General features: G+C 39.2%; 1 long non-coding RNA gene and 3 other non-coding genes across 4 annotated transcripts; all 4 read left to right on the top strand.

Moving 5' to 3' along the window:
• The first annotated feature begins 13,781 nt into the window (after positions 1-13,781).
• LOC116677668 (uncharacterized) lies at positions 13,782-18,524 on the top strand. Its single transcript, XR_004329038.1, has 3 exons — positions 13,782-13,792; positions 15,955-15,959; positions 18,398-18,524. It is a non-coding gene; the product is annotated as an uncharacterized LOC116677668 (long non-coding RNA).
• Positions 18,525-34,133: 15,609 nt separating this feature from the next.
• Positions 34,134-34,205, top strand: trnae-uuc (transfer RNA glutamic acid (anticodon UUC)). Its single transcript has one exon. It is a non-coding gene; the product is annotated as a tRNA-Glu (tRNA).
• A 5,535-nt stretch (positions 34,206-39,740) lies between these two features.
• On the top strand, positions 39,741-39,857 carry LOC116677672 (U5 spliceosomal RNA). The gene has a single exon (XR_004329042.1). It is a non-coding gene; the product is annotated as a U5 spliceosomal RNA (small nuclear RNA).
• A 2,204-nt stretch (positions 39,858-42,061) lies between these two features.
• On the top strand, positions 42,062-42,134 carry trnak-uuu (transfer RNA lysine (anticodon UUU)). The gene has a single exon. It is a non-coding gene; the product is annotated as a tRNA-Lys (tRNA).
• Positions 42,135-55,995: the final 13,861 nt, after the last annotated feature.

Here is a 55,995-nt window from a genome sequence, read left to right as displayed (position 1 = left end):
GCAAAATTTGACTAATTTCTATTGAAATCCATGAATATGCAGACAAAATATGCCTTTAGGTTAAGGTGACCAGATTTCTCAGACAAAATCCGGGGACATTTTCAGCTCAGAAGCATATTTACCTCCAAAACAAGTAATAGTGGGGCAGATAAGGGGGAAAATCGTTCACAAGTGGATACAAGCCCCAAATTTGGTGTGGTTATCCCTCTGGGGCCAATAATTTGAAAAATAACGTTAGCCACTTAATATTTCAAAATGGCCGCCATTTTCCAAGATGGCTGCCATTTCCATCATTGGAAAACACATATCTGCCCACATAATTTTACTATTGGGACATATTTCAAGGTTTTTACCTTTTGAATCCTTTTTTTTTACTATAAGGATGTTCCATACATATCTATTTTGTGTTTTGAGAATCTATAGTGGTATGTAGAGTAAATAATGTGAAAAAAATCCACGAAACGTGACATAATTCCAAGAAAAAAATTATTATTAAAGCATGTCAAAGTAACAGGAGGTTTTATGTTATTTACTTTTCTGGAGGCACAAAATATTATTGTATTTGTGTTCATTTTATTTAAGTGGGTTATTGTAATGTATGTATGCCAACATTGGTAGTCTTGGCACTTACAGCTGCTGTACAGTTAAGACCAAAGTTATAGCATTTACATCTTCCACGGCATTCTGCTTTGCATCCACATTTGGTCAGTTGCTGACAGCTTTCTACAATTGGTGATAGCTCTGTCCAGAAGATCTGCCATAGATCACCTTTCTTGGTCCATCCCCACTCAGAAGGACTCAGTACTTCTGGCTGGAGTACAGTTGCTTGACTCCAGATGCAGCCTGCCTGGTAGGCTGAATGCTTTACACGCTGCCGCAATGTTGCTTGAGTAGGAGGAATGGCTTCATATGTCCTTTACTTTACTTACTTTACTTACCAACCTGGCTTCATCTACTCCTCCTACTTCGCTGGATCTGTTGTACATCATGACCACAAACATTTCTAAAAATCTTCAGGTCACCGTCATCCATTCTTGGAGGGTAGTGGCTGAGCTGGCTGAAGATTTCAGAAGCTTTGTCCAATATATTTCATGTTTGCCAAGCAGTCTTCTTCCCTTTGTCACCAAAGGCTGAAACTACATCACAGGCAGTTACTGCATGAAAGAAAAGAATACCACTGCTCTTCTCCCTTCCAGTACATGGATAGAGGTCATGATCCATCCAAGATTCATTCCTTGGCCAAAAGCAAGCCACAATTGTTGCAGACCAATGTCCCGAAGAACTGGCAGACCACTGACTGCTATAACAAGAGCGCTGTCACTGGCTTTGACCATAAGGTTTTTGCTGCCATTTTTGGAATGGACAAAGATCCTGGTGTCAGCTTCCTCATGACTGCGGTACATGGACTTACATCATCTAGGTTGATGAAGTGGTTGCTGACAGCTTGATCCTCTTTGGTCTCTATAACCACATTTGGTGTTAAAGTTTCTGCAATTCTGTCAGCGAGGAAGTGGAACAGCTCAGTTTTATTCTCATCCTCACTGAGAATGTTACGCCAGTTCTTGGGTACTTTGCCATTGCTGGTCACTTTGCGTCTGGCTTCATGTCCTCTTTTTGACCTAGGTTCTGCCTTCAAACTGGATTGTTGGTAGATGTCAAAGACTATGTCTGTTCTTTTGTACTTCACAGAGTATGCCTCTACAGTGGGGCTCGAAAGTTTGGGCACCCCAGGTAAATATTTGTATAAATGTGCATAAAGAAGCCAAGAAAAGATGGAAAAATCTCCAAAAGGTATCAAATTACAGATTAGACATTTGTATAATATGTCACAAAAAGTTAGATTTTATTTCATCATTTACACTTTCAAAATAACAGAAAACAACAATGGCGTCTGCAAAAGTTTGAGCACCCTGCAGAGTTTATAGCACCATACTTTTTAAAGCTGAGACCTGACAGCGTCATGGATTGTTCTCAATCATCGTCTGGAAAGACCAGGTGATGTCAATCTTAAGGTTTTAAATGCCCAGACTCATCTGACCCCCCCCAACAATCAACACCATGGCTTCTTCTAAGTAGTTGTCTAGAAAACTGAAACTGAAAATAGTTGATGCGCTTAAAGCAGGTGAAGGCTAGAAGAAGATAGCAAAGCGTTTTCAGATGCCAATATCCTCTGTTTGGAATGTAATTAAGAAATGGCCGTCATCAGGAACAGTGGAAGTTGAAACAAGATCTGGAAGACCAAGAAAAATATCAGACAGAACCACTCGCAGGATTGTGAGAAAAGCAATTCCAAACCCACGTTGGACTATGTGATCCATCCAGAAAGACCTGCAGACACTGGAGTTGGTACACCATTCCACTATAAAGAGATACTCGCACAAATATGGTCTTCATGGAAGAGTCATCAGAAGAAAATGTCTTCTACGTCCTCACCACAAAAATCAGTGTTGGAAGAAGGAAAATTAACATATAGACAAGCTCGATGCATAGTGGGACCAAGTTCTGTGGACCGATAAGGTTAAAGTCAAACCTTTTGGCCAAAATGAGCAAAGGTACGTTTGGAGAAGAAAGGGCTCAGAATTTAATGAAAAGAACCTCTGTCCAGTTGTTAAGCATGGTGGGGGGGGAGGTGTATTGCAGCACATTGTGGTCGTTTGCCATCTGTGAAAAAGCTGCAGTTAAAGAGAGGATGGCTTCTACAAATGGATAATGATCCGAAACACACCTCAAAATCCACGGTGGATTACATCAAGAGGAGTTAACTGCAGGTTCTGCCATGGCCTTCACAATCTGCTGACCTCAACATAATGTAAATCTATGGATAGACCTTAAATTAGCAGTGCGTGACAAACAGTCCAGAAAGAGACTCTTGGCTGGCTACAAGAAGCGTTTCCAAGCTGTGATACTTGCCAAAGGGGGGGCGTGGAGCTTCCCACCATCACTCAAGGCAGCAGGGAATGGCTGATTTTCATGTCTAAAGAGCTCCTTCAGATCACACTCTCTGCTCTGGCATGAGATGAACAGTTTGGAGAAGAGCTGGCAATCCTCCTTCAGCACCTTTTTCTTCAAAGAATTGACAGAGGCACGTTCCTGATGGAAGAAGTTCATGCAGTTTTTCTTGATTTGCTCATAAAGTTTGGGTTGTTCTTCTTCAAGTCCTCTCCAAATCAATATGAGGACTTCAACTATTGATATTTATGATGTTGAATATGGTCTCATTGTAATTCTTGACCATCACAACATAGGGGTAAATATCGCCTCTTGTGATTTATCTTGTACGGTTCAAGAGATATGATGGAAAATACATAATTAGGCTATGGCGGAATCCCAAATGGCCGCAACAGCTGTCTAGAGGCCTTCATTTATGTTGTGTGTGGTATTATTGTAATCATTGACCATCAAAACATAGGGGTAGACATCATCCTTTAAGCAGTTGAATGTTTTGTTCAGGAGATATCATGCAAATATACATAATTTGGCTATGGCGGAAAATAAAATGGCCGCCGCGGCTCCCATGAAGTTTTTTTGCAATGGCTAACGTACTTTTTTGAAAGAGCACTACCCACTGAGTAATTGTACCAATTTTGGTGCTTGTATCCACAAGTGAACGATTACCCTAAAAAATGGCACTTATCTGCTCCACTATAATGTTTTTATTTTTGTAAAACTTAAAACGGGGACACTAGACCTAGAGCTGTTCTTATTAGGGGCTGAGCCCCCCCCCCCCCAGGTCTGATCCTAGACCCACCCCTGCTGCTACTTCCTACTCCACTCCAGCTCAAAATAGAAAGTCCTAATATTTCAAGATAAAAAATCCATCCTTATACTTCAAGATAAAAAGTCCTAATATTTCAAGATAGAGAGTCTTAATATTTCAAAATAGAAAGTCCTAATAGTCCTAATATTTTAAGATAGAAAGTCCTAATATTTCAAGATAGAGAGTCTTAATATTTCAAAATAGAAAGTCCTAATATTCCTAATAATTCAAAATAGAAAGTCCTTATAGTCCTAATATTTCAAGATAAAAAGTCCTAATATTTCAAGATAGAAAGTCTTAATATTTCAAGATAGAAAGTCTCAATATTTCATAATGTTGTAATGTTTACTGAACTGCTGACAGCTTTTGCTTTATTGCTCAAGGCTTGTTTCTGCAACAGCTCATTGAGAATCAGATACAACAAAAACTACTGAGGACATATTTTCCTTTGACAGTGATGCAGTATTAAACGAGATCACTGCAATGTAAGTTAATAGGATAATTGTCCAGCTTGTATTTACGTTCATAAAGTGCTTGTTTAGCTGCTAACAGACTCAGATTAATAAGTGTCTGACAACATTATGGAAAAGATTTCTAAGGAGGTCGACCTTTCTGTTAAAGATTAAGATCCTTTTTTAAAACATAAAAGTCCGCGAAATTGCGTTTGCTAAACCCACCAGACTCCATGTAAATAATCAGTGATTTTAGCATCGTAACACACGGCTTCTAAAACATCTCTGAGCACCGCTGGCTCTGGCCACCTGGAGCCTGCGGGTGTTGGGTGTGCGATTATCGGCTACGTTTTGTCAGTTTTTTCTTTCTTTCATACCAATTTCGGGTCTATCAGTCACAGTGAAAACCGGGGACATTTCCGGGGACAGATCCAGCCGGGGACAGGTAGCCAAAATCGGGGACTGTCCCCGGAAACCGGGGACATCTGGTCACCCTACTTTAGGTCCAAGAGCCATGTCTCACACTGTTTAACATCCAAAAGTCATTATTGCTTCATCCATCACTGATCTCAATAATGAGATTAGATTATGTATGATTAATAAAAGATATCAGTGTAAGCAGATGTGCCGGGTTCATACAGACAATAATAATAATAATAATAATAATACGTATTTTTCACACACACACACTACTATCTAGTAAGTTCTGAAAAGGATATCTCTGTTGCTATGTTTAAGGAGCAGCTCTAATGTTAGCAGGGCCCTGATCAAACCAAACTCCATCCGAAAAATAAGAATTTTAAAAGTTGTCTGCTTGTCATCTTGTAAACAGACCTGATCATGTATGATTTCAGATGTTTTACTAATCATCACCATGATGTTGTTATTTCGGCATACTTAATATCTGTGTATTGCAATTAAAACCTGTAGTTTAAGACACAGACACATTATATGTTACAATGTATTGCTTATCAACCAGGTATAATAGTGGCGCAGTGGTCATGATGCATGCCCTTCATGTGAAAGTACCGATATTTTTGTTCAAATGTAAGGAGTAGAAGTAAAAAGTCACCACAAAAATAAATACAAATATCAGAAGAAATCTACTTGAGTACAGTAACGAAGTATTTGTACTTTGTTACTTCCCATCTCTGGTTACAACAGACTTATAGCTAGCTAGCTACCTACGTTAGCCACGTCAGCTCTATTAGCCCCGCTGCTAAACTTGTTGTAATGTTAGCTAGCCAAGAAACGGTAGTAGCCTTAGTTAACCAACTTCACGTTAGCCCCATAACAACAAGAGGTAACGCACTCCGTTTCAGTTAGAGCTCAGTTGACATTGTTATTTGCTGAGCAAATTATACAAATACGTTACATACATTCATGTTGTGTTGCAGAAAAAAGAGGTTAGCATGCTAACAACGTCAATCAGCTGGCAAACAAACTTACTGTTAGTGCTGTCAAGGAGTTCTTCAATGATGAAAACTGTGAAAAATGTGCTGATATCTCTCCCAATCTCTGTATCTCTCCCAATCTCCGTATCTCCGTATCTCTCTCTGTATGCCTTAATGTTATTTTATCCCTAAATAGCCAAAGCTGTCAGTTTAAGAATAAAGCACCGTTAAACAGAATGCACGGTCATTTATACCAGAGGTTCCCAAAACTTTCAGCCCACGACCCCCAAAGTAACGCTGCAAGTGACTTGCGACCCCCCCACTATAAACGTACATAAACATTGCGCGCAACCGCGCACGCACTATAGGCGTAAAAATCAAAAGAGCTGTTCCCTTTTTATTTATTTGCTTGGTTTTATTTTAAATTTAGCCACTAGTTTTATCTTGTGTTAAAATCATGGCTAACATATGCTATTTCTAATCGTTTTTAAATTTTTGTTTTATTTCTGGAAATCAACTTGCGACACAAGTCGCTTTAGATAAAAGCGTCAGCTAAATGACATGTAATGTCGCAGGCTAGGGCTGCATAAGGCTTCCCTTGATCAAATTTGCATGATTGAGCAATATTTTAAATGTGTCCTTCCGTTCCTAGAACGCTCCTTTTTTTTTTTTTTGCAAAGTCAATTTACTGCTCGTAAACCACTGTCTGATCATGTGCCAGCCAGAGTTGTTCCCTGCACCGTGCAGCTTAGTTCCTAGATTTAGACACTCACAGAGGAGTAACGTGAGAAAAATTCCACAACAGATAGCAGTCGGTCATACGTCGGTCACAAGGTTTACCAGTTTACTAGTAAACGCAAAATAATTCTGGTTGGGACAACACGAGTTATGGCCTTTGGAATTACTCACCATGCAGACTTTGAACACTTCAGAGTCATCCTCACCAAGAAGAACTGGGAGACAATGAAGTGCAGCTGTTCTTATCATGCTGACATCCCTGGCTTGCTGGAAGGGTAGAGAAGCAGACTTATGTAAACAGTGTGTAAACCACAAGCACTACCACTAACTAAATACAAGTTGCTACTCAATTTTTACAGTCAGATATCAGGGGTAAACACACACTACATACCACTTTGGCATCATAGATCTTCAGAATAGCTGACAACCGATGTCCAAATTTGCCATGCAGCTTCTCACGAGACAGATTCAACAACCGCTCTGAGTGTTTGTCGAGCCCATCATAGAATGATCGCAGGAGGTTCTGGTTAGTGATACGTTGAAATTCAGCACAAATCTAAATGTCAAAAAGATATATTAAAGTCACTTACTTACACTGCAATATTGTTTTCTTGTACTATGGCAACTGCACTTTACAATACCTGACGCCACTGTACTTCAGTCTACCTTTCTGCTCATTGGCTGTTTTTTGCCTGTTTTTCTTGTGTGTTTACTTGTTTGTTTTTGCTTTTATTGTAGAAAATGCTACTGTAACAAGGGAATTTCCCCACTGTGGGATGAATAAAGTGTTATCTAATCTATCTAATCAAATGGCTTACTACACACAACTAAACAGTAAGAATAGACAAAAACTGAAAATGTTGATATTTATATATAGATATAAACAACATTTAAGAGCTGCCTTTTAGCAGAAGGCTCATGGACACTGATATGTAATCAACCTGGTACAATTAGAGTGAGAACTGCCTAACAGGTGTCACAGCATTTCACAGATAAAACAATCCATCCTGCAAGCAATACAGTTACCTGTGCATGTAGAAACAAGGCTGGCCATCTGCTCTCTATAGTGGTTATAGCGGGGCTGCTATTTATAATTTTGTGCCGTCTCAATGCAAAAGTCTTTCCCATGCAGCGGTTAATTGCAGCAAGATCTTTGTGTACTTTCTTCATCTCTAAGGCCATTCTGACTTTTAGCTCTTCAAGATCTTCTTCACTCTTTCCTTGAGGAAACTGTGCAGAACTGACTGCAACCATGCAAGGACGCTTACAAGATGGCTGGATGTCAGGGACGTAGTTGCCAGTCTTCTCTGCAACCTCTGTGCATCCTCTCCTCTCTCTTGTACTTTTGTATTTGCCTACTTTGAATTTCAGACCAATCTTCCACCCCCCCCATCCTTTTGGTGTACTTCGATCTGCAATGCATGGGAACTGTTTGATCAAGGCCTCTGCAGCTTCCTCAAAGTCCCTCTCCGTTGGGCAGACATTTTTAGCATACAATGCACCTGCTACCACTTCAAGAATCTCTTGTCTTTGCTCTCTAATTAAAATTAGCTGGTTTCCATGCTTGAAATATTCTTCATTTCCTTTACTTAGAATTCGGTCCATGTCATGAGAAAAGGTTGGCAAGCAAAAAAGTTCACTTGATGATCCAGAAGGATGTGGGATAGATACATGGAGAATATCCTTTAATGGTTGATCGTTAGAAATCGTTTGCTGTACCATTAATATCTTGATTGTGCCTTTATTTGAAAGGTTATCAGTACATGTCAGACTACACATTATGTCGGACTGGGGATCTTGAAACTGGAGCTCAATTTCGCCATCAATTCTGAAATGTTGCATCAGTAAAGATTTGAGGTGGCTGACAGAATATGGCCGCTCTGGAAGCACCATCCTTTCAATGGCACCATCCTCAAACACCACACGTAGTCTAAAGTTAGATGCCATTTCTAGGAGGAAAAGAGAGGATTACATTATTTAGTAAAAGACCATGGAGAGTGATAGTTCAAATGAAATACAATTTAAAGAAATAATTTTCACTCTGTGGGCACTAATCATGCAAAACTATACCAGAAAATATTACTTTGCTAGCCAACAAGATCATCAAAAATTATTCTGCACCACATGTAGGGATGTGACAATTATCGTTAACGGTAAATGTAGTATAATATAATAAACACTAACGTTTTTTGAAACTAGTTCAGCTTGCATAGGCCTATGAGTGCTTTCTAAACATATTGAAAATACTTTTAAAAATATGATAATTCAGAAAACCCTGATAATGTAGGTCACTATAACCGTGAAGTAAAAATTTCATACATGAAGTTCCTAACCACATGGCTTATTAAGGTCATCCCACATTAAAAAGACGTAGTCCCCAAAATGTAACAACTAATCTTAAAGCCTAATTATTAAACCAAACACAGCTAAACCATTTTCATTTCTATGCACTGTGTATTGTTACTTGCTAAATAAGTAATTTTACAGCTTTTACATTAGATAAACACTAAGCTAATTAAATTGCAGTAGGGGTTGTCTTAAACACGACGATATATGTTCTGTAAAATGAGATTTAATTTAGTTTTTATAATTTTATAACCTTACCATGACGTTAAAGTGAAAAGCATGTTTGCTAACCATGAAATGGATAACGTTAGCTAGCTAGCTAAGTTAACTAAACAAGCTAAACTCATGGTCAAAAAAATGTATAGCTATATGTGAGGTTAGTTAATGTCAACATTTCAAAGATGCCGCTGGGCGGGTTAACGTAACGTTTTCGACACTGACCACCAGCGTTAACGTTACTAATGTTTTCCTTAATTTTGTTACAAGATATCCCATATTTTAGCAGGGTAATGTTAGCAATATAGCTACGCCCACGTCACGTTAGCATATGTCAAGTAAAACTAACGTTAACATAGAGCAAGCTTGAGCGGAATATATATTTGTCATTAAGTTGCGAAATAGCAAACGTCGACGCTAAACACTGCAAACTAATGACACCATCTCTATCTCCTCATAAGTTTGTATACATACCATATTAGTCTTTCACACAACGGAAATATGTTTCGCGTCTTGCAGTGTGCCTGCGCTTTTGCTGGCCAGGTTGATGTTTTCAAAGAACGTGCCGATGGCGCGTTTGGATCATCAGTGACGGTTTGGATGCACTCCAAAACTCATTCGGCGCAGCCCCAGGCCGTGCTGGAACACAGTAACTTTGGGCCCTGAAGGAAAACATAGATTCAACAGGCAGGTTATGAAAAGGTCAAAAATGATTTTATAACTGGAATAAATAAATGTGTAAATAGTCAAAATCCAATGGACAGTTAAAAATGATGTCCAGAAACAGTGCGTGTGCATATCAGGAGGTATTTTCATTGAATTTGTTTTAATCAATTATCAATTTTATTGAAAAAGAATGTGATTAGCATTAACAACAACCTGCATAAAACATAATCTAAATTAATCTACAAACCTCTGTGCAAGTAATTTATCAACACTTAATATGTACATGTTCATGTCATTTATTAGGCACACTTTGTAACATAATGTTGAGAAATATGGATTTGTTTGTAAGGGAATTTGCAGATTCTTCTAAAGTTCAAGTTCCAGGTGCCTAAAATATGTAACCGAGGAGGTTGACGATTTGATTTGAGTTTGCCCCAGCGCCTCCTTTGATCCTGCCGCTGCCAGCCAATCAGCAGGACACGAGCGTTAACGTCCGTCGGTCATTCCGGCGCCTTGCCAGTCTCGAACGGTGGGGATGCTGCTGGAGAGCTTCGTGTGTCGTTGAAACAGTAAGGTAATAATAGTTGTTTTATATTGATTATTCTTTATCGCTACAGTTACTTTCTTAGCCACAAACAATAACGTGCCAGTGTTGTAAGTTTCTAGCAAGCCAAACTTTGTTCCGTGTGGGGGTATTGTGAGGACGCGCTCTGTTAACTTAGTGCCAGCTACTGCTTAACGTTAGCTAGCTAGTTAGCTAGGCCTACCTGTTGTTTGGTATGCCTCGGCTAAAAAGAGAACCGGGAGTCTGACTTTTATATACACTCAGCTAACATTATGTGATTGGTTTTGAGTCATAGTCAGTGTATTTTAACAGAAAATTTGGCATTATAAATAAAGTAATTAATTTAAAGCGTTTTTTCTTCCCTTCTCAGTTACGTTTAGCCTGACTTTCAAAGGGTATGCAGGGAACATTAATCCATGCACCAACAGAGCACGTTCTTCAAAAGATGTCCCCCCATTTAAAAAAAAAAAAACAGGGCATGAGGTCATCCCCACATTCTCTGTAAGACAATTTTAGGCAACGGCAAATAGACTAGGACGGAGTATGACCAATAAAATTAGACTTGTTGCTCAGAAAATGTCTTTGCAATAGTAATTTTATGTGTTAATGGCTAAACATAATTGTAGGTTAAGAGGTGTTTTAATGAAAGCATGGTAGTGTGTGAGTTAACGTCAAGTGTAATAGGCCCTTTTCACCGAAGCCATTTTGTCATGTCAGGGCCAACGCATGTAGCTTGCTGCCGCAATATGTCGCCAGCCACTATATGCACGTGTCTATGGAGGCAGGTCTCTCTACAATTAAAATCGTTAACTAAAAATTGAGGTTTTCAAAGCAATGTTATCTTGCCTAAATATTAACATTATTTGCGTCATTTGGCGTAGCTAAATTATTTTAATGTGACTTTTAAAAATGTACTAGACTGGAATGTTAAACATGTTTATTGTATTATGTATGTGTAAATGTATGTTTATAAGTAAGGGCATTTTGTGGATTTAGGGTAATTGGCGGCTTAGCCTGGACTTTTTGTAAGGTCTGGGTGCATTTTCCCACAAGTGTAACCAGCTCTGTTTTTATTTTGTTTTTTTGTGTGTGTGTGTGTGTGTGTGTGTGTGTGTGTGTGTGTGTGTGTGTGTGTGTGTGTGTGCACTTTGCCATTTGACTTAACTTTGAATGTACAAACCTTTGCGATTGGAAAAAATGTTAAATGTTTACTATGTTAATTCAATTGTAAATATAAGTAGTTAGTAATTAGTATTAAGTAAATGTTTATATCAAACATTTATTGGTTAGAGTTGGAAAAAAACAATGTAGTGCACTTACTCATGTAGGCTTACCTAACTACAATTTTAAGATCCTTGTGCTTAAGTATTTCCATATTATGCAAGTTTATACTTTGACTACACACCAAATATAAGACACATTGTACTTTTTATGCCACTGCATAGCTGACATGTCATGCAGGAGGGGTTATTTAGTGCATTTTCTTTCCTCTGCTCAGCAGACTGAACATATTTTTTTTCTGTCCTAGGAAAGCAAGTCCTTTACAGCTTCAAGTGAGGCCTAAAGCAACAAATGGTAAGTTAAACAGCAACAACGCATCTTGTGGTTACTTTAGAGTGTACAGTAGATAGATTATGTAGAACATTGCATGCAACAAAATGTAAGTGAACACAATTTTTCAATCTCTTTGCAGATTGTTGCAAGGCTTCAAAATGACATGGAATTGTAAACTCTGTGATTTCCACTGTCAATCAAAAAACAGTCTTCTCCGTCATTATCATCTTGTACACAGTCAGCACAGCAGAATCAGCCCGCTGCCATGTTTGTATGAAAGCTGTATGTGCACGTTTGCTTCTCAAAATGCACTGAAAATTCATCTTACCAGAATACACACCCAGCCCCAACCAAAGCCAGCAAATGATCCAAATATTGCTTTCCACTGTTCAAATTGTACTTTTACACAACCTTATGGGCCAGACATTGTATCACATTTAAGACAACATTTAAGGAAACATGAAATGGTACAGTGCCCATTTAAAGACTGTTCATTCCAGTCAAACGTCTGCTCAACATTTGATTCTCACAAATCAAGAAACCATAAATCATTTGGGATAAATGATTTCAAGGACACAGTTTTAAGACAAACACAATCCCATGATGAGGCCATTTCGAATGATGTTTGTAGCAGCAATGATGAACCAAATGAAGAAAGTGAAAACATAGATTTTCTGAAGAAACAGCTTGAAGACAACTTGGCTTCTCTCCTCTTGAAAACACAAACTGTCCTTCATGTCTCAGAGACTGCTACTCAAGAAATGTTACAAGGCTTGGATCAATTGCGGTCACTCTCCAGTGCAGTACTTAAAGACACAGTGACTCAAATACTACAGAAACACAATTGTAATGTCAACAGTGAGGTTGTGGCGGAAATTGTTAATGCAGTTGTCACCAATGATGTGCTTAGTAGCTGCACTTCAAGAGACGGGCCTTTGTCAACAGCAAAACGAAGAAAATCTTACTATGAGCAAAATTTCCCTCTGGTGAAACCAATTGAGTATCGTGTTGCGGGTGCAAAATATTCAATTATGTATGTCCCAATCCTCAACATGTTGCAGGAGCTTCTCAAAAAAAGGGATGTATTGGAGCAGATTTTGCAGTTGTCTGTCCAAAAAGATGGCAAATACACAACCTATCGTGATGGTCTGTTTTGTAAAGGCAATAAGCTGCTGTCATCAGAGAATTTAAAACTTGCCATTCAACTCTATATTGATGATTTTGAGGTGGCCAATCCACTTGGCACATCAAGGAAGAAACACAAAATGTGCTCTGTTTATTGGGCACTTGCAAACATTCCATACAAACATCGTGTAGCTCTGCACACTACACAGCTGGGTTTACTCTGCAATTCAAATGACCTGAAGACTTGTGGCTACGAAAAGGTGTTTGAGCCTCTTCTGCATGATTTGAAAGTCCTAGAAAGCGATGGTGTCTTTGTGGAGAGTGTTGGCGAAAATGTTCATGGGACATTACTGTGTGTTGTGGCAGACAATTTAGCCGCACATGGACTTGCAGGATTTAAAGAAAACTTCAGTGGAACATACCCTTGCAGATTTTGTTATGCATCCAAAGAAGAAATTCAGAGATGTGAGGCAACATCATTTGAGTTAAGGACAAAGGAAAGCCATGACCAGTTGTGCACTGACATTGAAACTGGCAATGTAATGGAGGATTATGGTGTAAAGGCCAATAATTGTTTTACACAGCATCTACAGTACTTTCATACCACAAGTGGATTTCCTCCAGACATCCTCCATGACTTCTTAGAAGGTGTGGTACCAATGGAGTTAGCTTTGTGTTTACAAGAGCTAATACAAAAAAAATGTTTCTCCCTGGAACAGTTGAATGAAGCTATCTTGCAATTTCCTTTTGAGAATGCTGACAAAGTTGATCGGCCACAGGCTATTCCCAAAAGCTTTTCCAGAAGGAAAACCATTGGGGGCAATGGTCATGAAAATTTGGCACTGATACGACTTCTTCCCACCATTATTGGCACTGTGGTTCCTGCAGACGACAAAGCTTGGCAGATCTTAATGGATTTAAAGGACTTGGTGGAATTGGTTTTATCCCCAGTTTTTACAGAAGATGTTTTACAGTACTTGTCAATGAAGATTTCTGACCATCGACAGTTATTCCAGGAGGTGTTTCCAAATGTCAGATTGCGCCCAAAACACCATTACATTGAGCACTATCCACAGATGATTCGCTGTTTTGGGCCTCTTGTGCATTTTTGGACCATTAGATTTGAGGGGAAACACAAAGTGTTTAAGAAAATAGTACATGATGCTCAGAACTTCAAAAACATCCCTAAAACACTTGCTTACAAGCATCAGCAACTGATGGCCTATTATTTGTCATTACCCAATTTCTTCAAGCCCTCAGTGGAGACCTTTTCTGTGAAAAATGTGTTTGTTAACACACTTACGCCAAAAGCCCAGAGTGCCATACATCAGATAACAAACAGTACCACAGTGTACCACACTTCAAAAATTGCCATAGACAGCATTTGCTATGCCAGTGGCATGTTTGTGTGTACAGGACTGAAAGAGGGGTTACCCCACTTCAAACAGATTGTGGATATACTTCTTGTCAATGACCAAGTTTTGTTTGACTGCCAGAATTACCAGTCCTGGTTCAGAGAACACCTTCGTGCATATGAGGTGACTGCACAAGATTCACATGACATAAAGAGGCCATCAGAACTCCATGTCACCATCAAGCACTTCATTCTTCTGGACTAAATGCAAGTGGCACTAGGTGAACCTGAAGTTACAAAATGTAATTTAGCCATTATAATTATTTTGAAGAATGAGGAATGGAGACTGGTTTTCAACAGAACACTGTATGGGTGAAAAAACAAAATAACCTCATTAACAAAGTCTAAATGTGCAACCCACAAAGACTAAGAAAATGGATTGTAACCTCTGTACTCTTCTCAGTTGTAGGGCCATGGCAGAACCAGAGACATTTCGTCTACGTGTCATCCTACCAGAGGGTGGAATTGAAAGAGTCACATTTGAACGTCGTCCAGATTCTGTCCCTCAGCTGACCAGTTTGCTGCGCCAGAAACTGGACATCCCATTCAATTTTATAGTCCAATTTGAGGATCCTGACTTTAATAACCAGCTCGTGAATCTAAGCAAGATTGAGGAAATACCGAACATGGGTACAGCAAAATTGGTGAAGACATTGGAGCATGACATTGGCTCAACATCAAGCTGGGCTAGTGATAGTGGGGAAAGTTCAAGCAGCCAAACACCCCGAAGAACCTCTGCATGGCAACAAGTATTTCCTGTTCCGATATTTTCACACGATATAGAGTTTCTGTTAAGTGAAGCAAATACTGCAAAACAGCATGGAAGGCGCCTGACTTTAACAAAAGAGCAAAAGAGCAAGATCCTTGATGGAATGGCTTGTGCCATCTACGAGTACAAAGCTTACCCAAGTGGCAGTGAAATCTATAAGGCTGCTGAGGCTTTGGTGCTCAAACATCCATGTTTAGAGGAGAAGGGGTCCAAAAATGGTTGGGATGGCTGGAAGGACAGCCTGTCAAACAAAATGAGCAATTACCGACGCAAGCTGTGCAAATCTGGGTGCCCAGAAGTCAAAGTTAACAGTGGTAGGAGGAGCAGAGCCAATCCTAATGCAGCTTCCCCACATGCTTCAATTAAGCGGCCACGACGTGGAGAAGTTAATTATCTACCACAGCTTCCTCAGGGGGAAACATTGGAGACTTTGGAAATGCTCAGAATTGCCATGTTGATTGAAATGGAGAACACTGATAAAGACAGCATAGATTTATCTATGATAGACACCAACATGACCAAGACTTTTGCTCCAAGAAGGCTTGAAATTGTAAATTCAAGTCCGTCTGTAGCTGATGTTCAAGAAAAATGGCCAGCTCTTTTCCTGGAACATCAGGTAAATGAAGTTGATGTATTTTAAAGCTATAGTTGATTTAATTTTTGTACTAATATTTTGTGTTGGTTATCAGTGGTGCATAGATTGATAAGTAAATTTGTTTTTGATGTAATGGGTGAGTGATTAAGGTCACTGTTTTTATCAGGTTTGTGCAGAATATCAACGCATCACCAACCAGCGGCTGAAAGATGACCTTTATGCTGGATTGGATCAACACAAGGATCGTTTGCTTGCTTTAGCCAGAGGGATGGAGGGAAAATCTGGTCGAAGTGCCCAGAAGATATGTTCCATTTTAAAGCATACTCTGAGGTAAATAATGGAAAAGTCCTGAGCAGATCATAGGATTGGTAAAGCAAATTTACTGGATCAATACTAACTTCAATAACTGATAAAATCCAATAATGTTTTATGATACTCTACTTTTTTAAGTCCACTTCAGCTTGCTAGCTTTACAGTGCAAGCATTTTGCTTGTAAATGTGACATGAAAAGTGGATTACTATTAATCACCAAATTTGTTATCTCCCCTCTTCCTTTTTAACAGCTTTTCATATTTAGCCACCACAGCTTTCTCCGCTTAAAATGGCAAATGTTGCCAGTGGCAGGTCATAGCAGCAAGTTAATCACCTGCCAAAAGTAAACTTTTGTACATAGCCAAAGATCATTTGTGAGGAAAGAAGTTCCATGCTCTAATACCTGTACAATTAGGAGTGGACTTTCACAGTTTAACATTCATATCCTATACATAATTTTAGCTAATCATCTTTATGGTTTTGAAACAAGACCTTTTTAGTTTTGGAATCTAGACACTGATGTAAAAGGTGTGTCAAATTGTGTAGGCTACAGCTACATAATGTAGTAATGTGTCAGTTATATAACATTAGGGATGCTTTGATGCAATTGAAATTCTTGGCCAAAGCACAATATAATGAAATCAAAGTAAAAATTAATTACAAAACTTTAAAATTCCAGTAGACATTATACCAAGCACAATATAACGATGTACGCCTACACAAGTGCATTGAAAAGAATACAAATTACAAATTAACACTGGTCCTAGAAGAAAAAGTGGTATTCAGCTTTTTTTACTTATTCTTGAACACAGCAAGTGCTTTTTTGTGATATTTTAGGCCGATTAATCTCAGTTGCCAAAATTTGGGTTCATCCCTAATTTACATTCAGATATTAGTATTGTATCGGACAAGTTTATGTATTTGGGACATAGAAAAATCTGAAAAGTGATGTCTGCAACTAAGTGTTAATATACAGTATCCAGTTGATATTTTTCACATTTGTTTCACATTTTTCTTTGTCACTACAGGAAACACAAGATGTCAATGTTGGCCGCATAGCACTTCTCCGGTGTCTACCACTGCTGCTGCAAGAAGATGACACAGAGCTGTTCTACACATGCAAGGTGTGTTGATATACTTTACATTGGAAATGAAAACGGCTGTGTCAGCAACAGAGTAGAGACAAAGTTGTAATAGTACATTTTTGGGCATATTTTCCAGGAGAGTGCAGACCAAGATGCTACCATAAAGAGCCCTGTTGCCATTGTGTCCATCATTGCTGACAGTGAGGATGTAACCATGGTGCCATTCCATCCTCGTGATGTCAAGGTCATCCTCCAGGATAAGGTTGTCTTGCAGGGAACTGAGTGTTGGCCTGATGCACTTGTGTATTTGTATGGCTTGCTGTACGTCCTACAAGCTGAGTACCCAAAGGCTTGATGTATACTTTTGAGTTCATTCAGAAAGTCATAATGAACGTGGACGGAGAAAAATTAAGACCAAAAACACTGTCCTTAAAAAACAAACTTTAAACTAGCTGAGGAGAAAATGTATTTGCACACATGTTAACCCTCATGTTGTCCTCTGGTCAAATTGATCAGTTTTCCTATATCGATGTTATTTTTAAGTACCCAATTGTAATTACCCAAAATAACATGTTTGATTCCCCACAACGTTCTTTGGGGTTATTTGATGGCCAATTTTGGGGCGTCGTATTCAATTTTATAGTATTTGGGGAAAAAAGGAAGGTTTTGAAATAGTATTGAGTAAAAGTTGACATATTCCAGTCTGTGATTATCCATCAACATACATTGCTTTAATTTTAGTCTAAATAATTCTTATTTTCTGCTTTTTCTAATTCAAACATTAGGTATAATTTCCTATAAATGAGGTTTATTGACATAAATTCCCAAAATAACTGTAAAACTAAAAGGTTATAAGTTGGTGTTAGGTTGTGTTGTTAGAAACACTGATAAAAAGCGTCAGGAAAAGTGTTTATTTTCAATTTTGGCAGAAAGACAACACAAGGGTTAAAGTTGTGTTAAGTTATGTTAAAGTTGAACTGTTAAACCCTTTACATTGTTTCCTGGATGTGACTTGGACAGTGGAAAGGTGCCCCACAGCCAAATTGTTTTACAATGTTATTGTGTCCCGTTTGTTGCAGTGATGGGCTGTATTTTGCAGTATGCTAAAATAAAAATACAGTTTACACCACTATGTTCAGATCTTTGCTTACATAATCTTGGATTTTGTATTAGCAGTGAGAATGTTGAGCTGACATGAAAGATTTTTAAGTACAACAATGGTGTGAATTTTGCTGAATTAGCAGGTACATTTAGCATGGAATATAGACATTTTGCTCAATATTTCTACATGTTTTTAAACCTTATTTTATGCTTGATGCACAGATTTTGAGAAGTGTTGTAAAATTAAAGGGTTAAACATCTTAAAATATATAGTTTAAATGTACAATTACAAATGTCACCATATTAAGTTTGTACCTAAAATTAACAAGTTAGGGCAGATCACCTTTTGTGTTTAATAAACCTAAATACACATTAAGTAACATGATCATTCTATGTTAATATAACATAGAATTATGTGTTAAGAAAACTATAATTTTTGTTGCATGACTAAAAAGGTTATGTTAAACCGACATAAATTTCCTTTCAAATAAGACTCATTTGACACATTTATTTTATGTCTAGTGTATTCAAAACATTAATGTTATCCTACTGTACTAAATTAAGTTATTTGAGTGCAATCAGTTACCAAAAAATATGTGTAAACAACCTAAAATATATAGTTAAAATGTACAATTACAAATGTGTCACAATATGTTAACATATTTGTGTTGTTTGCACACAAAATACTGTTTGGAAAATTAAAAATGTTATGTTAAGTCAACTGTAAGGCTTTAATACGCATTAGTTATTTGTACACAAAATAATTTTATTCTGTCACATAATTATGTTTGTGTTAAAAAAATATAAATTTTGAGTAGAGTAAGCAAATAGGAATATAGTTGAGTAATTACACTAATTATGTTAACTTGACTTTAAAATTACAATACAAAAGTGGTGTTTGTACATAAAATTAACAAGTTATGACACATTACTTTTTGTGTTTCATAAACATATAATTACACATTAAGTAACCTGATTATTCTATGTTAATATAACATAGAATTATATGTTAAGAAAGCACAAATTATTATTGTTGCATGACTAAAAAAGTTATGTTAAAGTGACATAAATTTTCTTTCAAATAAGACTCATGTGACACATTTTTTTATGTATAGTGTACTCAAAAATATAATGTTACCATACTGTACTAAATTGAAAGTTTTGAGTGCAAGCCGTTTCCACAAAATTTTTAGGTTGAGTTAGTGAATTCGGATTTACAGTGTATCAAAGTTGTGTCTAAACTAATAACGATGACTAAACTGCCAGACCCCTGTCCTCTAAAGAAATAAAGCCATCAGAAAGAAAGGTGCAGACACCCTGGTGCACGGGCTGCTTCAGTCTGACTATGACATACCTGTCTCCCAGCCTTCCTTATGTAGAGGAGGCGGGGCCACCCACTAATGGCTCAATCAGGAACACCTGAGATAGGCAGAGAGGGAGAAGAAGAACAAGGGGAGAGCATAACACTGCACATTAGAAAATTCTAACAACGGTTTCATGTGGCAGGGCACCTTTAATTAATAATACCATGTATCACCTGTGGATCTTCATTATTCAGAGTGAATGTCATAAGGTTTGTTTTCACATAATAAAAGTGAGATACACATCACTCTCCCGACTCCTGATTGCTGCCAAGCTGATTCACCTGCTCCCACCTGCACAGCTGCAACCCATCCACTAATCAACTCTGCACCATAGCAACTGTTGGTACACGATCCGTCCTGCCTGCACAATCGGTTCTGCGCATGTGCAATATGTTTTTGCACGCGTAAATGATAATCATGATGGACGCAGATTTACCAGGGATTTACGGCACTACACGATCTGTTCCACAGTAGCAGTCAGCTGTTAGCCTCCACCGGAAAGCAAACGTTAGTTTAGCTAACAGCAAATTCGGCTAACCGCTAGCTGAGACAGCAAATTAAAGACCCTCAAATATAATATAACAGCGTTATATATAATATATAATAGTGGTTACGTCAGTTCTACTTTACTTGTGCTCATTTGAAACACAATCACTCAACACTTGTCTTTATTATTACTGTAAAGTCTTAAATTAGCTTTAGCTGCTTTTGCCACTGTTTAGTTTGAGTAACGGTATTGTAGGCTAAAGCTAGCGGTTAGCAGGGAAGCTAACGGCGGTGGAGGCTAACAGTCTTCTTAATACATCCATGAGGCTAACGGCTAACCGCTACAACTATGACAGATCGTGTACTGATGTATTAGCTAAGAGAATGGTTAGCCTCTACCGGGAAGCTGATGCTAGTTTAGCTAACAGCTATTGCGGCTAACAGGCTGACGGCTTGATTCAGCCTAAAATAACGTTACTCAAACTAAACAGTGGGAAAGGCAGCTACTGTTAGCTAAACTAACGTTAGCTTTCCGGTGGAGGCAAACAGACTTTCTTTAACTGTCTATGGGAACAGATTGTGCAGTGTCGTAAATCCACGTTCATCATGATATAATCTGCGCATGCGCGAACAATTTGCACATGCGCAGAACGGATTGTGCAGGAGGGAGTGATCGTGTACCGACAGCAACCACTCTCTGCTGGCCACATCCTCAGCTAACAAACAGGACAGGGAGACGCTGTGCCGTGCACACTGTTGGCGCCATCTTCCAAGTTGATAGAAGTGTGGCAGGGCAGGTTATAATCACCTGTGGATCTTAATTATTCAGAGTGAATGTCATAAGGTTTATTCTCACAGATGCCATTTCATTGAGGTCAAGAAAAGAGCCCTCACATAATAAAAGTGAGATACAAGTCACTCTCCCGACTGATTGCTGCCAAGCTGATTCACCTGCTCCCAGCTGCACAGCTGCAACCCATCCACTAATCAACTCTGCACCATAGCAACCACTCTCTGCTGGCCACATCCTCGGCTCAGCTTAGTCACTTGCAATTTGCGTTCTTGTTTATGTCCTCATGTGCTTTGCTTCTAACCTGCTTTCCCTGTGCCGTAGATTTGTAGGTCTGCCTGCTCATCATAACCTTTTTCCATCAAATAAGTCAATTCCTTTAACTTGATGGAATGGTGATAAAGAATGTATAAATACACCGCACAGGCCAAAAGTTTGGAACCACCTTCTCATTCAATGCGTTTTCTTTATTTTCATGACTATTTACATTGTAGATTATCACAGATTATCACTAGACCTAGAGCTGTTCTTATTAGGGGCTGAGCCCCCCCCCCCAGGTCTGATCCTAGACCCACCCCTGCTGCTACTTCCTACTCCACTCCACTACACCTCAAGATAAAAAGTCCTAATATTTCAAGATAGAAAGTCTTAATATTTCATAATGTTGTACTGTTTACTGAACTGCTGACAGCTTTTGCTTTACTGCTCAAGGCTTGTTTCTGCAACAGCTCATTGAGAATCAGATACAACAAAAACTACTGAGGACATATTTTCCTTTGACATTGATGCAGTATTAAACGAGATCGCTGCAATGTAAGTTAATAGGATAATTGTCCAGCTTGTATTTACGTTCATAAAAGTGCTTGTTTAGCTGCTAACAGACTCAGATTAATATTCTAAGTGTCTAACAACATTATGGAAAGGAATTCTAAGGAGGTCGACCTTTCTGTTAAAGATTAAGATCATTTTTAAAACATAAAAGTCCGCGAAATTGCGTTCGCTAAACCCACCAGACTCCATGTAAATAATCAGTGATTTTAGCATCGTAAAATGCGGCTTCTAAAACCTCTCTGAGCACCGCTGGCTCTGGCTGCCTGGAGCCTGCGTGTGTTGGGTGTGCGATTATCGGCTACGTTTTGTCAGTTTTTTCTTTCTTTCATTCCAATTTCGGGGCTTTCAGTCACAGTGAAAACCGGGGACATTTCCGGGGACATTTCCGGGGACAGATCCAGCCGGGGACAGGTAGCCAAAATCGGGGACTGTCTCCGGAAACCGGGGACGTCTGGTCACCCTAACTTAAAGTGTTGTCCTCTTGGTCAGATGATACAGGCAGGATTGGGATCTCCACAACAGAATGTGGTGCCAGAAAAAATTGTGTCAGCTTACACTAACTATTACTAATGTTTTTGATGGCAATTTCTATAATACGCTCACCAATCAAATGCTGGAGTTAACAGACTGTTCTTTTATTGTTGGTGCAGATTCAAGTGCTCTGAAATCATGGGCCAGCAGTTTGGGGCTTATAGATATTTGGCGTACAGTTAATCTCACCTGTAAGGACTATTCCTTTTTCTCAGGTAGACATAATTCTTTTCCAGGATAGATTTCCTTCTTCCTCTTGAAGCTGAGTTCACCAGATTAGACTCACTGTTACAAACAAATTTACTGACCGGGTAGCTTTAGAACTCCTCCTCCACAGAGCAAGACAGCGCTAGTATTTTCAGGGTGCTAGACATATGCTGTTTCTCAATGTCAAGGATTCCTTGGGAAGGATCCTTCAGGAGCAGGTCAGAGTCCTCCTTAGCATTTGGAGAACATGTACAATGGAACAGGCTATCAAGTGGACGTCATTGCGGGCTTGTGTCATTGAATTTCTTTGCCGCATTTCAAAACACTGGATGAATTGGTTGTGGAACTGTTAACTGTGCTGTTTAATTATGCTGTTGGGATGGAGAAGATGAATCAGCAGCCATTTGTTAATGTCACGGAAGGATCCTCCAAAGCCAGGAGGAGGACGCTACATCATCCGATGTTCCAATTTTGAGGATCCTCCGAATTCCTCAAAGGACAAAGTCCTTCATTCGGAAAATTTCCCATAGACAGAGAAGGATGCATATGTGTATCCTACGCGGTCCCAAATCACCCACAATCCTATGCGTGGGCCTTTGCCAGATCGTTTATTTAAAGCATTTATTGTGAGAATGCCAATTTGTACAAGCATTAAAGCGTTAAGCTTTACATTGATGCAAAACATTAACGGTGATAAAAAATGTACGGCACACACTAAAGATACTTACATTTAAATTATTATTTCACCGTCAGCGATGCCGTTCAAACTCCCGCTTAGGTCCGCCATAATTTTTTTTTTAACAACCGGCAAAGGCGCATAGGATTGTGGGTGATTTGGGATCGCGAAGGATACACTTATGCATCCTTCTCTGTCTGTGGGAAACTTTCTTAATGAAGGACTCAGCTCTTGGAGGAATTCGGAGGATCCTCAAATTGGAACGGTCCTTCGGCGGACGTTGATGACGTAGCATCCTCCAAATTCTGGCTTTGGAGGATCCTTCCTTGACATTGGGAAATGGGGAATGTTTCAAGATAGTGATGCAAGTGATAAAAATAATGCGTTACTATTTTAAAACAAGACTATAACATACATTTTCAAGCTTCATCTGTAACTCCTCTTCCTGGAAAATATCCAGGTCAAAGGAGGTCATCTCAGGCTTCTGGCCACACAGAAGCAGAAATAAGTCTGGGTTCAGGCATCGGATACCTGGTCCATTGTGGATTACGGACCAGGCCACCAGCTTTCCTGCAGTGTAAAACTCGTTTTGTGTCAACCTCCATCTTTTCTTGCAATTCAATCATGAGGAGCCTGTAACAGAAAGACAAAACATCTCATATATGGCCTTAAAAATAATGGCACATCTGAAAAGGTATCACTGTTCACATGACCTTTTTATGCATCAAATCTTGAATTAACCTGAAATTGTTATGGGTCCGCTGTCTTCCTTGTTGTTGTTTTTCCTGTTTGTCTGTCTGTGTTTTCATCGGCCGCCAGAGGGCGCTCCTATCCGGTCCCATGAGAGGAGTTTCCACTCACCCCCTCCTCCGTCTGACTACACAGCTGAGCATAATCATCATCACCACTCCTACACAGCTGAGCATCATCATCATCACCACTCCTACACAGCTGAGCATCATCATCATCACCATTCCATCTGTACTTAAACCTGGGCAGACCACCTCTTCGGCGCCAGTTCGTTACCTACTTTCACGTGGTAACTGGTCTTGTACTACAGCTGTTTGGTATTCCGTTGCCTTGCTCTTGTACTCACTTGTGTTTCTGCCACAGCGTTCCTGTTCCCTCTCGGCGTTTGTCTTGGATCTCCCTGATCTCCCACATCACCCTCCGTGTCTGGATTTTTGTATGTTCTTGTCTTGTGTTGTTTATTCTGGCATCAGAATAAATCCCATTTTGAGTTACATCACTCCTCTTGTGGTCGTTCTGTGTCCGGGTCCTACTACACCCTTAACAGAAATACTCTCTCCTTGGACCTCCGTAGTCCTCCGCCATCTCCCCAACAAACTCAATATGAGGGAGTTTGTGCCAGGCAAAATAGCTTCGGCTTAGCGCAACACATGCACTTTGAAGTATGTTTTTTCAAGTGATTCAAGTTCTGAATCAGAGAGGTACATGTAGAAGTCTTCCCTGTGTCCAACAGAAGATACAATATAATATAACAATTGGGAAAGGCAGTTCAAATATTGGGGTCAGCCAACAGCACACAAACTGTAAATTTACATTCAAAGCTTATTCTCAAAAATGTCTAGTGACCATGAATATTTAAACAAACTAACAGACAAACAAACCTCATTTCATCATGATTACCGCTACCAGTGGCGGCTGAAGCTTGGACGGGCGGTCCAGCGTCCTGCCTGAAAGTGGCGACTGAAGCTTGGACGGGTGGTCCTGCAGCCTGGACGAAAAAAATGAAAGAGAAAAAAAAAATCCAGGAAATCACATTATAGGATTTTTAAAGAATTTATTTGTAAATCATGGTGGAAAATAAGTATTTGGTCACCCACAAACAAGCAAGATTTCTGGCTCTCAGACCTGTAACTTCTTCTTCAAGAAGCTGTTATGTCCACCACTTCTTACCTGTATTAAGGGCACCTGTTTGAACTCGTTATCTGTAGAAATAGACACCTGTCCACAACCTCAAACAGTCAGACTCCAAACAAAAACCATGGCCAAGACCAAAGAGCTGTACAAGTGTACCAATGATGAACATTACAGACTTCTCCTTTCTAAGTAGGACAACTTGCACAATCCGTGGCTGACTAAATACTTTTTTGACTGTACAATTTCCAGATCCACCTGATCCGAAAGTAATTTCGGCTTAAATCTGTACATGGTGTTACAGGTACATGGTAACCTTAAGTATTCTACTGAAAATCCTCACACACATTTGCATACTGTGGACGAATATATAAGTTGGACCGACGCAAGGCATTATTGAGATGGATTTCCCTGGGGCACTTAGTGTTCAGGTTCAGAGGCATGACCATTCTTTGGCCATTGACTCTGCACAACTAAAACTCTTGCTGCGTGTGCAAATCTTGAAACGTGTCCCTCAGGACTTGAAGAAATTCATCTTCCTGTAAATCCAGGGGTACAACGACCCGGCGAGGTTCAGTGGCATCTGACAAAGCATCAAATAAAAGTATTACCTTTGTCAATAGCACAATCATTCCAAGCTGCTAAATGCATTCAGTAATATCTGCAGGTTGCTGCTTTGTACGTAGTGACGTGCAATGACAAAGTGAAATCTAATATCAAATGAGTTCAGTAATGCGGTAATCACTTATTTAAATAACACATACAGTGGGTAGATGAAGTGAAGAAAACATGCATAAAGGGTAAGCCTAAACAATACAGAACAAAATGCCATGCTAACAGGATAGACTTACCCATACGTGAAGTGATCCTCTGAACAGAATGCTGAAGTAGTGCAACTTTAAAAGTTATTTGTCGCCTTGCTAGGCTCCTTGGTCAACGGCGTAATGGTCCACTGCTTTCCCAATTTCTAAACATCTGTAATCTGCAACATGAACTCATTGCATTACTTCAGTTTCTTTTGCATTGAAAAAGAAATAATTTAAAAAAATATATATAATTCAACAATGCACCATCAAATGTTGAAACATTTTCATGGATAATGAAAGTAGTTTATTAAAACTGTTCCAAGCAATTTGCCCATGTCCTTAACTAAGTGGTTTCCTTGGATTCATACTGCGAGTCAGCTCTAGAGCAGGCAAAAAAAAGTGGAGCACTACTGCACTCCATATATATTCGAACATTTCCAAATTCACCTGTCACAACAACCAAAGCATTTCAGGTGACTTTTTTTATCTACATACTTTCTGTATAGACAAAAAAAACAATAATCACTCTGGTCAACATCTGGTCTTAGTCATAAGGGGTCACATATTCTGACAACAGCTGTCAAAATATGTGACCCCTTTTTTGTCTATACATAAAGTATGAAGATAAAATACGTCACCTGAAATGGTTTGGTTGTTGTGACAGGGGAATTTTGGAAATGTTCAAATATATATATGAATTTATTTATGGGGACAATTCACAGTGAGTTCACAATCAAATTATTACTTGGTTATGGATCATTTCCTCCCACATCTGTTGTAGATTAGGGACCAGCCTCATGCTTTATTTCAACCATATCCTCATGATTAAGTCTACTCTGTGATGTTTATTAGTGGCCAACAGAATAAACACACGCACACACACACTAAAATACATACACATACACACACACCACACATACACACACACACACACACACCACATGAATACACACACACACAAAATACATACACACACACACACACACACACACACACACACACTATATACATGAATAAATACCCACACAAAATACATACACACACATAAACACACATACACACACATAAACACACATACACATTCACATGGATACACACACAAATACACAAACAGACACACACACACACACAAAACATAAACACACACACACACACACAAAAAATACACACACACCCCACATAAAACACACACAACACTCCAGAGCCCGGTGATTATTTTCGGTGCTTTATGTGCTTTTTACATTAAAAGTTCTCTTTATTGCTTTTTTTTTACCTTTTATTGTCGTTTCTTTCCAACATGTTGATTGCTTTATTCTATGATGAACCTTTAGACAAACGTTAATGAGACAAACACTAATGAAGCATAATGAAGTAAAAGCAGCTGAGGGGGAACGTTGAGGCTGCAGTGAGCAGACCTGACCAGCAGAGGGCAGCGTGACTCTTCCTGTCTCCCGTCTCTGCTTCCTTGTAAGTCTAATTAAGTTGCATAACAGTGAAACACATAAATAAAGACCTTATAATGAATGAAAGTAAATACAGCAACAAAACCAACTGTCACACCAAACTCCATGTAAATAATCCCTACTTTTATCATCGTAAAACACACTTCATTAAAGTGGACAGAAACTAAATAAATCTACCAAAAGCCGTCTTGGTTCATCTTTCCACTGTTCCAACAATCACCACTCTGGTCTGGTTGGAATAAACTCTTAATACACCCATTTACATGTGGAGATATGCTTCTCTATACACGCTAAAAGCAGTGATTATTTACATGGAGTCTGGTGAGATATGCTTCTCTATACATGCTAAAAGTAGTGATTATTTACATGGAGTCTGGTGGAGATATGCTGCTCTATACACGCTAAAAGTAGTGATTATTTACATGGAGTCTGGTGGAGATATGCTGCTCTATACACGCTAAAAGTAGTGATTATTTACATGGAGTCTGGTGGAGATATGCTGCTCTATACACACTAAAAGTAGTGATTATTTACATGGAGTCTGGTGGAGATATGCTGCTCTATACATGCTAAAAGTAGTGATTATTTACATGGAGTCTGGTGGAGAAATGCTGCTCTACACACGCTAAAAGTAGTGATTATTTACATAGAGTCTGGCGAAGATATGCTACTCTAAACACGCTAAAAGTAGTGATTATTTACATGGAGTCTGGTGGAGATATGCTGCTCTGTACACACTAAAAGTAGTGATTATTTTCAGGAGTCTGGTGGAGATATGCTGCTCTACACACACTAAAAGTAGTGATTATTTACAAAGAGTCTGGTGGAGATATGCTGCTCTATACATGCTAAAAGTAGTGATTATTTACATGGAGTCTGGTGGAGAAATGCTACTCTATACATGCTAAAGTAGTGATTATTACATGGAGTCTGGAGGAGATATGCTGCTCTATACATGCTAAAAAGTAGTGATTACTTACAGGGAGTCTGGTGGAGATATGCTGCTCTATACACGCTAAAAGTAGTGATTATTTACATGGAGTCTGGTGGAGATATGCTGCTCTATACATGCTAAAAGTAGTGATTATTTACATGGAGTCTGGTGGAGAAATGCTGCTCTACACACGCTAAAAGTAGTGATTATTTACATAGAGTCTGGCGAAGATATGCTACTCTAAACACGCTAAAAGTAGTGATTATTTACATAGAGTCTGGTGGAGATATGCTGCTCTGTACACACTAAAAGTAGTGATTATTTACATGGAGTCTGGTGGAGATATGCTGCTCTGTACACACTAAAAGTAGTGATTATTTTCATGTAGTCTGGTGGAGATGTGCTGCTCTACACATGCTAAAAGTAGTGATTATTTACAAAGAGTCTGATGGAGATATGCTGCTCTATACATGCTAAAAGTAGTGATTATTTACATGGAGTCTGGTGGAGAAATGCTACTCTATACATGCTAAAAGTAGTGATTATTTACATGGAGTCTGGTGGAGATATGCTACTCTATACATGCTAAAGTAGTGATTATTACATGGAGTCTGGTGGAGATATGCTGCTCTGTACACACTAAAAGTAGTGATTATTTTCATGTAGTCTGGTGGAGATGTGCTGCTCTACACATGCTAAAAGTAGTGATTATTTACAAAGAGTCTGGTGGAGATATGCTGCTCTATACATGCTAAAAGTAGTGATTATTTACATGGAGTCTGGTGGAGAAATGCTACTCTATACATGCTAAAAGTAGTGATTATTTACATGGAGTCTGGTGGAAATATGCTGCTCTATACACGCTGAAAGTACCCTGCACTAATCAATTATTGTTGTTGGACTCTTTCAGAGAGATTATACATGTGTGGCATATGTGGCTTTAAACAATAATGTCAACTTCCAACATAGACAACTAAAGTTTTGTTATTGTCAGACGTCACCAGCTAGAAGAAGCTCTGCAGAACAACTAGAGATGAAAACATGAAGAATGTCTTAGGTGCTACAGCAGGCCGTTTTAACATTTAATCAAACCACACTCCTATCTGTAATTACATTTTAGATATTAATAATAGCATTTCTCCTGGTCAAAGTGATATTCTAACTAGTCAGAATGGTAATTAAAGATATGGACAATAACATTCTTACTTGTAGAAATTCTTTTTCAAGATATCTACAACTTTAATCAGTCAAAACTACATTTAAATCCTTAAATAGTACAAGTGCTGTTTTAATATTTAGTGGCTAGACTCTATATTTATTGCAGATATCTGTATTTAATTCTTCCTAGTGAGAAAGAACTTTCTAGATATCTGAACTAGATTTTATTAGAATATGTCCCCATCCTGTTGTGTAGACCAGTTTTTATTAAAGAACAGCAGTGCTGACAAAGCTCTGCTTACTGAACATGTCCTCCAGTCACTTTAGAATACGCTCAAAATTGGATTTATTCTTTCACTTCTTTTGACTTCATTCTCAAAAACAACTCCTATCTCTGATTTATTCTTTTAATGTCTGGCACTAATACTGAAAGTTCAACTTTATTCTCAACAATAAAGATCATCCTCGACTGAAATCCAACTTGTGTGTAAACAAGTTCTCACTGCTTACTCAGGCCTTGTGTTCAACACCTGCTTTATTTCACCGTTTTTATTCTACAATCACATATTTACACATTTCTTTGACTCATAAACCATCTTACAGAATTCATGAAACAAATAATAAATGGCCAAAGTGACCAGTAATTATCCAAAAGACTTTCCACACAAGATAGAAACATCCATTAACTTTTTATACGCGGTATAACAAGGACACACACTCTGTTCTGGAGACATTATGGGATGTAATAGGCCTCACTCTTAAATGAAGCTTCATGACACAATGAAATATTCAGCAATGTGTTTTCTGTGGCTGCACATCAAATACTAATAACTGTGTATCTGATGACATAATCAACACATTAATTTGATGCATCATGACACACGTTATGTAGACAATATCTATTTAAACCTCTGTTAAACCCACAGACATTTATTATAACTTCCAGAAGAAATCCGTTTCTAAAGACACCAAAATGTCAAGATAACGTTTTATTCAATTTGCAAATGATTTCTGATCATTTACAGTTTTTTACAATTGCTATGACAGATTTTTCAATACTTTTAACAATTTTCTAAAACTCTTGAAACACAGTTAGCACTACATCCTCATGTGTGAGCTATACTATTAAGACATGTCTTGTTGCTTTAACACATAATGCATATCATTAACACAAATTTAAAATGCTTAAACTTCTTTGCACACAAGCTCAAACAAGACCAAACCAATAGACTTTTACTGCCAAATTACCAATGCTTTAACACTGTATGTCAGAACAGATAACACCATGTTCTAACCTAACCTTACAGGCTAAAGGCAAAGTGAACAACTGTTCATATTGTGAATTGAAAAACAAATATATTCCCTGTGTTTTTATTCCATTGCTAATGAGAACAGCTTATTGAAGTTATGCAATTGTTGAAATCACAGCTGATTCCCATCTAGGAAGCACACTGTGTTGACGTTCTTTCAATCACATGATCATATGTTCTAAAAGAGGACTCTTTGGGCTGGTCCTGGCTGGAAAAGGAACAATTTAATGCAACACAAAGAAAGAAGGGAAGAAATGCCTGCACGAGGGCGAGGAAGACGATTACCAGGACAAGGGAGAAGAGTTAGAATGCGTGGTGGCGCTCAAAGAAGGACCAGAGCTAAGGTAACTGATCAGATAAGACCTGCTACCATCGACCATGTCATAAACCACGGGCTATCATACAGAGAGGCTGGTGAACGAGTACAGACAAATATCAGCCGGGACACAGTGGTATCTACAGTCCGTATTTCCAGAGAAACCAACAGGTAGGATATTGCTTCTCCTACAGCAAAGTGTAAATACTGTAAAATTACCATTTACAGTATTAGAGTGACTTTATGCCTGGACATTCAGTCCAGAGTTGTAGAGGACAACCTTGTCTTTGGGAACATTGCAGCAATCGGCATAACATCCATTTCCAATGAAACAACTATACAAAGTTGCTTTTGAAAGGAACAGTGAACGCATCAAAGAACTCCGTCACCAATACGTCCAGGTAAGGTTACGCAATACAGTCATTACTGTAAACTACTCTATAAACCTGCAGTACATGAGGACATACAGTAGATATACAGTACAGCACAGCAGTTACATACACTGTGTCTAATTACTATCAGAGAGTCATGGAGTTGGAGGCCAATCAAGTCCCATATGAAATTATCTATGTTGACGTTCAACTTGGCGAAAAGGCGTCGCCGTGGGAGAGACATAATTGGAAGAAGGGCCCCAGTTACCGTGCCTGGCCAGAGAGGAGCTAACATCACCATGTGCGCCGCAATCTCCAACAACGGTGCACTCCTGCATAACTCTGAGATTGGCCCTTACAACACGACCGCCTTCTTCTGTTCTTAGAAGACCTGCACCAAAGACTGGTGCCAGAGGTAGAAAGGGGGCAGGTGGGAGACCACTTGTCAATATACGTGATCACATGGGACAATGTGGCATTCCACCATTCCCGTACGATCACAGCCTGGTTTGACGCCCTCCAAGGATGATGTCCCACTTCCTTGCCCCTTACATTCCTTTCCTCGACCCCATTGAGGAGTTTTTCTCAGCCTGGAGATGGAAGGTTTTTGACCATCGTCCACATGACCAAATGTCCCTCCTTGATGCAATGGATGCTGCATGCCAAGACATCACAGCTGAACACTGCCAGGGGTGGATAAGGCATGTAAAAAGATTCTTCCACGATGCCTTGCCAGAGAAGATATCAGGTGTGATGTGGATGAGACATGTGGCCAAATGCAGAAGACTGAGCAGATTAGAAGATTACTTTTTTAATTATTATTCTGGTGTTCTTTCTGTTTGTATATCTTGCAGTAATGTCCTTTTCAAATAAGTCTTTACTGCAGCAATTCTCTGTCTTTTTTTTCATAAACTGTTTCTATAAAGCTACTCTGAGATGGTCATTCCTTTTTTTGTATTGAAGTTTTTCAACAAAAGAGATAAAATGCATGTGCAAAACACAATCTATGACCAATACAATATACTGTCTATTGTATAAGGGCATACCTGACACATCTGAAATAATGCAGTTTCTGTAATGTCAGCTGATGATAGTGTTTTTTTGTCATTGTGTTATGATTGACTAAATGTTCCTGTTGGAGGAGAACATGTGTTAGTGTTTGGAATCATTATTTGATTTTGAAACATGTTTGCAGTGTTTTGTTAGACATAGTGTGTTGTGTTAGTGTATTATTGTATTTTGACAATTAGTTTTGGAGTTTGTTTACAATGTGTGATTTTGAGCATGAAATTAACTGTTTTGCCAATTGTGTGTTTTGGGTGTGTTGGTGTGTTAAGTTTAGGAAACTTGTTAAATGTATTGAAACATCTGTCATAGCAATTGTAAAAAACTGTAAATCTGTCTTATTCACCTACAGTAGCACTACTGCTGTTGTTTAACAGCAGACTACCGCAAATTCAAAAAATACCGTAAATCACTGTAAATAAAATGTTACTACCCATAATGCAATGCATATTACAGTAATGAACCGGAAAAGAAAATTATGGTATTTTACTGGGCATTTTGTGGTAACTGTAGAAATTCCAGCAAAGTCTAACAGTGTAGGGTACGTCCGTAACTACAGCTCTGATCTAATACAGGAACAATGTCAGAGATCATACAGATCTTTCTGCCAGGAATCCTAACCGCTAGACCATATGGGAGTGACTACTTATCAATAACAGGGATTTCATGAATCAATCCATAGTCTGGCAAAATAAATTAAATATGAAAAGCCGTCTTGGTTCATTTTTCCACTGTTCCTACAATCACCACTCTGGTAGTTAGCATGGAGCTGTTTGTTCAAATACAAATAAAATGAATCTGTAATATGTCCACACATTCCTCTCTTCATTACCAACATACTGGAAGTCGGCCATGTTTAATTGGATGCTCTCCAGTTATTGTTGTTTGGTAGATTAACATTATATTTTCCTACTTTGGGGACTTTTCATTTCACATTCTTTGTCTGACATTTTCTATTCCCTGTTTGTATTTTCTGTGACTGCAAGTGGTTTTAAATCTGCTGGAGTTTCTTCAGACTAAAGCAAAGACACTGATGATGTCCTCCAAAAGAAACATAAAGGACAGCAACCTGTTTCCAGAGGACACTAAAGAATGACGGAGCAGCAGGAAACAGAGCAGCTCAAATAGCAAACAGCTGATTTATTCATCTGACTCGTAGAATAACGCCAATGATTGACTTGTTTTAAATGTCTGGGAATGTGGAACAGCTCCATGCTGACTACCTGAAATAAAACAAGGCCACATGCTGATTATTGGGGACTTGATTTGATGGATTTATTCTTCCTGTTGTGTCTCTGTTTAAACTCCTAATTTAAAGGTAAAGTAGGCGTCCACTAAAGGTTGTGTTGTTGCTGCTGACAGACTCAGATTATTATTCTAAGTGTGTGACAACATTATGGGATGGGTCCCTACAGAGATAGACCTTTTAGTTAAAGAGGAACATCCTTTTAGTTTAGATCCTTTAGTTTCCAACCAGACCAGAGTGGTGATTGGAGGAACAGTGGAAAGATGAACCAAGACGGCTTTTTATATATATATTTCTTTTTCTATTGACTCTAGTTGTGTTTGTTATAAACAGAAATCAACCTGTCAACATTTCTATTCATCATGAAGTTCTGACGTTAAGTTTTTACCGCCTGAACACGGAGGAGGATTCCTCCCTAACGGCCGCTCTGCTCTGCTCCGTGCCCCCGCTGTCCGGTAATAGTTAAAGCAGATAAAAACCTAAAGAACACTCAAAAGCTTCAAGATAAAACTTACTTAAGAAGCTTCTTCATTTACGTTCAAGAGAAGGCCTGTTTCCATCCACAATATGAATTGATTCATGAAATCCCTATTATTAATATGTGTTCAGTCCCATATGGTCTAGCGGTTAGGATTCCTGGTTTTCACCCAGGTGGCCCGGGTTTAACTCCCGGTATGGGAATTGGTATCTTGCTGGTGAAGGTCTGCAGCAAGATCTGCATGATCTCTGGCATTGTATTAGTATTAAATCAGAGCTGTAGTTACATACATACCCTACACTGTTAGACTTTGCTGTATTTCTACAGTTAAAATACCATAACTTTCATTTCCAGTTCATTACCGTAATAAACATTGCATTATGGTAGTAATATTTCATTTACAGTGATTTACTGTATTTTTTGAATTTGCAAAAAAATATTTTACATTTTATTCCTCTTGGTTTTAGCAGTAAAGGTAATTTAAAAATGTGACATGCTTTTCAGCAGTGTAAATAACTTTTTTGAGAGTTGTAGAGACAAACAAGAAAGGGATTACGGATATAAATGCATGACCGCCATATTTGACCTCTGACCTCACGACTTCAAAAGAATAGCGGGTAGATACTTCAAAGGTGTTGAAAGAAGTAGCGGCTCGAGACATCAAAGGAGGACCGGTTTGGTACGTGCTCACCAGAGTCCGGTCACACACACTACTCAGAGAGAGCTGGAGCAGCGATAAGGTAAGATCAGTCTTTGCTAATTCTGTGACATTAAAATCTCTGCTGATAGCCTTCGCAAGCGGCGACGTTAGCTTACCGACCTGTGTCATTGCTAGGCTAGCTAGCTGTTAGCTAGCTTCCCCCCCGAAGGAAAACTTAGTCTCGCTCCAACCTCACATTTTCCCCGTGGTGAGGATAAGCTAGCTCTAATTACGACGTTCGGTAAAGCTAACACAACTCGATCTACATGCGCTGTTCGGGACATCTTTTTTACTTTACTGTCAGACCATTGCCTGAAATACAATGTAACCCACATTCTGGAAGTTTAAGGTTGCTGCTAGCTTATGAGCTAGCTGTTTCCGCATTTTGGCTAACATTACCTCCGTTAATGCTAACGTTATGTTCCCAATTTTGTTAGTTGGTTTGTCAGTGTTTTAGAATGATTAAGCACAACTTATTACAGCTGTATTATAGGCCTAGCATAGGCTACGCCAGGTAAGGTGACCAGATTTCTCAGACAAAATCCGGGGACATTTCAGCTCCGAAGCGTACTTACCTCCAAAACAAGTAATGTTTTTACTTTTGTAAAACTTAACAGGGACACTAGACCTAGAGCTGTTCTCATTAAGGGCTGAGCCCCCCCCCCAAGTTCTGATCCTAGACCCACCCCTGCTGCTACTTCATACTCCTCTACACCTCAAAGGGGAATGTTTCAAGATAAAAAGTCCTAATATTTCAAGATAAAAAGTCCTAATATTTCAAGATAAAAAGTCCTAATATTTTAAGATAGAAAGTCTTAATATTTCAAATTAGAAAGTCCTAATAGTCCTAATATTTCAAGCTAGAAAGTCCTAATATTTCAAGATAGAAAGTCTTAATATTTAAAAATAGAAAGTCCTAATAGTCCTAATATTTCAAGCTAGAAATCCTAATACTTCAAGATAGAAAGTCTCAATATTTCATTATGTTGTCATGTTTACTGAACTACATTTATCTGACAGCTTTTGTTTTATTGCTCAATGCTTGTTTCTGTAACAGCTCATTGAGAATCAGATACAATAAAAACTATTGAGGACATATTTTCCTTTGACATTGATGCAGTATTAAACCAGATCGCTCCAGTCGGCAGAAACAAGCTACAATGTAAGTTAATAGGATAATTCCAGCTTGTATTTACGTTCATAAAGTGCTTGTTTAGCTGCGAACAGACTCAGATTAATATTCTAAGTGTCTGACAACACTATGGAAAGGATTTCTAAGGAGGTCGACCTTCCTGTTAAAGATTAGATCCTTTTTAAAACATAAAAGTCCGTGAAATTGCGTTCGCTAAACCCACCACACTCCATGTAAATAATCAGTGATTTTAGCATCGTAAAATACGGCTTTCTAAAACATCTGAGCACCGCTGGCTCTGGCTGTCTAGAGTCTGCGTGTGTAGGGTGTGTGAGTATCGGCTACGTTTTGTCAGTATTTTCTTTCTTTCATTCCAATTTCGAGTCTTTCAGTCACAGTGAAAACCGGGGACATTTCCGGGGACAGATCCAGCCGGGACAAGTGGTCACCCTAACGCCAGGGGTCATCAACTATATTTGTCAGAGGGCCAGAATTTTACCAGACAGTCTCCTTGGGGGCCGGACCCTTAAATAAAAATCAAATTTTGGTATAACATTATGATTGATGTTTATTGTTAATACTTTTTCCATTTCATTACAAAACTGAAGGCCTTTATGAGTCAGGTTCCTATCACCTATACCACAGACAACCAACAGGGGTGATAGATATTTTGCCTCAACTCAATAAGTCAATTTTACTTATAGAGCACTTGAAAAACAAACACCGAGGAAGTGACAGGAAAGGGTCTCTTAACAGAGGTAAAATGGCACTCTCAAAGGCTATGAAACGCAAAGTTGATATTGAAAACAGGTCCTTCAATGATGACTGGACTGAAAAGTACGCATTTATCATGCCAACCTTCCGGAATGCCTCACCAGTATGCCTAATTTGCAACAAAACTGTTGCAGTTGCAAAAGAAGACAATCTGGGCCTTCACCACCACACTAAACATTCAAATTTTAAGATTTCATATCCTGAGCAGTCAGAGGCGCGTCAGAGAAAAATTGCCGCACTGAAATCTGCCTACTCCCACGCAAGTGGCATTATTACTCGAACTTTAACTGATCAAGAGAGAGTAACGTGTGCATCCCTGCAGGCTGCTTGGGTGCTTTGCAGACATAACCGGCCTTTCACTGAAAGTGAGGTTTTAAAGGAGTGCATGATCACCGTTCTGGAGGAACTTGCCCCCGACAAATCAATGGACAGAGTTATTGCATCTGTCAAACAAGTACCTCTATCTGCCTCAACTAATGCACGTTGTGTACACGTTTTGGCGGAGCAAGTTCAGCGAGCTGTCATTGACGGGGTCAAGGAAGCCAAATATATTTCGCTGGCTATTGATGAGTCCACTGACAACACGGATATCTCACAGTTGTGCCAGTTGATGATCACTGGTGTAGGGTTTGGCGATTTTAGTACCCCTAAAGTGTCTGCTGGTGCTTAGCATTTTTAGCACCACACTCAAACCATCTGAGCTAACCGGCCTGCTTTTTAACTGTTTAAAAAGAACAGATGTCCAGAAACAATTAAGGCCAAATTGAGCAAAATTGGCCGAGTTCTGGATGAGCTGGATGAGTTGTACACTTTGACAATCCTTAACACTTTCAGACACTGTTGTATCATTTAAGTAACATACGCAAGTCTTTAAAAAGAATTGTGGCTGTTTTTCATGCAGGTTTGCATCATAACAATGTGGGTGCTATCTCTAAATGAACAATGGCCAACCTACATCCATCTTGGTAGCACCCAAATCTCTGTGCTGATCTCCCTGCTTGGATGGCAAGTCATCTGGTGGATTTTTCCCGTCAAGAGGAAGCGGATCAAGAGGGAGAGTTGTTTTATTGTACTCACTAGCAATAAAGTTTATTTGTCTAGAGCCGTAAAATTGCACTAGGTTATCAACGTTTTCAGCGAAAAAGAATACCACAGCTCAAGTCCCTGGTAAGGCAACAGCTTGATTCTGGGATGTGTATGAAGTGTTTGCTAATGTCATCTGTCATGCAGGTTTTTTTGATTGTAGGAACAGTGGAAAGATGAACCAAGACGGCTTTTCATTTATATATTTTCTTTTTCTATTGACTATAGTTGTGTATTATTAACAGAAATCAACCTGCCAACATTTCTATTCATCATAAAGTTCAGACGTTAAGTTTTTTTCTGCCAGTTCAAAATGGAGCTGATCACGGAGGAGGATTCCTCCCTAACGGCCGCTCTGCTCTGCTCCGTGCCCCCGCTGTCCGGTAATAGTTAAAGCAGATACAAACCTAAAGAACACTCAAAAGCTTCAAGATAAAACTTACTTAAGAAGCATCTTTGTTCACGTTCAAGAGAAGGCCTGTGAGACCTGTCAACTCCCGGTATGGGAAGCGGTATTTAACCGGTGAAGGTCTGCGGCAAGATCAGTAAGATCTGTGTCATTGGTCCTTTATTACATCAGAGCTGTAGTTACATACTTACCCTATGCCCTGATATGCATGTGTCAAAAAACATATAATGCTAATAACTAGACATGATATGCGTCTCTATAATTAAACATTATAAAACTATAACTAGACAGGGTGGCTGGGAAAACCTGAATCCTGACTGTCTTCGTTCACATTCAAGAGAAGGCCTGTTTCCAGCCAGACTATGAATTGATTCATGAAATCCCTGTTATTGATATGTTGTCAGTCATGTATGGTCTAGCAGTTAGGATTCCTGGTTTTCACCCAGGTGGCCTGGGTTCAACGCCCGGTATGGGAATAGGTATTTAGCTGGTTAAGGTCTGCACAAAGACCTGTACGATCTCCTACATTGGTTGTGTATTAAATCAGAGGTGTAGTTAGACTTTTCTGTAATTTCTACAGTTACCGTAAAATACCATAAACGTTATTTTACAGTTCATTACTGTAATAAACATTGCATTATGGGTATTATCATTTCATTTACAGTGATTTACTGTATATTTTTAATTTGCGGTACACTGTTAGACTTTACTGTATTTCTACAGCTACTTACCACAAAATAACCAGTAAAATACCATAATTTTCTTTTCCGGTTCATTACTGTAATATGCACTGCATTATGGGTATTAAAATTTAATTTACAGTGATTTACTGTATTTTTTGAATTTGTGGTAGTCTGCTGTAAAACAACAGCAATAGTTCTACTGTAGATGAATAAGACAGACTAAAATAAAATTGTTAGTTCATGTTAGTATAGAAATATATATAGTATAGAAATGGAAAAGTAAAATGTCTATAAAATTAAAGTTTTTCATTTTATAGAGATATTTCACTTTTTATTTATTATGCTTTTAGCAGTGAAGGTAATTTTAAAATGTGACATGCTTTTCAGCAATGTAAACAACTTATTGAGAGTATTACGCTTCAGTTTTTATGGGTGTTACGGCAGGTATGAGCACACAAGATTCCATTTTTATGGTTGAAATAAACTTAATGCTTTAAGTTTACTCTTCACCAGGTGGAGACATTAAATGTCAACAGACTTGATACTGATACAAAGTATAGGAATTAGCAGAGGATGGTTTCAATCCATCGACCTCTGGGTTATGGGCCCAGCACGCTTCCGCTGCGCCACTCTGCTTTCTAAGGCCGGGGGCTGGAAAATCTGTAATTAAATATTTTGAGGGATGGCCCAAGGTTCCAACAGTTTACGGGTTGTAAAGTTAAACATTTGGTAGACCTTGGAACTATCTTTTATGTGAACTCAACCATTGATTATTCACAAGACTTGTGATTGGCTGGTGTTTTAAAAAAGGGCATTGTGAGTACAGATATAAACATCAGTAAGGAGTCTACCAAGTTGCCTCTTATCATTTTAGTTTGGACACCCAGTGAGGCTTACCGTGATGGTTTGGACTGGGTCGACTAGGGTTTTCTGCTGCTCTCGAGCAGACCGCTGTACTCACTCTGGTTTCTCTTCATAACGCACAAGTCTTTTGCCTTTTACTAAAGACTTCCATGTAGGGGAACGCCGATGAGTTGAAATTATTTTTCGTGGGCTTTGCTGTTTGGCCGAGCCTTTTGTACTTGCTTTTGCTTACCTTTGCTTTTACTCATGAGCTCTGTTTTTATCCCACCCAGAAAAGTGATTTTAGACCTGGAACGGGCCATCTTTTATTTCCTGTGAAGGTCCAAGTGGGAACAAGTGCAAAGAAGAGTGATGAAGAAGCCAAAGGAAAAAGGAGGGTAAGGAGTGCCTGACTTTTTATTGTTTTTAGGGAACAGATTTACAGCTATACACATAACAACAAACAAGAACAAACATTTCCTCCGGAATGCACAGAAGTAATGAATGTTGTCATTCAGATTCTGAGCAAATTAATGGTGAAAGGTGTAAATCCCCGTCAGTTCGGTTCGTTACTGGAAGAGCTGGAAAGCACGTATTCTGAGCTCCTGCTGTACAACACAGTCCGGTGGCTGTCCAGAGGCGAGGCACTGAAACGCTTTGCGGCAGCTCTGGAAGAAGTGAAAACCTTCCTGGGCAGCAAAGGATCACATTTCCTGAGCGGGATCAGCCAGAGTGGCTGGGAAAGCCTCTTGGTAGACATGACACACCTGAACACATTGAACACAGCTCTGCAGGGTACAGGACCCACAGGGCTGCGTCTCCTTTACCCTGAAGAGCTGTGGAGATTTTGCCATTCGAGCCAAGTTGACAGTGCTAACCCTATTTTACTAAACCGTTAACCCAACGAGTTAAAAATGATTTGTTGCATGCAGAAATGTTATTTCATTTTCGCTGCAGTTGTTCATTGATTTCATAAATGTAACACAGTACAGTTTGTTTATACATAGCACAAAGGCAAAAAAAAAATTATATACAGTGTTATTTCATTTAAAATTTCAAAAGGGTTTTGTGGCTCCCAGTGCTTTCTTTACTGTGTGAAACGGGTCCAAATGGCTCTTTGAGTGGTAAAGGTTGCCGACCCCTGCCCTAGACCAACAAGCCACGCAAAACAGCTTTTTAGCAATTTTTCATAACGGAAATGCAGCGCCAATCTGTCATTGACTTGAAAGGCAATGGTTAAGTAGTTTGACATGGGGTCTTTGAATGGCTCCCCTGCCAAATTCAGCTTTCTAATTACATTGGACAACAGAATACTTTTGACGCAACCCCTTTTACTAAAATTCAAACTTGAATTTTTCCATCAAAAATGGTTGGGTTTAGTACGTTTTTTCTCATTGACTTTACATTGGCATTGTTTTCCATGGTGGCCACACAGAATTTTCACACATTCCGGGCCACAACCATGTAGGGCGTTGTTAACAGTTTGTGATCATTAATTCCGTGAAATGAACACGGCCCCTTTAAGGTAAGGAAAGGTTTGTGCCATGACACGCGGGACAACAATGGGACGGTTGGGTTTAGGAAAACAATAAACGGTTGGGTTTAGGAAAGCAATAACGGGAATTGCTTTTCCCACAGCCCTCTGTATTACAACCCTGGGTAGCTCAGTCGGTAGAGCATCAGTCTTTTAATCTGAGGGTCCAGGGTTCAAGTCCCTGTTCAGGCGTACATGTGTAGATTCTGCTTGCTGCCGTGATGGGTTGTACACTTTGGCAATCCTTAACTCTTTAAGACAGTGTTGTATCATTTAAGTAACATGCACAACTCTTTAAAAAGAAATGTGGCAAGTTTGCATCATAACAATGCGGGTGCTATCTCTAAATGAACAATGGCCAACCTACATCTATCTTGTTAGCACCCAAATCTCTGTGCTGATCTCCCTGCTTGGATGGCAAGTGATCTGGTGGATTTTTCCCATTAAGAGGAAGCTGATCAAGAGGGAGAGTTGTTTTATTGTACCCACCAGCAGTATAGTTTATTTGTCTAGAGCCCTAAAATTGCATTAGGCTATCAACGTTTCCAGTGAAAAAGAAAACCACAGCTCAAGTCCCTGGTAAGGCAACAGCTTGATTCTGGGATATGTATGAAGTGCTCGCTATCGTCATCTGTCATGCAGGTTTGCAGGATGTTCACAATCTGCTAGTGGCCTTGATGAGTTGTGACATTGAGCATTTTAACCGTTTTGGCCAAGTTAGCCAATTTTCAACCAGTTTGTGCAATAACATTTGGTGTTCTCAGGCAATGTGCAAATTATGGTCTACCCTCCTGCTGTCTAGAAGACTGTGATCATGGCAACAGCTTAATGGTCTTCATTTACTTGCACTTCAATTTGTAGTTCAGGAGATTGTTTTTTTCCACAGCCATTTGCTTTAGAAGCCTGGGTAGCTCAGTCGGTAGAGCATCAGACTTTTAATCTGAGGGTCCAGGGTTCAAGTCCCTGTTCAGGTGTAGAGTTGCACATTCTGCTAGATGAGTTGTCCATTTGACTTGCCTGAACACTTCAGACACTGTCATATCATTTGTGTTCCATGCATAAGTCTTTAAAATAATTGTGGCTGTTTTTCAAGCAGGTTTGTATCAAAACAATGTTGCTGGTAAGTCTAAATGAACAATGGGCAACCTACATCCATCTTGCTAGCACCCAAATCTTTGCTTGGATAGTATGTCCAAGGACATACCACATATGTTCTATAACACTTTTCATTGGTTTGCTACCACTCTTAAATAATTCCTTTCATTGTATCAATCTCAGAAATAACCAAAGAATGACAAATTCCATTCATGTGCTAGTGTTCAACCACTTGAATGTCACTGTATTTTCAGCATCAGTTGTGTTTATGTTTTTAAAACACCTGCCCCGTGTGCGGGTTGAACTCACAACCTTCAGATTATGAGACTGCCGCACTGCCTACTGCACCAACGAGGCTATGAAAGCTGTTGCAATGGTTCGGAAAATTTCAGAAATACTAACAATTTGGTCTTTAATCTCAATAAAAACAATGTTTTTGGAAACCTATGTACTCACACAAAGGCTAAGATCGACCCTAGATGCTTTGTCATGACCCCATGAAACAACCAGGACAAAAGACCGTGTGCAAAGGTTGAAGTGGTAGTCAGTTTAGTCAGTGGTGAATGTGTATGCATGGATGAGTGTGAGGTATTGTGTCAGCGATTTATGCTGGACAGTGTAAAACTAACAAAGATGAGCGGGAGAGGTGCTGGACTGAGAGACCTCTAGGGCAATCACAGATGCACAACCAATAATAAAACACTACTGAGTGAATGTGTTCAGAAAATGAAGAACATTGTTCAGAAAGCTTAATGAAGCTTCATTTGACCATAACTATTAACCACCAGAACCTGGTAAAAGGTATGAGGTACTCCTGCATAGCTAGCCAGTGATTTTCCTACTGTAGATGGTGGTCGGCATGCCAACAAGGCTTGAAAATTTGCAGATGGGGGATTCAGAGAAGATGTAACAGTTTAAAGTTTAAAGTTCTTAATTTTCTAAATTGTCCGCCTACAGTGCCAACGAGAGCTCTACTCTAATATTACCGGGTACCCAATAGCTATTCAACTTCACAAGTTATTGTTGATCCCAGAAACAACGCCCATGCTTGTGTCTTTGTTATGCAAATACTCTGGAAGTCTACTTATTAAGAGTATGCGTTCCTCTTTTTCCCTTTTGATTATAAAAACACCCGCCTGAGATTTTCGATCTCAGAAATAACAATAGAATCCAGGAGCCATTCCTCACCTAAAACAATATGAGTCATTCCAGTAAGTGAAAAGGAAACTCACATCTACAAAGATAAATTTGGTGAATGTGATTCCCTGATGGTCTAGTGGCTAGGATTCGGCGCTCTCACCGCCGTTCCCCAGGTTCAATTCCCGATCAGGGAATTGTCTGGACTTGACACACTATAAAGTAATCTGTAATTTTACATACACCAATACATTACAAAAAATAAACTGTAAGAAAAGCTGTAATTTAAGGGACATCTAGCACGTGTGAAACCACCTGTGGGTGTGGAACATGGATGTGTAGAGATGGGCTTTCAAACAATGCACCTTTTGACATTTTGACATGTCACAGTAGGAAAAGCAAGGGTATGAGTAAAAATAAATTATGGCTCAACTCAATTTACATTTTTACAGTAGACATAAGGCATTACAAAGTCAAGAAACTACAGTGAGGAAAATAAGTAATTGAACACCCTGCTATTTTGCAAGTTTTCCCACTTAGAAATCATGGAGGGGTCTGAAATTGTCATGGTAAGTGCTTGTCCACTGTGAGAGACATAATCTATAAAAAAAAAAAAATCCAGTCGGCTTCCCCAATTTCTGAGTAACAGGAAAATAGCCTGATAAGCATACATGTGCAGCTTAACCTCAAAAAGTCATAAAGCAAATGCTTGTGGTTTAAAGATCAAGCTCCCGCTCATTGTCAAACGTATCACTTTATAGAGACGCAATCATGGTCACACAATGCTCATACATATCATTGTGTCTACACATTACAATTCTGAATAGAGATGAAAAACCTATGAGTCAAACGTATCACTATTTGGAATTTGAATGTTCAGACAGAGGCTACATGCAAATGACTGAGTGTAAAATCGCAACGGTTCAGGAATAAGTTAAACATGTTCTGAATGTATTCTAACAGTGATAGCAGACTGCTGAAACACACCACTTTTTATCTCGAGCGAACACTTACATGAAAACCATGGATATGCTATTAATGGCGCTGGTTTGAATGAACTTTTGGGTGCCCTGTCCTCCATCTTGACGCAGACTACATGGTGTATACGGAAGTCAGGAAGTTCAGTGACACCTAAAATCAGATGCTTCAAATCAAATTTTAGAAAGCCAATAATTTTAGAGTGAATCTAAATGTATACTTCAAAAAGTCAGAACAAAACAACCAAACGGGAACATTGTGTGAAGGTTCAGCGCAACCGCAGGGTAACGTTAAAGATGGTTGGTTCTCTTAACGTTTAGGGAACATTCCCTAAACCAGTGATCATCAACTGGCGGCCCGCGGGCCGAATGCGGCCCGCCAAGCCGTTCGATCCGGCCCGCGACTGGATTCCAAAATTGTGAGGATCAAAGAGAAAATATGTAGGCCTATTCTACACTATTAAAGCAACTAAAAGCAGCAACAACTGAGTATCTTCTCAGTAATCACCACCATTTATGACTCTATTTAGGCTACACCCCAAAATGAGGACAGACTCGTTACACTGTTTTGTGCAGCTCTTCTCGGAAATCTTTGCCATCATAGTATCTGACAAAAACGCACAACTGTGAGATATCCGTGTTGTCAGTGGACTCATCAATAGCCAGCGAAATATATTTGGCTTCCTTGACCCCGTCAATGACAGCTCGCTGAACTTGCTCCGCCAAAACGTGTACACAACGTGCATTAGTTGAGGCAGATAGAGGTACTTGTTTGACAGATGCAATAACTCTGTCCATTGATTTGTCGGGGGCAAGTTCCTCCAGAACGGTGATCATGCACTCCTTTAAAACCTCACTTTCAGTGAAAGGCCGGTTATGTCTGCAAAGCACCCAAGCAGCCTGCAGGGATGCACACGTTACTCTCTCTTGATCAGTTAAAGTTCGAGTAATAATGCCACTTGCGTGGGAGTAGGCAGATTTCAGTGCGGCAATTTTTCTCTGACGCGCCTCTGACTGCTCAGGATATGAAATCTTAAAATTTGAATGTTTAGTGTGGTGGTGAAGGCCCAGATTGTCTTCTTTTGCAACTGCAACAGTTTCGTTGCAAATTAGGCATACTGGTGAGGCATTCCGGAAGGTTGGCATGATAAATGCGTACTTTTCAGTCCAGTCATCATTGAAGGACCTGTTTTCAATATCAACTTTGCGTTTCATAGCCTTTGAGAGTGCCATTTTACCTCTGTTAAGAGACCCTTTCCTGTCACTTCCTCGGTGTTTGTTTTTCAAGTGCTCTATAAGTAAAATTGACTTAATTGAGTTGAGGCAAAATATCTATCACCCCTGTTGGTTGTCTGTGGTATAGGTGATAGGAACCTGACTCATAAAGGCCTTCAGTTTTGTAATGAAATGGAAAAAGTATTAACAATAAACATCAATCATAATGTTATACCAAAATTTGATTTTTTTATTTCATTTTTATTTAAGGGTCCGGCCCCCAAGGAGACTGTCTGGTAAAATTCTGGCCCTCTGACAAATATAGTTGATGACCCCTGCCCTAAACGTTAGTTTTTGGTTTGTTTGAACTAACCTTTAGAGAACCAAAAACTAACGTTCCCTAATTGTTCTGTATCAGTGGGGCTCCAACTAGTAACACAACGTAAAATAGCTGTTACTGTTACTGTCATTAGAAAAAATCCTGAGATTCAGTTGTCAGAAAAACAACCCCATAGATTAGCACTAACTAAAATCAATCCAATGCCAATGCTTGAGTTAGACCAACGTCAAAGTCTTACAGTAAGCAACCTTCTTTGCTCATGATCTTCCCCATAGTCCCGATGTTTCTTCTGGCATCTTCTGTGTTGTGATATAGAAGCAGTGGAAGTGGTTCCTTACACAGATTTACCATCTTAAATACTGAAGGCAGCTATTTCCACTCAAATCCACCTTCTTTTTGATCAAGTTTCAGTGGTCTTGTCTATTGTAAGTAATGAATGGCTTCATGAATAGACAACCATCATCCCAATGTATGCCATTAACAGTCTATGAGTGGTCAATTAGAGTCCAATAACTTTCTTTGGGGCAACTCCTTTTTCCTCCAGATAGAGCTCATTCAGCAATAGAAAGAACCAGTTAGTACTGAATATCTATTCCAAAACTCCCATTCTTTTATTTATTTAGCCAGCGGTGGACAACTGCTGAAATGTACTTGCTCTGCATGTGTTAGTGTCTGATGATGAACTCATAACCAAGACAACCCCAAAGAGAAGCACTTATGAACCCAATAATCATCAGTGTCTTCATTTGAGATGATCTGAATGTGATTACAATGACATCCAATGATTTTATTGATCGCTGGGGGAAAAAGAACATAAGGACTTCGGGGAAGGACTCGCCAGAACCAGGTTAGTACCAAGCATTTCTGGGAGATGGAATCACACAAATGGAAAGATGAAGGAGAGAGGAGCTCAGTGTCTCAAAGGAAGTTAGTTGTTCATTTCTTTAATGTTTCATTTCATATACTGCTTTGTAACTTTTATTCTTGTGTTTTATCTATTTTTTTTTTTAACAGTTTTTGTGTAAAGCACTTTGAACGGCCCTTTTGTTGAAAGGTGCTATACAAATAAAGCGGCCTTGCCTTGTCTTGAATAAGATATCAATATTAGTGCAAATCAATATTGCACTGCTTTTCTGGTTGTTGTGACTGAGTGGTTAAGGCGATGGAGTAGAAACCCATTGGGGTCTCCCCTCGCAAGTTTGAATCCTGCCGACAACGAAAGCCATCCTTTAATTGTGGTCACACATCCCATTGTAACAAACGGCAGATGTGCCTTCATGGACGATTTTGTAATATCTCATAGGTACTGGAAGCCACTGATCTATCTCTGAGCATTTTTTTTTTTTTAATATGGTTCTCATTTGAATTTGAAAGCTGACTCTGATACTACAGCTCGTCTTGTTTCTAAGGAGGCCCAACATGTTTATATGTAAATGTGGAATTATGGAGAAAACCCAGTTCATGAATCAAGATTTTGACACTGGATGCATTTAGACAACAATGTAATCATGTCGTGCTACTAGCTAGATGCTAGCTACCAGATACCATCTAGTAGGGATGAGCCGAATACTCGGCTGAAACGAGTATCCGGTACGGATAAAGCACTTTTGCAGAGTACAAGTATCATACGAGTAATGTGAGTCAATATCTGTACTCGGATTCAGTGAAAGTCTCCACTGACTGTGTCTCCGTTCTGTGATAGGCTAGTCACAGTGCCAGTCACAGCGCCTCTCCCTTACACTATTCTGTGATAGGCTAGTCCCAGCGCCCCTCCCTACTCACACAGATTCCTTCTGTTGTTGTGTCCCACCGGCTGTTCTCACACGCACTCAGGGCGCGGAGAAGTGAACAGCTCTACTCTTCAGGTCCGCGGGCTTTCCCGTTAACATTTAGGGTTTCTTCAGCTTCAGGTTTGTTTTATACTTCGGTTTGAACTAGTACCTAGTAACCAGGAGACTTCTGGTAACGGGGTTTGTTTAGACATGGTGTTGGTAGAATGGTACTCGCGTTGCATCTCTGCCGTCGGAGTTTTTTTTTTTTTTTTAAACTGCCTGCTGCTCTAACCAGTTTTTTGAGTGTCTGAAACTTTCTTGCTGTGTTTTATAAAAAATAAATAAAAGGCAGTTGCGGTATAAATGAATAATATTACAAATTAAGTTACACACACACAAACACATTCCAACCCCCCCCCCTCTCTTTTTTTCTCTCTCTCTCTCTCTCTGTATCTCTTACTCACTCACAGACAAACACACTCACAATTGAGTGTGTCTCTGTGAGTGTGAAAATGTGAGTGTGAAAATAAAAAAAGAACCAAAAATAAATAAATGATCAAACTGATCATAGAAAAATTAAAAGTTAAAAAATAAAGTTATATTATTGAGTATGAAAACTCTTGTTCATTACATTTTACTTAATAATTGCAAGCACATTGTTGTATTTATTGTTGCAAAACTTGTTATATACTGTAGGCCTATATAGTTTGTTTGTTACCATGACAACACCAATGACACTCAATGCTGATGCTGTCATGGAAATAGTTTTCTAATCAGCAATAAATATAACAATTTCTGATCAACCCACATCAATTGCATGATTAAATAACATACCGGTTAAAGGCCGCCCCCCCCCCCCCCCATTTCAAGACAACCCGACCCACTTCCGGGTTAAATATGACCACTTCCGGTTTAGGCCCCACCCACTCCAAGTACGGATCCGGATACAGATAATACATGTGGTAAACAGATACAGATACAGATACAGATAATGCTGTACTCGCTCATCCCTACTATCTAGCTAGATGCTATCTCGCGCTACACGGTAGCTGGCGAGATAGGTTAGGCTTATTGTTTGTTGAATTTGCGAGATATTGCTAATAAAACTTCGCAAAACAAAGTGAAGATCTTGCAAATTAAACTCAAAATCTCAGAAAAACAAAGTTAGGATCTCACACAAGTGTTTGCCCCCCCCAGGGCAATGTTTAAAACAGTTTAATTATGCAAACAGAAGTTGGCCAGAGTGAGCACCCATTCATGTCCTCAAACACTCATTAGCCGTCGTTCTGCAAGACAAAGGCAGCCATCAGTTCCAGGTGCTAACTGCTTAGAGACCTAGCTCCTTTTGTCCAGAAGTTCATCACTAGAGCTGGAGTTTCTCAGATGATGTCCCAGCTTGTTGAAATCAACTCTCTTTAAATGGTTTAAGGTTTAAAATGACACTTGTTTAAACCCGTGGATCTTCTGCCTGCATTTCTTGATGATATGAAACAGCTGACTGTATCCCAGATGAACTTTAAAGCTGCCTCTACATCTCTTCCTCATCTGGGGTCATCTCTGGGACCGGGGACAACAGCTCGCCAATCACTCTTGTCTTCATGTTGCTTTATGTAGTGGCTTACCAATGGGATGTGTTTTCATATCTCTTACTTGTTATTCTCTCATTTATCTATCTATATATCTATCTATCTATCTACATGTCTATGTATCTATCTATCTACATATCTATCTATCTATCTATCTATCTATCTATCTATCTATCTATCTATCTATCTATCTACATATCTATCTATCGATCTATCTTTTACAGTTTCTACTTAACTGACATATTGCCTATGTTACTTAAGTAGAAACTGGTGCTGTGAATCTAACTAAACTTTACTAATGTTCCTTAAAGTAAAGTTTAGCTGTGAATTAATCTAGACATGTATCAAACTAATATGTTCACTTACATATTGTTGAAAAATAGGTGATTAAATTACTGGTTGAGTTATATGGAATTAAATACAACCAAATAAAGCAATTCATTCTTTTAGTTGCAGTTTGAGCATTTAAAAAGAAAGACATCTTTCATCAAGACATCTCAAGTTTTCAGAAGATTCTGCCAAATCAGAGACGAGTTGAAACATCCCAAGTCCGCCCCTCCCCCAGCCAAACAGGGTACTTAAGCTTCCTCTCAGCCCAGCCCAAAGGCCCACTCTCCGGGGACTGCTGGGATCAACTGACCTCATCTTTCCAGAGAGAAGACCAGAGCAGCCTGCTGTCCTACTTCAAGAAGAAAAACAGCTGTTTTAACAGCTAAATACAGCTTTTACCTTGACTGGAGCTTTGACTTTAGGAGACTTAGCTGCTTTGGCTTGGGAAACCCTGCGGTGATAACAGGAGCCATTAAACTAAGGGACTATCTACATATTAGGGACGGACCTTTTAGCAGTTTGAATCAAATCTTACAACTAGTAAATATGGCAGAGAGAAAAGTGCTAATCAAAACCTTCAAAAACTACTTAAAGGCCCATCACCACCTGGACTATTGCCTTACATTTGACGGGGATTTAAGACACGCCCATGACCAGCTTAGGAACGCTGTCCAAACTAAACCAGAGCACGGTAAAGTGCACCATCTAGTCGCTAAAAACTGGACTCAAGCTACAATCTCACTAATAGCTAGACATTTAGAGAAAGTTATAGAAGACAAGTTAATCAGCTTAAAAAATAATGTCAGGACAACAAACTGGAGGGAGGCATGGTCTCTAGCTGTTCACTTTACCAAACGGGACTTGGCAAATTTTAAAACTGATGTGACAGAAAGGGTTGAAAAAGAGCTGAGGGAAGAACTGGACACAGTGCATCAAATAGTGGAAAAGCCACTGTTTCAAAGACATGAGCATTTTAATGAAAAGATCCAAAATTGGAACTTAGTAGTCCACAGGCCAGTTTTAATTATTGGAGACTCCAACTTAGGAAGGTTACCAGAATGCGTTGACAACAGAGTACAGGTGGACTCTTATCCAGGAGCTAAATTAGGCCATGCACTGCACATTTTGGAAAAAGCCCCATATTCAAAGCAAGTTCAAAAGGTCATCCTTTCTTTTGGACTAAATGACAAAAAAACGGATCCAGAGCAGGCCAGGGCACAGCTAACAGCAATCTACAAGGTTGGCACAGAAAAGTTTCCAAATGCACAAATAGTAACTCCACTGATTAATTTCTCTGATGCTTTACCAGCAAGACAAAAAAACACTTTGAGGGAAATAAACCTAGCAATAAGTCGACTCCCACACCTTCCCAAATTAGCAGCAGGGAAGTTCCAAACAAGGTGGGACAATGTGCACTGGAGTCCAGAGACAGCAGCACATATTCTGACTCAGTGGAGGGACGCATTCAGATTCTAAGACTGATACAAGACCTGCTCCAGCATCACGGCATGGGGAGTGTTCAGAAACCTTTTTGGAACTCTTCTTATTGGATACTTTTTGTTTTCTTTCTTGTCTGGATATTTCATCCCACACAAACCTATGGTGGGGGTGCATTGACATGTCATATAGTTTCCAGAGCCAATGTTTTCTATTAGCAGCAGATTCAACAAATGGAGAGAAACTTTCCACAGCAACATTCTCCAGGCGTCTACCTTCTGAAAGCAGAATGAGTTCCTGGATAGCCAAGCAGGAGTGGACCACCAACTGCCCAGATGCAAAAGCTTTCCTTTCACAGTGGAGGCCCCAGGAGAGTCTGTTGGAAGCAGCAACAAGCAAAGGCGTTCTGAAGGCGACAAAGTCCCTAAAGTGGACTGGGCTAATGGAAGTGGACATTGAGGGCAAGGGGAAAGGTATTCCCAGATAACAATTTTTGGTTCCCAGAACGCTCTGGGAACGTTCGTTTTTGGTTGCGGGAACGTTCCCTGAAGGTTTGTTTTGGTTGTAGTTTGGTTGTCTGTTGGTTAATTGGTAGGTTTTCTTAACGTTCCGGGAACGTTCATTTTTGGTTACAGCGAACGTTCTCGGAACGTTCCCGTATTGTCTCTAAAAGTTACAACCTTTAGAGAACGTTAGGCGAACGATACGAGAACGTTGCAACCTTTAGCAAACGCTACGGGAACGTTCCCTTAACGTTGCAACCTTTAGAGAACATTAGGGGAACATTTGCTGTAACCATAAACAAACATTCCTAGAACGTTAAGAAAAGATTAGATTCTAACCTTTAACACTAGAACTGCCATGATAAAAAAATACAATCCTGCTGGTACCTGACTTTTCCTAAAAGACTCTATATTTTAATTTAAAATAGTTTTTATATACATTACACACTAGGCAAAGAAAATGAAAATCACTTTTACCTATTTGGCCAGACACGGTCATTTTGACCGCTCGGATTTTCGCGGTATAGTTTTTTAATCTTTTGCACAATTGAAGATGCAAATTGGTTGCTTAGTTACGACCAGCGTCTCTGCCAAAGAAACGTCATAAGCGGTCTTGAGTAACAACTGTGGGCATCAGCGATGGGCCGAAGGCAAAGCCAGAGCCGGTAACGCTAGCTACCACCATGAGTACGGCGTGGATGGACTCCGTTCTGGACCAGAAGGCAGCGCCGGGCGCTCGCTCTGTGGAAGGAGCGGTACACGGAGCTAGATAGCCTGTGGCAGCCTACTTGTGTATACAACTTTATACATCCTCAAACTGGCTGGAATTGCACACATCCTCTCCAAGGAGGGCACCAGCAGTGAAATTGTCCGGAGGAAGTTCAGGCAGCAACTGGCAGAGGAGCTGAGAGCCGAGTTCAGAGACGAGAAAAGGGAGCGGAGCACGGTCCGAGCAGCGCTGCGCACCACAGCAGACACCAACACGGAGGCAGTGACAAGTTACGTTAGGTTATAAATGTTCAATAAAATACTTTTAGGTGTTATTTGCATGTTATAAGTTATGTTGAACGAATTTACATACCATATTTTTCAGATGTGAATGGAATAATTACGTTTTACTATGCCATGATTTGAATTATTGAAACACCTGGGCAACTCAAGTGTATAATTAAACACGTTAAATTGTACATTTTGATGTTATTTCGATTTTCTAAAGATATCCTAACACAATACCTGCATAAAATTACAATTAGGTATTTATCATGACAGATTATAGAGTTTGGAATCTGGCGGTCAAAATGACCGCTCACGGCAGTTCTAGTGTTAACAAGTGGATGTAACTGCCTGTCTGTGTCCACCTGTAGCTTTAGTCTGGACCTGGAAGCCTTAACTTTTACCACAGACATTGGGTTTGTTTTAGAGAATTAAATACTTTATATAGAAAGATATGTCTATGTTGAATCTAGTAAGGTTGTAGTGGATGGGACTGCCTTTTCTCTTGTAGTTTACATACTTTTGACCATTCTTTGACCGGTCAGTTGCATGTTAATTATTTGAATAATTATGAAACAGCATCACAGTGATAACATTTCATGTCATAATAATCTGTAATTCATATTGACCAAAGAAACCAAATTTAAAAGGACTTTAAAACCCCAAAACACAATGTGAATCCCATAACTGTCACATGAAAAAAGAGAAGAGAATCAGACAGAATATTTATCAATTTAAGATTTTATTCTGGAAAACTAAACACAGCTGCTGAAACTTTTTTTCTTACTACCTGTCTGTTATTTTTGGATGATAACACTAAGCAGCATGGTCCATGAAGCCTACTAGAGATTCACTCCATTTGGTTTTTGATTAGAGAAATTATCTGATGTGGTCAGTGACTTTCCATCAGTTGGAGGCCGGATGAAGTTTAATCTGAATGTGGTCCAGCACAGCTGGAGATTAAAGCAACGGTCATCCTCCTGTTATGTAGTACAGACTCCCACCAGCCTGGTATTTTGTGTTGTTTTAAATATGCATGGTGCAGTAATGAGCACATCATTTGGCTTATATCCAGATGTGAATTGTACATCACTAATTTACCCAGACTTTTGTTTTCTGATCATTCTTGTCCCAGTGACTATTGTAATAACGACAATCACATTTGGTTATTTAGGCTTTGACAGCGGAAAACGGTAAACATGCAGTGGCGTGGACACATTAATCTAAAGGATGATGGAAGATTTTATGTTACTGCTAAAAGAGACAAAGTGGGACTTGAAATCAAGTACATCAGTGCTGTAAAAGGTAAGTTAGATCTTCTGTTTAATTATGATTCAACTTTAATACATTTCACATTTTGCCACTTAATTGTTGTTTGGTTTTTTATGAATTAGGTCGTGGCATCTTCACCCCTGTTCCATTTGAAAAGGGAGACTTTCTACTGGAATACAGAGGTGATCTGATAAGCAAGAATGTGAGAGGAGACACAGAATTTCCCAGGACCTGCTCAAAGTGTTCATATTCGAGTTCCGTTTAATGGAAAACTGTGGCGGTAAGTATAGGTTACTGGTTAATCTAATCAGAACTATATGACTCTTTTTCTCCCTTCAAGTTATTTTACATTGCATTAGTATAAAAACTGATTCTTGGTGGAACATGATTTTTACAGCTTTAGTTAGCGCTACCAGTCCTGATGTCACCTACCCAGCACACCATAGCAGAAATGATACTGATCATTACAGACTGGTAGAACCAAAACAAAGAAGTCATAAAATGCTATGTTATACCATACAATGAAAGTCTTCCTTTACCCAACTCTCTTAACAGAACAGTTAAGGGACTTCGCTGACTGCTGTAGCTTCACTGACTGCTGTAGCGCTTACAGACAAAAGTAACTTTTGTTAAATTGTGTGTTCAACAGGATCGGTGTCATTTGTGTTGTCCACCGTGGATGAGAGTGAAGGTAAGATTCAGATTCAAGAGGTTTAATGTCTTATGCACATAAACACAGTGGTTTATACCATACAATGAAAGTCTTAATTTGCCCAACTCCCTTAACAGAACAGCTACAGCAGTCAGTACTGTAGCTTCACTGACTGCTGTAGCTGACTAGGAATAAAATTAAAGACCAAAAATAACTTTGCAGTGTATTCTACACATGCCACAAAACTGTAACATCCACAGTGAGATTCCATCCAAGGAAATTTATGCACATCTGTGATGTTTTCTGTCTCAAAATGCATAAATAAATAGCCCTACATTAACTGTACTGCACTTGTATGAAACATCTCATCTGCAGGGAATGTATTCTGAGTTTGAGATAAAAGTAAGTTATCTCCTTCTCTTCATATGTTCACTCAATCGTCAAGTGAGTATGTTCTATTCTCTCTTTGACAAGTTGGTTAAAAGACTAAAAATGATGGTCTGAATGACTGAGTCTCCAAATGTCACAAAACCTGGAAGATTACCGGTTATAAGTAGTATTAGGCTGATTGGGTTGTTACATAATTAATGTGTTTTTCAATATCAAGACTAACTTTCAGACCAAGTTCCTATACTATTTATTTATTATATTAATCCCTATGAAATCAAACTTAAACTGAGAACCTTAAACCTCAGTCTTTTTTCATTTAGAATACAGTGTTGAAGTACAATACCAAAATAACTTAAGACATGTTACTAGTTGTAGTACTAATAACTGTGAACTTAAAATGAATTAAAATATCAAAAGCCACTTAATAGATGAACAGCAAAGACATTCTAAAATATGTTTTAATGCTGATGACTTTAATACATACTTATGTGGGCTAGTAAAGTTGTTGAAATGACATCGAGTGAGTGATCAACTGATAACCAGAGTGAATTATTAAGAAATGTAAATTGCAAATTCTTGCCAACTGTAGCATTGACTGACTCATGTTTTGATGGCTTCAACATTTTGTTGTGATATATTTTTTTTTTTTGTCTCTCTTCCAGGAATTATGCTGATAAAGCGTATGGATCCAGAAGAAATGGCAAAGAAAGCGTGGTCTAAGGCTGAGGGCGCCGCAGTAATGCGACATTTCAGAAATCATATAAGCAGAGGAAAGATGGCCACCAAAACTGAATGCAGTCCCTGCAAACTGGTGAAAGACCCAGTGTTGGCACAGAGAACCGTGCAAAATATATAGATATATATATTATATAATATAAGGGACTTTGTTCGAAACAGAGGAATAGCTGCAAATAGGCAGTCCCAAAAAGATAGGATTTAAATCCACTGACGGTTGTGGTGGTGTTTATGTTTTAAAAAGTGTTACAAGTTGTTAAAGTGTTATAGGTGTGTATGGTGTTTTAAAGGTTCAGTACAAAAATCCACCAAACAAACTGCACAGTTTTATTTATCGCGGATCCTTGAGACTTCAGCTGTTAATTGTGTGTTCATGTTAATTATCAGGTATTTAAAAAGTA

This window comes from Etheostoma spectabile, unplaced genomic scaffold (assembly GCF_008692095.1).
Source record: "Etheostoma spectabile isolate EspeVRDwgs_2016 unplaced genomic scaffold, UIUC_Espe_1.0 scaffold00005615, whole genome shotgun sequence".
Taxonomy (NCBI): domain Eukaryota; kingdom Metazoa; phylum Chordata; class Actinopteri; order Perciformes; family Percidae; genus Etheostoma; species Etheostoma spectabile.
The sequence above is the reverse complement of the archived record's forward strand: the minus strand, read 5'-3'. Positions and strand labels throughout refer to the sequence as shown.